General features: G+C 43.1%; 1 protein-coding gene across 1 annotated transcript; it reads right to left on the reverse strand.

The window, feature by feature from the left end:
• Positions 1-16,863: 16,863 nt before the first annotated feature.
• Positions 16,864-52,414, reverse strand: LOC120064126 (alkyldihydroxyacetonephosphate synthase, peroxisomal-like). The gene is made up of 20 exons (XM_039014490.1): positions 52,238-52,414; positions 47,658-47,747; positions 45,831-45,921; positions 45,604-45,724; positions 45,333-45,410; positions 44,805-44,876; positions 44,495-44,574; positions 39,459-39,539; positions 38,342-38,467; positions 37,932-38,040; positions 34,126-34,253; positions 33,478-33,529; positions 30,001-30,077; positions 29,774-29,886; positions 28,293-28,362; positions 27,177-27,238; positions 25,595-25,684; positions 24,094-24,193; positions 23,869-23,926; positions 16,864-19,866 (listed from the first exon to the last, which is right to left on the reverse strand). Exons 1-20 carry the CDS (start codon positions 52,411-52,413, stop codon positions 19,745-19,747), a joined length of 1,896 nt encoding a protein of 631 aa, XP_038870418.1. The 5' UTR covers position 52,414; the 3' UTR covers positions 16,864-19,744.
• Between the last annotated feature and the right edge of the window lie 19,675 nt (positions 52,415-72,089).

Raw genomic sequence — 72,089 nt, forward strand, 5'->3', positions numbered from 1 at the left:
TTTGTTGTCCTGGGGCTCTGTGGGGTGTGTTTGTGTTTGTGAACAGAGCCCTAGGACCAGCTTGCTTAGGGGACTCTTCTCCAGGTTCATCTCTCTGTAGGTGATGGCTTTGTTATGGAAGGTTTGGGAATCGCTTCCTTTTAGGTGGTTGTAGAATTTAACGGCTCTTTTCTGGATTTTGATAATTAGTGTGTATCGGCCTAATTCTGCTCTGCATGCATTATTTGGTGTTCTACGTTGTACACTGAGGATATTTTTGCAGAATTCTGCATGCAGAGTCTCAATTTGGTGTTTGCCCCATTTTGTGAAATCTTGGTTGGTGAGTGGACCCCAGACCTCACAACCATAAAGGGCGATGGGCTCTATGACTGATTCAAGTATTTTTAGCCAGATCCTAATTGGTATGTTGAAATTTATGTTCCTTTTGATGGCATAGAATGCCCTTCTTGCCTTGTCTCTCAGATCGTTCACAGCTTTGTGGAAGTTACCTGTGGTGCTGATGTTTAGGCCGAGGTATGTATAGTTTTTTGTGTGCTCTAGGGCAACGGTGTCTAGATGGAATTTGTGGTCCTGGCGACTGGACCTTTTTTGGAACACCATTATTTTGGTCTTACTGAGATTTACTGTCAGGGCCCAGGTCTGACAGAATCTGTGCAGAAGATCTAGGTGCTGCTGTAGGCCCTCCTTGGTTGGTGACAGAAGCACCAGATCATCAGCAAACAGTAGACATTTGACTTCGGATTCTAGTAGGGTGAGACCGGGTGCTGCAGACTGTTCTAGTGCCCGCGCCAATTCGTTGATATATATGTTGAAGAGGGTGGGGCTTAAGCTGCATCCCTGTCTCACCCCACGACCCTGTGTGAAGAAATGTGTGTGTTTTTTGCCAATTTTAACCACACACTTGTTGTTTGTGTACATGGATTTTATAATGTCGTATGTTTTACCCCCAACACCACTTTCCATCAATTTGTATAGCAGACCCTCATGCCAAATTGAGTCGAAGGCTTTTTTGAAATCAACAAAGCATGAGAAGACTTTGCCTTTGTTTTGGTTTGTTTGGTTGTCTCTCTCTCTCTGTCTCTCTCTCTCTCCCTGTCTCTCTCTCAATTCAATTCAATTCAATTCAAGGGGCTTTATTGGCATGGGAAACATGTGTTAACATTGCCAAAGCAAGTGAGGTAGCAATACACAAAAGTGAAACAAACAATACAAATTAACAGTAAACATTACACATACAGAAGTTTCAAAACAATAAAGACATTACAAATGTCATATTATATATATATACAGTGTTGTAGCAATGTACGAATGGTTAAAGCACACAGGTTAAAATAAATAGGCATAAATATGGGTTGTATTTACAATGCTGTTTGTTCTTCACTGGTTGCCCTTTTCTTGTGACAACAGGTCACAAATCTTGCTGCTGTGATGGCACACTGTGGAATTTCACCCAGTAGATATGGGAGTTTATCAAAATTGGATTTGTTTTCGAATTCTTTGTGGATCTGTGTAATCTGAGGGAAATATGTGTCTCTAATATGGTCATACATTGGGCAGGAGGTTAGAAAGTGCAGCTCAGTTTCCACCTCATTTTGTGGACAGTGTGCACATAGCCTGTCTTCTCTTGAGAGCCATGTCTGCCTACGGCGGCCTTTCTCAATAGCAAGGCTATGCTCACTGAGTCTGTACATAGTCAAAGCTTTCCTTAGGTTTGGGTCAGTCACAGTGGTCAGGTATTCTGCCACTGTGTACTCTCTGTTTAGGGCCAAATAGCATTCTAGTTTGCTCTGTTTTTTTGTTAATTCTTTCCAATGTGTCAAGTAATTATCTTTTTGTTTTCTCATGATTTGGTTGGGTCTAATTGTGCTGTTGTCCTGGGGCTCTGTGGGGTGTGTTTGTGTTTGTGAACAGAGCCCTAGGACCAGCTTGCTTAGGGGACTCTTCTCCAGGTTCATCTCTCTGTAGGTGATGGCTTTGTTATGGAAGGTTTGGGAATCGCTTCCTTTTAGGTGGTTGTAGAATTTAACGGCTCTTTTCTGGATTTTGATAATTAGTGGGTATCGGCCTAATTCTGCTCTGCATGCATTATTTGGTGTTCTACGTTGTACACGGAGGATATTTTTGCAGAATTCTGCATGCAGAGTCTCAATTTGGTGTTTGCCCCATTTTGTGAAATCTTGGTTGGTGAGCGGACCCCAGACCTCACAAACATAAAGGGCAATGGGCTCTATGACAGATTCAAGTATTTTTAGCCAGATCCTAATTGGTATGTTGAAATTTATGTTCCTTTTGATGGCATAGAATGCCCTTCTTGCCTTGTCTCTCAGATCGTTCACAGCTTTGTGGAAGTTACCTGTGGCGCTGATGTTTAGGCCGAGGTATGTATAGTTTTTTGTGTGCTCTAGGGCAACGGTGTCTAGATGGAATTTGTGGTCCTGGCGACTGGACCTTTTTTGGAACACCATTATTTTGGTCTTACTGAGATTTACTGTCAGGGCCCAGGTCTGACAGAATCTGTGCAGAAGATCTAGGTGCTGCTGTAGGCCCTCCTTGGTTGGTGACAGAAGCACCAGATCATCAGCAAACAGTAGACATTTGACTTCAGATTCTAGTAGGGTGAGACCGGGTGCTGCAGACTGTTCTAGTGCCCGCGCCAATTCGTTGATATATATGTTGAAGAGGGTGGGGCTTAAGCTGCATCCCTGTCTCACCCCACGACCCTGTGTGAAGAAATGTGTGTGTTTTTTGCCAATTTTAACCGCACACTTGTTGTTTGTGTACATGGATTTTATAATGTCGTATGTTTTACCCCCAACACCACTTTCCATCAATTTGTATAGCAGACCCTCATGCCAAATTGAGTCGAAGGCTTTTTTGAAATCAACAAAGCATGAGAAGACTTTGCCTTTGTTTTGGTTTGTTTGGTTGTCAATTAGGGTGTGTAGGGTGAATACATGGTCTGTTGTACGGTAATTTGGTAAAAAGCCAATTTGACATTTGCTCAGTACATTGTGTTCATTGAGGAAATGTACGAGTCTGCTGTTAATGATAATGCAGAGTATTTTACCAAGGTTACTGTTGACGCATATTCCACGGTAGTTATTGGGGTCAAATTTGTCTCCACTTTTGTGGATTGGGGTGATCAGTCCTTGGTTCCAAATATTGGGGAAGATGCCAGAGCTAAGGACGATGTTAAAGAGTTTTAGTATAGCCAATTGGAATTTGTTGTCTGTATATTTGATCATTTCATTAAGGATACCATCAACACCACAGGCCTTTTGGGGTTGGAGGGTTTTTATTTTGTCCTGTAACTCATTCAAGGTAATTGGAGAATCCAGTGGGTTCTGGTAGTCTTTAATAGTTGATTCTAGGATTTGTATTTGATCATGTATATGTTTTTGCTCTTTATTCTTTGTTATAGAGCCAAAAAGATTGGAGAAGTGGTTTACCCATACATCTCCATTTTGGATAGATAATTCTTCGTGTTGTTGTTTGTTTAGTGTTTTCCAATTTTCCCAGAATTGGTTAGAGTCTATGGATTCTTCAATTACATTGAGCTGATTTCTGACATGCTGTTCCTTCTTTTTCCGTAGTGTATTTCTGTATTGTTTTAGTGATTCACCATAGTGAAGGCGTAGACTCAGGTTTTCCGGGTCTCTATGTTTTTGGTTGGACAGGTTTCTCAATTTATTTCTTAGATTTTTGCATTCTTCATCAAACCATTTGTCATTGTTGTTCATTTTCTTCGGTTTTCTATTTGAGATTTTTAGATTTGATAGGGAAGCTGAGAGGTCAAATATACTGTTAAGATTTTCTACTGCCAAGTTTACACCTTCACTATTGCAGTGGAACGTTTTAACCAGGAAGTTGTCTAAAAGGGACTGGATTTGCTGTTGCCTAATTGTTTTTTGGTAGGTTTCCAAACTGCATTCCTTCCATCTATAGCATTTCTTAATGTTACTCAGTTCCTTTGGCTTTGATGCCTCATGATTGAGTATTGCTCTGTTCAAGTAGACTGTAATTTTGCTGTGATCTGATAGGGGTGTCAGTGGGCTGACTGTGAACGCTCTGAGAGACTCTGGGTTGAGGTCAGTGATAAAGTAGTCTACAGTGCTACTGCCAAGAGATGAGCTATAGGTGTACCTACCATAGGAGTCCCCTCGAAGCCTACCATTGACTATGTACATACCCAGCGTGCGACAGAGCTGCAGGAGTTGTGACCCGTTTTTGTTGGTTATGTTGTCATAGTTGTGTCTAGGGGGGCATATGGGGGAGGGAATGCTGTCACCTGCAGGCAGGTGTTTGTCCCCCTGTGTGCTGAGGGTGTCAGGTTCGTGTCCAGTTCTGGCATTTAGGTCGCCACAGACTAATACATGTCCCTGGGCCTGGAAATGATTGATTTCCCCCTCCAGGATGGAGAAGCTGTCTTCATTAAAGTATGGGGATTCTAGTGGGGGGATATAGGTAGCACACAGGAGGACATTTTTCTCTGTTAAGATAATTTCCTTTTGAATTTCTAGCCAAATGTAAAATGTTCCTGTTTTGATTAATTTAATGGAGTGAGTTAGGTCTGCTCTATACCAAATTAGCATTCCCCCTGAGTCCCTTCCCTGTTTCACACCTGGTAGTTTGGTGGATGGGACTACCAGCTCTCTGTAACCTAGAGGGCAACCAGTGGGTCCGTCTCCTCTATACCATGTTTCTTGCAGGATGACAATGTCTGCATTACCGATTTCTTTGGTGAAGTCCGGGTTCCTGCTCTTTAGGCCAAAGGCAGATGACCTCAGGCCTTGGATATTCCAGGATATTGGATATTGCCCGGTACCAGATCTGTTTGTGTTCTTGCCAACTCCAATGACAAATAGGTTTGGCATGACAATGACTGAGTTGGCAAGATAGCACAAACAGGCTGGTACTCAGGTGGTATTAGACAGTGATCCATGACATGTTTTGTGACCCTCTTCCTTGTGTGATTCCTCAGGGACACAGCATCTTCTCCAAGCTGTCATCCAGAGAATATAGTTTACCTTATGCAGCTGTTGAAACAGTCCATCCTGGCCACAGACCTCACGCTCCACTTTATGTATGTACTTTATTGTATACACCAGATGGGATTTGATATAGACATATATGAGGATATAGTCTCATACAACTCACTTCAAAAGCCTAGTGCAATCGTTTTAGTTGTTTTGCCCATATATATGATAAATGGCTTCATCTTTTTGACATACAAACTTTGATGTACACGTAAAGAATCTATATTCTCATTACAGCTCTTGGTGAGCTAACAAATATTGTAGTCTGTACTGCCCCCTTGTGGATTTTTATATCACTTACACCCCAGTGAACAAAATGGACTAGAATCTATCCAGTCTCTCTTTTAGGAACAGGAACATGGTTTCTGAGCGGGTCGACTGGAATGTGAAAGGCCACAGAGACGTGTATAGCCAGACAACTGGATGTTTTATCTGAGATCATGACTGCCTGAACTCTCCCAGGTCCATGTTGATGACAGCGTGTGACTTGGGGTCCGTCACCAAAAACGCTGGGAAATATCACACAAGGTAAGATGGACAGGGTTTTTTAAATTTCTTTTTGACCGGACAAGTTTATATTGGGCTATTGTGAATACTCTCAGGCCTGTCATTTCACTGTATTCATGTAAAAAAATCTTTATTCTGTCATGCTAATAATAGTTATTCTGATGTCCTTCTGTTAGGTGGCAGAGCTGGTCACCAGTGAGTTCTTTAAGCAGGGCAACAGACCAGTAATTCAGCTTCACCAGGAATTTAGTTTAGTTTAAGAAATCTGTTTCCTCGAGTATTCCCACAAATAAAAAAAGAGACGTGATATTGTCTCAAAATAATCATGGTATGAAATTATTGTTATTTTGCAATAACATTTATGTTTAGGCTCAGATGTGGTCAATTTGCAGTGTTTGCAGTGTTCAAAAACTATTATAATTTTTTTTCGGCCCTCCAGCTATCTGCGCCGAAAAACAAAAGTCCCTTGGCTGAATGTAGAAGCCTACCCCTGACCTAGAATCACCCAAACTCGCTCCTCCGGACACCAAGGGGTGCACGTTGTGATCATTTTAATACACAGCTGATTTAAAAAAATCTGCTAATCATCAAACTTTGATCATTTGAATCAGCTGTGTATTGTTACACAGCTGATCTCTATGTATAGTACTGTATTCTCCATGTATAGTACTGTATTCTACATGTATAGTACTGTATTCTCCATGCATAGTACTGTATTCTCCATGTATAGTACTGTATTCTCCATGTATAGTACTGTATTCTACATGTATAGTACTGTATTCTCCATGTATAGTACTGTATTCTACATGTATAGTACTGTATTCTACATGTATAGTACTGTATTCTCCATGTATAGTACTGTATTCTACATGTATAGTACTGTATTCTCTATGTATAGTACTGTATTCTACATGTATAGTACTGTATTCTCCATGTATAGTACTGTATTCTACATGTATAGTACTGTATTCTACATGCATAGTACTGTATTCTACATGCATAGTACTGTATTCTCCATGTATAGTACTGTATTCTCCATGTATAGCACTGTATTCTCCATGTATAGTACTGTATTCTCCATGTATAGTACTGTATTCTCCATGCATAGTACTGTATTCTACATGTATAGTACTGTGTTCTACATGTATAGTTCTGAGGGAAGCACTAAGATTAGTGATGAGGATACAGTATATTGCATACTACTTTTCATGCAGGTACTGTATTGTGTGCATCATATCATACTGCACAGCGCTGACAGAGGAATGAATAAGGAGAGTCAGCTCTCTTTCTCTGTGTGTGTGTGTGTGTGTGTGTGTGTGTGTGTGTGTGTGTGTGTGTGTGTGTGTGTGTGTGTGTGTGTGTGTGTGTGTGTGTGTGTGTGTGTGTGTGTGTGTCAAATGAAATGCGCCAAATACAACCTTACAGTATAATGCTTACTTACAAGCCCTTAACCAACAATGCAGTTCAAGAAAGAGTTGAGAAAATATTTACTAAATAAAATAAAAAAATAAATTGTAACACAAGAAAAATACATAACAATAACGAGGCTATATACAGTGTGTGTCTGTTTGTGTGAGTGAGCCAGGTCATGACCTCTGCAGCAGTGAGTGTGTGTGAGAGACAGAGGAGGACCCATGATAATGGCAAGGAGAGTTAGAGACCTGAAGCACAGAGAACCTCTATATCTCTTCTCCTTCTGTCTAACCATGTCTCTCTCTCTCTGTATCTCCTCTTCTTCTGTCTAACCATGTCTCTCTCTCTCTCTCTGTATCTCCTCTTCTTCTGTCTAACCATGTCTCTCTCTCTCTGTATCTCCTCTTCTTCTGTCTAACCATGTCTCTCTCTCTCTGTATCTCTTCTCCTTCTGTCTAACCATGTCTCTCTCTCTCTGTATCTCTTCTCCTTCTGTCTAACCATGTCTCTCTCTCTCTGTATCTCCTCTTCTTCTGTCTAACCATGTCTCTCTCTCTGTATCTCTTCTCCTTCTGTCTAACCATGTATCTCTCTCTGTATCTCCTCTTCTTCTGTCTAACCATGTCTCTCTCTCTGTATCTCTTCTCCTTCTGTCTAACCATGTCTCTCTCTCTCTGTATCTCTTCTCCTTCTGTCTAACCATGTCTCTCTCTCTCTCTCTGTATCTCTTCTCCTTCTGTCTAACCATGTCTCTCTCTCTCTCTCTGTATCTCCTCTCCTATGGTCTAACCATGTATCTCTCTCTGTATCTCTTCTCCTTCTGTCTAACCATGTCTCTCTCTCTGTATCTCTTCTCCTTCTGTCTAACCATGTCTCTCTCTCTCTCTGTATCCCCTCTCCTTTTGTCTAACCATGTCTCTCTCTCTCTCTGTATCTCTTCTCCTTTTGTCTAACCATGTCTCTCTCTCTCTGTATCTCTTCTCCTTCTGTCTAACCATGTCTCTCTCTCTGTATCTCTTCTCCTTCTGTCTAACCATGTCTCTCTCTCTCTCTGTATCCCCTCTCCTTTTGTCTAACCATGTCTCTCTCTCAGTATCTCTTCTCCTTCTGTCTAACCATGTCTCTCTCTCTCTCTGTATCCCCTCTCCTTTTGTCTAACCATGTCTCTCTCTCTCTCTGTATCTCTTCTCCGTCTGTCTAACCATGTATCTCTCTCTCTGTATCTCTTCTCCTTCTGTCTAACCATGTCTCTCTCTCTCTCTGTATCTCTTCTCCTTCTGTCTAACCATGTATCTCTCTCTGTATCTCTTCTCCTTCTGTCTAACCATGTCTCTCTCTCTGTATCTCTTCTCCTTCTGTCTAACCATGTCTCTCTCTCTCTGTATCTCTTCTCCTTCTGTCTAACCATGTCTCTCTCTCTCTCTGTATCTCTTCTCCGTCTGTCTAACCATGTATCTCTCTCTCTGTATCTCTTCTCCTTCTGTCTAACCATGTCTCTCTCTCTCTGTATCTCTTCTCCTTCTGTCTAACCATGTCTCTCTCTCTCTCTGTATCTCTTCTCCTTTTGTCTAACCAGGTCTCCCTCTCTCTCTGTATCTCTTCTCCTTCTGTCTAACCATGTCTCTCTCTCTCTCTGTATCTCTTCTCCTTCTGTCTAACCATGTATCTCTCTCTCTCTGTATCTCTTCTCCTTCTGTCTAACCATGTATCTCTCTCTCTGTATCTCTTCTCCTTCTGTCTAACCATGTATCTCTCTCTGTATCTCTTCTCCTTCTGTCTAACCATGTCTCTCTCTCTCTCTCTGTATCTCTTCTCCTTCTGTCTAACCATGTCTCTCTCTCTCTGTATCTCTTCTCCTTCTGTCTAACCATGTATCTCTCTCTGTATCTCTTCTCCTTCTGTCTAACCATGTCTCTTTCTGTATCTCTTCTCCTTCTGTCTAACCATGTATCTCTCTCGGTATCTCTTCTCCTCCTGTCTAACCATGTCTCTCTCTCTCTGTATCTCTTCTCCTTCTGTCTAACCATGTATCTCTCTCTCTGTATCTCTTCTCCTTCTGTCTAACCATGTCTCTCTCTCTCTCTCTGTATCTCTTCTCCTTCTGTCTAACCATGTCTCTCTCTCGGTATCTCTTCTCCTTCTGTCTAACCATGTCTCTCTCTCTGTATCTCTTCTCCTTCTGTCTAACCATGTCTCTCTCTCTGTATCTCTTCTCCTTCTGTCTAACCATGTCTCTCTCTCTGTATCTCTTCTCCTTCTGTCTAACCATGTCTCTCTCTCTCTGTATCTCTTCTCCTTCTGTCTAACCATGTATCTCTCTCTGTATCTCTTCTCCTTCTGTCTAACCATGTCTCTCTCTCTCTCTCTGTATCTCTTCTCCTTCTGTCTAACCATGTATCTCTCTCTCTCTGTATCTCTTCTCCTTCTGTCTAACCATGTCTCTCTCTCTCTCTCTGTATCTCTTCTCCTTCTGTCTAACCATGTATCTCTCTCTGTATCTCTTCTCCTTCTGTCTAACCATGTCTCTCTCTCTCTGTATCTCTTCTCCTTCTGTCTAACCATGTATCTCTCTCTGTATCTCTTCTCCTTCTGTCTAACCAGGTCTCTCTCTCTCTGTATCTCTTCTCCTTCTGTCTAACCATGTCTCTCTCTCTCTGTATCTCTTCTCCTTTTGTCTAACCATGTCTCTCTCTCTGTATCTCTTCTCCTTCTGTCTAACCATGTCTCTCTCTCTCTCTCTGTATCCCCTCTCCTGTCTACTGCGCTGGAATACTGATGCTGGAAGACACTGCAGGCCAGGAAGGGGTATAGAGACATCTCGCAGTATGTGACATCCTGTTTGTACTATCTACAGGAACTCCTCTGTATGGAAACTTGCAGGAAGGAACAGACAATGGTGGTCAACGTCATCTTAATCTACACAGACAAGCTAAACGCCTTTTATACACTATGTTTCCTCACCCCTGGTTGCACACATCTGCTTACTGCCACATAGACAAAGAGGTTGGATTTTTCTATAAAAGCTGAGAGCCACAACTCTGTTCGTTGAGCTTTCAACTCTGACTATTCTTCGTGACGGTTGTTTCATTTTTGCAAATCTTATAATAAAATTGTTGTCTCTTTCTATAGAATTTCTCTGACAATTCTTGCATGGGTTTTTGTTTTTTTGTTTAGTACATTTTTTCCCCCCACAATGAATAATGTACTTAGTGCTGAAGGTGATCTTCCATTATCTAACCTTCTCACTATCGCTCTATCTCTCTTCAGGCATTGGTGAAAATCAACCCCCAGCTCCAGCCAATGGTTGACTTGATCTGGGCTAACACACCCAAGTGGGAGGAACTGGACAAAGAGAGACAACACAGCCAGAGTGAGTCCAAACCCACAAGTCATTGTAGCAGTGACACCACAGAAACAAGAAGTTGTTCTTTGGGTGACACACCTTGCTGTGCAGGTGACCCTCCTAAACTAACATGCAAACTCCTGCTACCTTTCCAGGCAATCTTTCCTCTACCTCTTAGCTTCTGCACTCTTCACCGCAGCATGAAAAATAGGCATTGCAGTGCATTCATAGACTGACCAGGTGAATCCAGCTGAAAGCTATGATCCCTTATTGATGTCACTTGTTAAATCCACTTCAATCAGAGTAGATGAAGGGGACAGAGACAGGTTTTAAAGCCTTGAGACAATTGTGTGCAATTCAGAGGGTGAATGGGCAAGACAAAATATTTAAGTGCCTTTGAACAGGGTATGGTAGTAGGTGCCAGGTGCACCAGTTTGAGTGTGTCAAGAACTGCAATGCTGCTGTTTTTTTTAACGCTCAACAGTTTCCCGTGTGTATCAAGAATGGTTCACCACCCAAAGGACATCCAGCTAACTTGACACAACTGTGGGAAGCATTGGAGTCAACATGGGCCAGCATCCCTGTGGAACACTTTCGACATCTTGTAGAGTCCATGCCCTGACGAATTGAGGCTGTTCTGAGGTCAAAGGGGGGTGGGGGGGGGGTGCAACTCAATATTAGGAAGGTGTTCCTAATGTTTGGTATACTCAGTGAATGTAATGTTACATTAGAAGTATTACTGAATATACACTGTATATACAAAAGTATGTGGACACCCCTTCAAATGAGTGGATTTTACTATTTCAGCCACACCTTTTGCTGACAGGTGTATAAAATCAAGCACACAGCCAATGCATTCTCCATTGACAAACATTGGCAGTAGAATGGCCTTACTTAAGAGCTCAGTGACTTTCAACGTGGCACCGTCATAGGATGCCACCTTTTCAACAAGTCAGTTCGTCAAATTTCTGCCCTGCTAGAGCTGCCCTAGTCAACTGTAAGTTCTGAAGTGGAAACGTCTAGGAGCAACAACGGCCCAGCTGCGAAGTGGTTGGCCACAAAAGCTCACAGAACGGGACCGCCGAGTGCTGAAGCGCGTAAAAATCGTCTGTCCTCGGTTGCAACACTCATTACCGCATTCCAAACTGCCTCTGGAAGCAACGTCAGCACAAGAACTGTTCGTCGGGAGCTTCATGAAATGGTCGAGCAGCCACACACAAGCCTAAGATCACCATGCGCAATGCCAAGCATCTGCTCGAGTGGTGTAAAGCTCGCCGCCATTGGACTCTGGAGCAGTGGAAACACATTCTCTGGAGTGACGAATCACGCTTCACCATCTGGCAGTCCGACTGATGAATCTGGGTTTGGCGGATGCCAAGAGAATGCTACCTGCCCGAATGCATAGAGCCAACTGTCAAGTTTGGTAGAGGAGGAATAATGTTTTGGGTCTCTTTTTCATGGTTCGGGCTAGGCCCCTTAGTTCCAGTGAAGGGAAATCTTAAAGATACAGCATACAATGACATTCTGGACGATTCTGTGCTTCCAACTTTGTGGCAAGTTTGGGGAAGGCCCTTCCTGTTTCAGCATGACAATGCCCCCGTCCACAAAGCGAGGTCCATGCAGAAATGGTTTGTCGAGATCGGTGTGGAAGAACTTGACTGGCCTGCACAGAGCCCTGACCTCAACCCTATCAAACACCTTTTCGCCCAACATCAGTGCCCGACCTCACTAATGCTTGTGGCTGAATAGAAGCAAGTCCCCTCAGCAATGTTCCAACATCTAGGGGAAAGCCTTCCCAGAAGAGTGAAGGCGGTATTAGCAGCAAAGGGGGGACCAACTCCATATTAATGCCCATGATTTTGGAATGAGATGTTCGACGAGCAGGTGTCCACATACTTTTACATTAGAAGTATAACTATATGTCATGTAACATTAGACGTCTTACTATGTCATGTTACATACATTAGAACTCTTACTATGTCACTGGCTCCAGGTCATCTACAAGACCCTGCTAGGTAAAGTCCCCCCTTATCTCAGCTCGCTGGTCACCATAGCAGCACCCACCTGTAGCACGCGCTCCAGCAGGTATATCTCTCTGGTCACCCCCAAAGCCAATTCCTCCTTTGGCCGCCTCTCCTTCCAGTTCTCTGCTGCCAATGACTGGAACGAACTACAAAAATCTCTGAAACTGGAAACACTTATCTCCCTCACTAGCTTTAAGCACCAGCTGTCAGAGCAGCTCACAGATTACTGCACCTGCACATAGCCCATCTATAATTTAGCCCAAACAACTACCTCTCCCCCTACTGTATTTATTTATTTATTTATTTTGCTCCTTTGCACCCCATTATTTCTATTTCTACTTTGCACATTCTTCCACTGCAAATCTACCATTCCAGTGTTTTAATTGCTATATTGTATTTACCTCACCACTATGGCCTTTTGTTGCCTTTACCTCCCTTATCTCACCTCATTTGCTCACATTGTATATAGACTTACTTTTCTACTGTATTATTGACTGTATGTTTGTTTTACTCCATGTGTAACTGCGTTGTTGTATGTGTCGAACTGCTTTGCTTTATCTTGGCCAGGTCGCATTTGTTAAATGAGAACTTGTTTTCAACTTGCCTACCTGGTTAAATAAAGGTGGAAAAAAATGAAATAAAAATGTTACATACATTAGAAGTCTTACTACGTCATGCTACATACATTAGAAGTCTTACTACGTCATGCTACATACATTAGAAGTCTTACTACGTCATGCTACATACATTAGAAGTCTTATTACGTCATGCTACATACATTAGAAGTCTTATTACGTCATGCTACATACATTAGAAGTCTTACTACATACATTAGAAGTCTTACTACGTCATGCTACATACATTAGAAGTCTTACTACGTCATGCTACATACATTAGAAGTCTTATTACGTCATGCTACATACATTAGAAGTCTTACTACATACATTAGAAGTCTTACTATGTCATGTTACATACATTAGAAGTCTTACTATGTCATGTTACAATTAAAGTCTTACTATATAAACTCAGCAAAAAAAGAAACATCCCTTTTTCAGGACCCAGATCTTCATTGTAAAGGGTTTAAACACTGTTTTCCGTGCTTGTTCAATGAACCATAAACAATTAATGAACATGCACCTGTGGAACGGTCGTTAAGACACTACCAATTAAGGTCACAGTTATGAAAACTTAGGACACTAAAGAGGCATTTCTACTGACTCTGAAAAACACCAAAAGAAAGATGCCCAGGGTCCCTGCTCATCTGCGTGAACATGCCTTAGGAATGCTGCAAGGAGGCATGAGGACTGCAGATGTGGCCAGGGCAATAAATTGCAATGTCCGTACTGTGAGACGCCTAAGACAGGAGACAGGACGGACAGCTGATCGTCCTCGCAGTGGCAGACCACATGTAACAACACCTGCACAGGATCGATATATCCGAACATCACACCTGCGGGACAGGTACAGGATGGCAACAACATCTGCCCGAGTTACACCAGGAACGCACAATCCTTCCATCAGTGCTCAGACTGTCCGCAATAGGCTGAGAGAGGCTGGACTGAGGGCTTGTAGGCCTGTTGTAAGGCAGGTCCTCACCAGACATCATCGGCAACAACGTCGCCTATGGGCACAAACCCACTGTCACTGGACCAGACAGGACTGGCAAAAAGTGCTCTTCACTGACCAGTCGCTGTTTTGTCTCACCAGGGGTGATGGTCGGATTCGTGTTTATCGTCGAAGGAATGAGTGTTACACCGAGGCCTGTACTCTGGAGCGGGATCGATTTGGAGGTGGAGGGTCCGTCATGGTCTGGGGCGGTGTGTCACAGCATCATCGAACTGAGCTTGTTGTCATTGCAGGCAATCTCAACGCTATGCGTTACAAGGAAGACATCCTCCTCCCTCATGTGGTACCTTTCCTGCAGGCTCATCCTGACATGACTCTCCAGCATGACAATGCCACCAGTCATACTGCTCGTTCTGTGTGTGATTTCCTGCAAGCCAGGAATGTCAGTGTTCTGCCATGGCCAGCGAAGAGCCCGGATCTCAATCCCATGGAGCAGGTCTGGGACCTGTTGGATCGGAGTGTGAGGGCTAGGGCATATTCCCCACAGAAATGTCTGGGAACTTGCAGGTGACTTGGTGGAAGTGTGGGGTAACATCTCACAGCAAGAACTGGCAAATCTGGTGCAGTCCATGAGGAGGAGATGCACTGCAGTACTTAATGCAGCTGGTGGCCACACCAGATACTGACTGTTACTTTTGATTTTGACCCCCCCTTTGTTCAGGGACACATTATTCCATTTCTGTTAGTCACATGTCTGTGGAACTTGTTCAGTTTATGTCTCAGTTGTTGAATCTTATGTTCATACAAATATTTACACATGTTAAGTTTTCTGAATATAAACACAGTTGACAGTGAGAGGATATTTCTATATTTTGCTGAGTTTGTTACATTAGAATTATTTCTGTATGTCATGTTACATTAGAAGTCTTACTATGTCATGTTACATTAGAAGTATTACTATGTCATGTTACATTAGAAGTCTTACTATGTCATGTTGCATTAGAACTCTTACTTTGTCATGTTAGATTAGAAGTCCTACTATGTCATGTTAGATTAGAAGTCTTACTATGTCATGTTAGATTAGAAGTCTTACTATGTCATGTTAGATTAGAACTCTTACTATGTCATGTTACATTAGAACTCTTACTATGTCATGTTACATTAGAAGTCTTACTATGTCATGTTACATTAGAAGTCTTACTATGTCATGTTACATTAGAAGTCTTACTATGTCATGTTGCATTAGAACTCTTACTTTGTCATGTTAGATTAGAAGTCCTACTATGTCATGTTAGATTAGAAGTCTTACTATGTCATGTTAGATTAGAAGTCTTACTATGTCATGTTACATTAGAACTCTTACTATGTCATGTTACATTAGAAGTCTTACTATGTCATGTTACATTAGAAGTCTTACTATGTCATGTTGCATTAGAACTCTTACTTTGTCATGTTAGATTAGAAGTCCTACTATGTCATGTTAGATTAGAAGTCTTACTATGTCATGTTAGATTAGAAGTCTTACTATGTCATGTTACATTAGAACTCTTACTATGTCATGTTACATTAGAACTCTTACTATGTCATGTTACATTAGAAGTCTTACTATGTCATGTTACATTAGAAGTCTTACTATGTCATGTTGCATTAGAAGTCTTACTATGTCATGTTACATTAGAAGTCTTACTATGTCATGTTGCATTAGAAGTCTTGCTATGTCATGTTACATTAGAAGTATTACTATGTCATGTTACATTAGAAGTCTTACTATGTCATGTTACATTAGAAGTCTTGCTATGTCATGTTACATTAGAAGTCTTGCTATGTCATGTTACATTAGAAGTCTTGCTATGTCATGTTACATTAGAAGTCTTACTATGTCATGTTACATTACCAGTCTTACTATGTCATGTTACATTAGAAGTCTTGCTATGTCATGTTACATTAGAAGTCTTGCTATGTCATGTTACATTAGAAGTCTTGCTATGTCATGTTACATTAGAAGTCTTGCTATGTCATGTTACATTAGAAGTCTTACTATGTCATGTTACATTACAAGTCTTACTATGTCATGTTACATTAGAAGTCTTGCTATGTCATGTTACATTAGAAGTTTTACTATGTCATGTTACATTAGAAGTCTTACTATGTCATGTTACATTAGAAGTCTTGCTATGTCATGTTACATTAGAAGTCTTACTGACCCAGAAGAGTTGTTTTATACACCACATGATTGAAAAAGGGATCAATCACACAGAAATTTGCCTTTACAAAATAGTTCTGATCATTTCACATTTGATGAATTTCAACGACGTGCTTGTCTGTAGGATTACCACTGCAATGCAAATGTTATACTATTGTGCATGTTGATTCAACAGAGAATGTTTATATGTTCAACTGCTGATGCCATTTCAGCTGAGGAAAAAGTGTATCGGGAATGTCACACAAATAGTGTAACGGCAGCTCTTTCCTTGCTTGTGCACCTCAGAATACCATGTCATACACTACAAAACGACCCTTCCAGAGCCACAGATTGACGATTCAGAAAAACTCAACTTACAAATTGTTCTATTGCTGATGAATTGAAGGGAAACTGTGAACACAGTTGGTTCCCTGTAGAACAGAAATGACCATGGCGTAGCTGCATTAGCTTCCATTTTTCACTTTTATTTAGGCTATGAATTGTGTTGTAGATTTGTTCATTGGAGTGAAAAAAACGAACAATAATTGCTGTGAGCATTGTGTGGTATGGATCTTTGACTACAGTATTGAAATCAACCAATTGCTACGGATGTAGCAACAACAAAAACTTGAACCAAGAAATACCTCGTATTTTGAACTTTATTATGAATATGCATATTACTTCACCTGTACGTGACGGACAAGCAGAGACATTTCCTATCAACTGCATTTCTAGTCAACCGATTGGCATCATTCTACCGTTATCTGAAAAATATCCAGACAACTGTTTGTTTCATTTCAATGTATTTATTGCACAAACATCATTGATAAAATGTACTTAAATGTTAACTTTTTAAAGAATTGAAAAATAATAATAAAAAAAAAAAGTACATCATAACATTCAGATTTCAAGCTCTCATTAAGTTCTCTTTCGGGAACCATCACAGGAAGTAAAAGCATGAAACTGATTAGATAAAACGCTGCCTCCGGCTCCACCATTTCCTTTGACAACATTTTCATTGGAGGTGGAGAGGTGAGATACTTGGGCAGGAAGGTGACAATGCACTGTGGGAAAGCTGCGAGGCTGAGAGCAGGAGGAACACAGTCACGCAGTAGTGACAGGAAAACGGTAGCAATACATTTCATGTATCTTACTCTAGCACCGTACAGTAGAATCCCATGTCTGAGTTTAGGACTGGGCACAACATCGACACATGCCTCGCAAAGAGGCCAAACTGATCAGCATAATCATCTGTAAATTGTGACAAAGGTACAATTATCTTTCACTCAAATGTATCCTTTCCAACAAAACCACACCGCTGGGACGCTCACCAGGGATAAATACAACCTCTAACTACAAGCAACTGTTTTAAGTAGTGACAAAATATTGTAATTGAATTTAACAAAAATGTTTTTCTTTGACATGAACATGTAACATTTAAAGTAACAAATATGAACACATCTTTTGATATTTGGAAATTTGCATATCTGAATAAAAAAAAAAAACATGTTTCATCAGGATATAGGTTCATGTATTAACGTCCCATACATTTAACTATACGGCATGTACAGACCTATACATCCAGGATGTTTGCATGGCCTGTATAAAGTAGTGAAAGGGTTGTGCTGAAAGTCTTTGGTACAAACATGGGTATTGGGATTCAGTCGTCTGTAACACGTTCACACTAAAAGCATGTATGATCCAAGTACATTGTCTCTGTCCACAAACGGAACTCTGTATGACAGGCAAAGACCATGCAAAGGTCAAATATAAAATAAAACAATTTTAAAAAACAAATAAAGTTGACACGCATCATATCCTAGTTTCTTCCTAAACCGTTTTAACGTTTGGGTTTGAGGTACATTTTCAGAAGAGGCACGACTTCAACGTAATATAAATCCTCCTAGGTAGGTACAACAAAATACACATCTCTTGGCAATCATTAATAGTATAAGTAATACAAGGCTTGAGGAGAGAAACAAAGACCAACTGGAAACAGGAAATCTAGAATGAAGGACACGCACATAAGGGAAGATACAGGACGCCATAAAGAAACCAGTCAAGCTTCCACAGTGTGTGTGTGTAGGAAAGGGTGAAGACAGACATCTTCAGAAAGGCACAGAGCTTTAGAAAAAGCATTCATCTAGAACTCACTGCTAAAGTAGTGCCAAACACAGGTAAATAAACATCTACAAAAAAAAAATCTAGTTAATGAAATTGGAAAGAATTATGGGAAAGAATTAAATTGTAGGAAAATATGGGATCAGAAAAAGTGACCCTGCATCATGTACAATATGAAAAGGCCATTCTTACGGCGTGTTGTGTACACGTGACTGAAATGATCAACAGTACACATTTGCAGTAGTATCGTTAGTATGATACACACTGCTTCATTCACCATATCATCCTGGACGAGGACCTGACTGCTTCATTCACCATATCATCCTGGACGAGGACCTGACTGCTTCATTCACCATATCATCCTGGACGAGGACCTGACTGCTTCATTCACCATATCATCCTGGACGAGGACCTGACTGCTTCATTCACCATATCATCCTGGACGAGGACCTGACTGCTTCATTCACCATATCATCCTGGACGAGGACCTGACTGCTTCATTCACCATATCATCCTGGACGAGGACCTGACTGCTTCACTCACCATATCATCCTGGACGAGGACCTGACTGCTTCATTCACCATATCATCCTGGATGAGGACCTGACTGCTTCATTCACCATATCATCCTGGACGAGGACCTGACTGCTTCATTCACCATATCATCCTGGATGAGGACCTGACTGCTTCATTCACCATATCATCCTGGATGAGGACCTGACTGCTTCATTCACCATATCATCCTGGACGAGGACCTGACTGCTTCATTCACCATATCATCCTGGATGAGGACCTGACTGCTTCATTCACCATATCATCCTGGATGAGGACCTGACTGCTTCATTCACCATATCATCCTGGATGAGGACCTGACTGCTTCACTCACCATATCATCCTGGACGAGGACCTGACTGCTTCATTCACCATATCATCCTGGATGAGGACCTGACTGCTTCATTCACCATATCATCCTGGACGAGGACCTGACTGCTTCATTCACCATATCATCCTGGATGAGGACCTGACTGCTTCATTCACCATATCATCCTGGATGAGGACCTGACTGCTTCATTCACCATATCATCCTGGATGAGGACCTGACTGCTTCATTCACCATATCATCCTGGTTGAGGACCTGACTGCTTCATTCACCATATCATCCTGGATGAGGACCTGACTGCTTCATTCACCATATCATCCTGGATGAGGACCTGACTGCTTCATTCACCATATCATCCTGGATGAGGACCTGACTGCTTCATTCACCATATCATCCTGGTTGAGGACAATACTGAGGACCTGACTGCTTCATTCACCATATCATCCTGGTTGAGGATATTACTGAGGACTTGATGCAATGAGCTTCTAAATGAATCATAGACAATTATTGTTACAGCATGTTAAGTGCAGTAATGTAATGCAAGGCAAGTCATCTGACTGATGTTGACTGCACAACTGACTAAGTCACACCGAAGGTGAAAGACATTGATACTTCTTGTCATATTTAGTAACCATTATTCCAAGAGGCTGTTATAAAATGTAATGTAAATAAATTAGAGGAGGTTTCGGTTGCCGAAAATGTTTTCCGGGTCCACGTATTCCTTAACGGACTTGAGCATCCCGACGCCCACCTTAGAGATGCTGTCCTTCATCCACTCCTTCCGAAGTTTCCCAACTGGAGAGACAGAGGGAAGAAAAATAAAACACCAAGGAGGCGAAATCAGCACGCCTGATTGCCCAGGTGGCTGCTGGGAGACAATCAATCTTGTTAGAGAGTGAATAAACAGAGGGTGATAAATGCCTTTATTCAGAGAGGAGAAATGTTTTGCATGGCATGATTTATGGAGCCCAACAGCCTATCAAACTCATTAGGCTCTGTGTGTTCCCCGGCTGGCTCTGCCTTTCTCTCTCTCTTGTTCACCAAGCCCATTCTCCTCCAACAGACATCACCATGCTGTGTGTGTTGTTCTCCTCAGGCTGAATAAAACAGCCCTAAAAGTCCAAGCGGGCCACGTTCAGCTGCCCCCCCCCCCCCACACACACACCTCTTCTGGCCGTGGGCCAATGGAGGTGGAACAGCGTGGGTCAGGCCTGGGCCGGGTGCCCAGCAAGGTACCAAGACCAGCACTCTGCTCTACCAGCTGTCCAAACAGACACATTCCAGAGCCCCCAGTCCTGCCAGGACCTATGCAGGGAGTCTGGAGCCTCTGGGAGAGGGACAGGTTGTCACTGGTCCCTGAGAGGGACACCGTCAACACCAAGAACCCAACACTGACCACAGGATGTCTGGAGGCCAGGAGTTTTCATGACTTACAAATGCTGCATTGAAAATGTTCAATCCACTGTCAGTTATAGAATACCAATAGACTCCCTCCCGCATCTCCTCAAATCGTGAATAAAAGGTCACAGCAACCTCACTCCTTTCGTCAGATAACACACAATTCATTTAGTATGTAAATAACGAGCAAACACAATGTCGAGGAAACAAGATTCAATCTGAAAGCAACATTGGATCCTTGAAGAGTAGGAAGCTATCAGTGTGTTTGTTCAGTGTCTGGGTAAGGGTCAAGCGTAAGGTCACGCAGTTTTTAGAACAGCACACTAGTCTATAAAACAGCCCTGAGAATGGAATGAACTTGAACAGGAGCCATGAACACATACTTTGGTAGCACACAGAGGACACAGAGCATACAGAGCATACAGAGCACACAGAGGACACAGAGGACACAGAGCATACAGAAAGTATTTCTACCCCTTATTCCACATTTTGTTGTGTAACAGTTTGAATTCAAAATGGAGTCAAATCGTCCCCACCCCCCTGGGTTTGGCCAGCAGGGATGTCCGGGTTAGGGGAGGGTTTGGCCAGCAGGGATGTCCGGGTTAGGGGAGGGTTTGGCCAGCAGGGATGTCCGGGTTAGGGGAGGGTTTGGCCAGCAGGGATGTCCTTGTCCCAACGCGCTCTAGCAACTCCTGTGGCGGGCCGGGCGCAATGCACGCTGACACGGTCGCCAGGTGTATGGCGTTTCCTCCGACACATTGGTGTGGCTGGCTTCCTTAGTTAAGAGGGCATTGTGTCAAGAAGCAGTGCGGCTTGGTTGGGTCGTGTGTCAAGAAGCATGGCTCTCGAGCCTCGCCTCTCCCGAGTCCGTACGGGAGTTGCAGTGATGAGACAAGACTAACTACCAATTGGATATCACGAAATTGGGGAGAAAAAGGGGTAAAAGTAATTTTAAAAAATGTTTTAAACCTTGACGGGTGATACTCAATGATGTGTTTCTTTGCAATAAGTTAAACTGCAAAAAATGTGGCAAACAGGAAGCACGTTTTGGAATACTTTTATTCTGGACAGGATTTTTCCCCCTTCACTCTGTCAATTAGGTTACAATGTTGTTGATCCATCCTCAGAGTTTTTAATGGCTGTGATAGGAGAACTAACTGTTTTAAAGTCACAATTGGCTTCATGGTGAAATCCCTGAGCGGTTTCCTTCCTCCCCGGCACCTGAGGAAGGAAGGAAGGACACCTGTTACTTTGTAGTGACTGGGTGTATTGATAAACCATCCAAAAGTTTCATTAATAACTTCACAACGCTCAAAGAGATATTCAATGTCTGCTATTTTAGCTATACCTTTGATCATGGTGAAGTTATTAATTACACTTTGGATGGTGTATCAATACACCCAGTCACTACAAATATTCCGGCAACTACGTTAGGAAGGACGCCTGTAAAAGGTAGGAAACCGCTCAGGGATTTCACAATGACGCCAATGGTGACATTAAAACAGTTAGTTTAATGGCTGTGATAGGAGAGAATAGGAGGATGGATGAACAACATTGTAGTAACTCCACAATACTAACCTAAATGACAGCGTGAAAAGGACAAAGCCTCGACAGAATAAAAATATTCCAAAACATGCACCAAATTAAAACTGCAAAAAAAATGTGGCAAAGAAATTAACTTTATGTCCTGAATACAAAGCTTTATGTTTGGGGCAAATCCAACACAACACATCACTGAGTACCACTCATTATATTTCCAAGAATGGTGTTGGCTGCAGTTTATGGGTTTGTATGCTTGTCATCGGCAAGGACTAGGGAGTTTTTCAGGTTAAAAATGAAACGGAATAGAGCTAAGCACAGGCAAAATCCTAGATGAAAACCTGGTTCAGTCTGCTTTCCAACAGACACTGGGAGATAAATTCACCATTCAGCAGGGCAATAACCTAAAACACAAGGCCAAATATACACTGGAGTTGCCTAACAAAAGGACAAATTTATGTTCCTGAGTGACCTAGTTAGAGTTTTGACTTAAATATCTATGGCAAGACTGGAAAATGGCTGTCTAGCAATGATCAACAACCAATTTGACAAGAGGTTGAACAATATAAAAAAGAATAATGTGTAAATATTGGTGTACAAAGCTCTTAGAGACTTACCCAGAAAGACTCACAGCTGTAATCGCTGCCAAAGGTGATTCTAACGTGTATTGAATCAGGGGGTGGAATACTTATCTCTGCACACCCTGACCTCGTGTAAACACAGGTTAGAATAATGTATATTTCCTGTGGTGGCCCCTCCCACCTTGCCTTCCCAGACTACATCGGTTTTCTTTGCTACACACCCCAGTGAAACTAGCTCCATTTGTCATGTGTTGATTGTGGGCAGACAAACCGCCTGTCTGTGCCCAGATATCAGGCTGTTATTAATCACAATTACAGAGCAGGCCTCGCACCCAGGAGCTGCATCAATATCCCCTCCTCCCGGCTGCACACCCTCCTACTCAGCCCTGGGTGGCTGGCTGGCTGGCTGGGTGGTGGCCCACCATTTGGAGGGCAGTAAATACTGGGTGATAACAGCAACATCATTTACCCTGGACCACTGCCTTCTTATATTAGCAATCTGTTCATTTTTAACCTTCTCCACCTTCAGGAGAAATTGTGATTTAATATTGCAGCTGATTCACTGCGTGCTGTTTCTGACAGGCGTGTGATGTATGAAAACAGACGAGGTGCCTGGCAATATAGATGAGGTGCCTGGCAATATAGATGAGGTGCCTGGCAATATAGATGAGGCAGCCATTAGGGTTTGCCCTGATAGTTGCTTCACACTCCCTCCCCTGCTCACGTTTCATTTGGCCCGTGTTGAAATGAACAAAGAGCCATTTCTCTGTACTGTGGGAAACTTTGGAGGTGTGAAGGAAGCAATGAAAGATCTCCAAGCCAAAACAGGAAGTTTAGAAAAAGACTGGCTCACTTCTATACAGCAGCACAGAGCCTGACAGACTGCCGTGCCATCTACGGGACTTTAAACCACTGCCGTGCCGTCTACGGGACTTTAAACCACTGCCGTGCCGTCTACGGGACTTTAAACCACTGCCGTGCAATCTACGGGACTTTAAACCACTGCCGTGCAATCTACGGGACTTTAAACCACTGCCGTGCCGTCTACGGGACTTTAAACCACTGCCGTGCCGTCTACGGAACTTTAAACCACTGCCGTGCCGTCTACGGAAAAAGCTGAAATGGCTAGACGTAGGGGCGTGGCTAGGCGTAGGGGCGGGGCTAGACGTGGGGGCGTGGCTAGGCATAGGGGTGGGGCTAGACGTGTGGGCGTGGCTAGACATAGGGGCGTGGCTAGACGTGTGGGCATGGCTAGACGTAGGGATGTTCACTTGACTACCTCCATGGTGGTGCGAGAGGCTTCCTCCATTGGCTAGGATCTCCTCTCTGGCAGCATGCTGGGAAAGGACAATATCAATAAATACATCAATTAACACATTATTTAACTATGACTATCACCTTAAACTATGGTTGTGCATTTTCCCTCCTGAGGGGGTAACGTTTCAGGTTAGATATAGTGCATGTCTCTGAGCGGTTAGGCAGTACAGATGCTCCGTAGATTTACCTCCACTTGTTGGTATGTATGTACTGGATCCACCAGTCCTCTGTAGTTGAAGGCAAAGTAGAAGTAAACACATGCGCCAGAGTCATAGGTCTGAGTCACTCTGCAAGACAGGAGAAAAGGGTTTTAACGTCATGATATATACGCAACAGAAAATATAGGCTTGTTCACCTTGCGATTTGTTTTTAAATGCTTTTCCATCACTCGTCCCTCTGTAATTTATCTCCACGAGTTTAAAGAGGGAAATGTCGAAATTGTTGAACCAAAATCCATTTTGTAACAATTAATGCAATTTTTTAAAATCATTTGAATCAGAGGGCAGGCAGACTGAGCTGAGAGGCGGGGCTTTCCCTCTGAACCCAATTCTCCCTCATGGTTTCTGAGAAGCGGAGGAGAGGTGCATTGGATCTGCCATCTTGAATAAAGCCCCAATAATCAGGATATTAAAATAGCCATCAGTACACTCTGATTGGATTCTCTGAGCTGCATTTACATTGGTTCAGAACACAACATGCTTCAACACTGGCTGTCCATGATTGGCTCAAAGATTGTTCCTTTCACATGAATATGCAACAAGAAGCTATAATAATTACTGTGACATTTTTTGCACCGTTCAAAAGATGAAAACAATTCAGGGGCTATTTGGATGAGCTATTTGTTTCTTCTTCAAGAAGTGCAGGGCTAATGTGACACAATTAATGTTTGATTTCCTTTTCATTAACAATCGATGGATATCATCCATCGTAGTAGTCATGTGTATATTTACTATAGCTCTCTCGAAACAGGGTCAAAATGTCTGCATTGAACATGAAACTAGACCCTTATAATGCAACACTGTGCCTCAGGGATGTAAACAGTGTATAAGTGATTTCCCCGTTTCTTTTCTGTGTCTTTTTGTTCTAAGCCCTTGTCCCTTTTGTTGTGGGGAGAGCTGTTGTTCCGGTGACCTGGCCTATCACTCAGCGGGTGCGCTGGCTTCTAGAGGTTAAACGGACAAATCTATCTTGTTGACAGACTGCAGACGGGAAACAAATGGCTGAAGCGGAATCAGGTTGGGCCCTAATTTGTCCCCAGTGAGCAAGAAGCAGGCAGTGTGTGTGTTGCCAGGTCACACAGGAAGGTTACAGGATTCCTCTCCTGTCTGGTCACACACTACAGGCCCACTCATAGCAGAGAACACATCTTAGATGATAGAGTCATAGGATATGATCAACCACAATGGTCCAATACAGATTTTTTTCAAACTACGTACAGCCCCCCCCGCCGCGGCCTACAGCCCCCCCCCGCGCGGCCTACAGCCCCCCCCCCCCCCGCCGCGGCCTACAGTCCCCCCCGCCGCGGCCTACAGTCCCCCCCGCCGCGGCCTACAGTCCCCCCCGCCGCGGCCTACAGTCGTTGAAATCATCCAGCTGGGAACAGACATTACGTAGAGGTTATTTAAGATGACCTCCACAATGCCAGCAAGTGTGTTTTAGCAAGGAACAGAGACAGGTGCTAAACGTACCTGCATGAGGTCAACGGTTGAAACTGGACTCCTTTTTCTCTACACTCTCTGATAATTCTCTCTTTGACATTCTGGCAAAGGTCCAATACCCTGAAGAAAGACAACACAGGAAACATATCATGAAGATAATATCCTGAAGACAGACAACACAGGAAACATATCATGAGGATAATACCCTGAAGACAGACAACACAGGAAACATATCATGAAGATAATATCCTGAAGACAGACAACACAGGAAACATATCATGAAGATAATACCCTGAAGACAGACAACACAGGAAGCATATCATGAGGATAATACCCTGAAGACAGACAACACAGGAAACATATCATGAAGATAATACCCTGAAGACAGACAACACAGGAAACATATCATGAGGATAATACCCTGAAGACAGACAACACAGGAAACATATCATGAGGATAATACAACACAGGAAACATATCATGAGGATAATACCCTGAAGACAGACAACACAGGAAACATATCATGAGGATAATACCCTGAAGACAGACAACACAGGAAACATATCATGAAGATAATACCCTGAAGACAGACAACACAGGAAACATATCATGAAGATAATACCCTGAAGACAGACAACACAGGAAACATATCATGAGGATAATACCCTGAAGACAGACAACACAGGAAACATATCATGAAGATAATACAACACAGGAAACATATCATGAAGATAATACCCTGAAGACAGACAACACAGGAAACATATCATGAAGATAATACCCTGAAGACAGACAACACAGGAAACAAATCATGAAGACGTGATGAAAGCCATGTCTGCTTCATGACACCCTATTCCCTACAGAGTCCTACAGGCCCTGGTCAAAAGTAGGGCACTAAATAGGGAATAGGCTGCACAACACCATGATTTAACACAGTATAACAGGAGACGCTGAGCTGTCTGAGTTTGAGAAAAGGTGACCTCTGGCCATGAACAGTGGAGTACATTGACAGACAGACAGAGAGTGGAGACTGCAGCAGTGCTAGGTAGCTGTAGCTGGGAGAGACTGGCTCACTCTCCTCTAGGCATGTGCAGCAGAGTGTGGAGAGATGGAGGAGGAGGGGTAATGATCCCTGAACATTTGCTGGTCTGCACGCCTGATCCCTGAGTCCCCCCTCAGGCTGTCTACACAGTGGACTGCCCCCCCCCAGGCAGTCTACACAGTGGAACACTGAGCATGCCTGTGTTGGTGTCTGAGTGTGGAAGGGGGGGGGGGGGGCGTCCTCATGTGTGGGAAGAACTGTGGTTTTCTAACGGGAAGGGTTTTACACCAAATGAACAGGCTGACCCAATAATGTTGGCGATTCCTGTTCCATGTTCCTACTGGCTGTCTCACTCTATCCCTCTCTCCTCCAGCAGTGTCAGACAGTCTTCCTTCCCACACACACACACAACCAGTTAATGGAGGGAGAAGGCAGGTGAGTGAGTGAGTGAGTGAGTGAGTGAGTGAGTGAGTGAGAGAGAGAGAGCTGAGCTCTTCAAAATGACTGTGTGAGAAGAGAGTGTCACACCATCAGAGATACTTGTTAATTTACAAAAAGGTTCAACTTCACCTGTCCCAAGGCACCGATGTCTCAAAGGATTCTGCGACCACACAGTAGTCCATCCCCAAGTCCTGTTGATCAAATTTGGATTTAAAAAAAAAGGGGGACAATTTGTGAAAAAAATAAAAGTAACTAAATGGTGTTTCACAATAAAAAAAAATTTTTTTTAAACTGCGATTTTCACTGAGGCAATTACTCGTGCCATGATAGCGAGGATGACAACATGACATCCCTGACTAAACGGAGAGGTCAGATATCTCAGAGGTCACATTCTGCAGCCTTTGTTTATTTAACCTTTTATTTAAACTAGGCAAGTCAGTTAAGAACAAATTCTTATTTACAATGATGGCCTAACCCGGCCAAACCCGGACGACGCTGGGCCAATTGTGCGCCGCCCTATTGGACTCCCAATCACGGCCGGATGTGATATAGTGTACGTGTTCCTTCTATCTCTGGACACTGGGAGAAGAGGGGAGAACACGTGGGGAGGAGGAGGAGAGGGGAGAACACGTGGGGAGGAGGAGGAGAGGGGAGAACACGTGGGGAGAAGGAGGAGAGGGGAGAACACGTGGGGAGAAGGAGGAGAGGGGAGAACACGTGGGGAGAAGGAGGAGAGGGGAGAACACGTGGGGAGAAGGAGGAGAGGGGAGAGCACGTGGGGAGAAGGAGGAGAGGGGAGAGCACGTGGGGAGAAGGAGGAGAGGGGAGAGCACGTGGGGAGAAGGAGGAGAGGGGAGAACACGTGGGGAGAAGGAGGAGAGGGGAGAACACGTGGGGAGAAGGAGGAGAGGGGAGAACACGTGGGGAGAAGGAGGAGAGGGGAGAACACGTGGGGAGAAGGAGGAGAGGGGAGACCACGTGGGAACAGAGTGGGAGAAGGAGGAGAGGGGAGACCACGTGGGAACAGAGGGGGAGAAGGAGGAGAGGGGAGAACACGTGGGAACAGAGTGGGAGAAGGAGGAGAGGGGAGACCACGTGGGAACAGAGTGGGAGAAGGAGGAGAGGGGAGATTGATTTACATAAGCATTTCACTACACTCGCAATAACATCTGCTAACCATGTGTATGTGTCCAATACAATTTGATTTGAGAAGAGGGGAAGAACAGAGGGGGAGATGTGACCCACCCGGAGGTAAGCGATGACAAAGGTCAGTATGTAGCCTCTCTGCCCATTGTCCTCTCCAGCTGCCAGGCCCCTGGAAACAGATAACAGGGTTCATATTTAAAAACAGATTCCTCTCTGGCCCGGTCAACTCCCTCTGACCACAGATGCCGGTGGTGCCTCCACTTCCCCAATGCACAGGTCAATGATTGGATCTCCGTGCATCCCTGCAAGTCACCCACACATCCATCACCCGCCGCGGGTAATCAAATGTTAATCTAATACTAAAACTAAATCAGGAAGTGCTCATTAGGAAATCACTGTATTGATTTAGCTGTTCTTGTTCTTTTTCCCATGTTTCCTAAAAACAAACAGACCCAGCCAATCTATCACAGGCGCTCGACAGGCGATGGTTGACTTGAAATAATGGAGAAAAAATATATAATAAAATGCACCGCCTGGTAGGTGAGGCCTTTTCAATGATTAAACTCATGAATTGTTTAGGGATATTGCCCGAGGGCACTAAGCCTGTGACCTTGAGGAATGGACTGGAAGCTGTGCACTGGGCCAGGAACTTACACAATCCATAGGGTCACCAACAATATAATGGAATTTGTCATTAGGTGGTGTTTTAATGAAAGGTTTGTTTATGATGACTAGGTTCCCTCCAAATACTCCTCCTGCACAATCCCCCCTTCCTGATACCTGTAAACATTGGACTATAAACTGTGCCTTCCTGTATTATAGTGATGCTAAAAATGTTTATTCTATTCTACTGAGCCATTTACTTTATGTTCTTATATTTGATTATTTATTATTGTTGTTGTTGTTGTTGTTGCATTGTCGAGAAGGAACCTGCAAGTAAGTATTTCTTTGGACAGTGTGCACCACGCGTGTCCTGCCGGGACGGTGTGCACCACGCGTGTCCTGCCGGGACGGTGTGCACCACGCGTGTCCTGCCGGGACGGTGTGCACCACGCGTGTCCTGCCGGGACGGTGTGCACCACGCGTGTCCTGTCGGGACGGTGTGCACCACGCGTGTCCTGTCGGGACGGTAGGATGGTGTGTCCAGGGACGGAGGGAGTGAGTTGCTACAGTATGATCTGGTTCTTCTGTAATGGTGTGGAACCGTGTGGCTCCTGGCGGGTTGGGGCCCAACCCAGCAGCCCTCAGGCACCTCAGACATGGGCTTCTCAGCACAGCTTCACTACCAAGCCCCTACTCATGGACTCTTTTGGGACAACACACACACACACACACACACACACACACACACACACACACACACACACACTTGTGTATATTGATTCATTTTGCCTTTCAGTTGTCTACAGGGTTGTTACGAAGGGCAAAGAGTTTCCTGAATTCCACGTGTGTAAGAGAATTGAACATGTAGGGAAAGTCAAAGAGGAACCCAGGTTTGTTGCTGTTGTAGCTTAAGTAGAAGACATATTGAATGGAGAATCCCTCTCCAGCTGACAGATCACCTATTTCCACCAACTTACCCAAATGTTGCTGCGATGTCGTAAACTTGTTTTTCATGCTGCAGGACCCTCTCGCGGTCCCCTTCAAACAGAAGGGTGGCAACCACCAACTGGTGGGGGTCGAAACCTTTCAACTGGGGTAAACAGGGAAATAAACAAATGGTTAACACTTTCCCCAAAAAATACAAATTACATAAAGAGAAAAAGGAGGAGTTAGGATTCATGCCAAAGCATTAAGAACGCGTTACCTTGGTGATGTAGAACTTCTTTAACCCTTCGACAAAATGTGTGAAAATGGACGACACTTGAGGTTTCAGGGCATGACCTGTGGAAATAGAAAGAGAGAGGGTCAAGTCCCTCAACTCAAAGCCAAGTGGACCTCTGTCTTTTGGACAATACGGTTCAAAAGAACCCACTGATGTCGGTTATTCACACATTTGGTCTCACTTAGCCCGCCCATCTCCTCCCTGTTTCCTCCAGGACTCTAACAGGGCAGCAGTCACATTTATTTGGGTTTGGGAACAAAGAAACGGAGGAAAATTAATGGTAACGTGAATAACTTGACGAGTAACCAGTAGGGGACAATAAATCAGCGGCTTTCCAATGGGGGGCGGGCTTGACACTATATCAGTCTTCCTCAGCCACCGCACGTTTTGGTTTGTTTCTGATCGGACACAGAAAACGGACGTGGACAGGCAAAAATGAGGGTCTGGAGCTGATGGGATGGTTATCAATCACAACAGGATAGAGTCCTGAGTCTGAACACCTCATTCCTTCCCCTCGGTTTCAGTCTCTTCATCACTTCCTCATTGTTTCCATTCTAAATCTGATTGTGGCTCTTTAGGTGTCCTGCAGCCATCACTCTTTAACGAAATACTCAGTGACCAGAAAGAGAGGGTGATTATACATACAGTGGGTACATTTTTCCCGCTCTCTTTAATGCGCATTTAATTGCCATTCTCATCTAACTAGCGTATTGAGATACGTGGCCCTGTATTTTATACTACTTGTCCCATTCTGAAATACAGCAGACCCCTTCACTCAGCAGACGGGGTGATTCAAAGAGGGAAGACAAGGCACTAATAAGCCCAAGAAGGTGTCCTATCATAGAGCCCTGACTGAGGTTAAGATATTAGTGAGAAACCGAATAGCTTCATCTTGCCTGCTTAAAGCTAAGAAGTGGGAATATAGGGAGCGTAATGAGATCCCAGGGGACTGAAGAACTTTACAAAGATGTCTGGCACCAACGCCGGATTCCTTCCACCAGACCTCAAGAAACAATATTGTAAAACTTCAATATAACCACTGCTTAAATTGTTCCCAGTCATTTTCCCACCAGGCTTCAATCCACAAGTCGTGCGTGCAACTAGCTACTCCACTGGTGAAATAACAATCAATTGAACTCAATGCAATGCAGCAGAGGGCGGAATAACGCAGCAGAGGGCGGGAAAACGCAGCAGAGGGCAGAATAACGCAGCAGAGGGCGGGAAAACGCAGCAGAGGGCGGGAAAACGCAGCAGAGGGCGGGAAAACGCAGCAGAGGGCGGAATAACGCAGCAGAGGGCGGAATAACGCAGCAGAGGGCGGAATAACGCAGCAGAGGGCAGAATAACGCAGCAGAGGGCAGAATAACGCAGCAGAGGGCAGAATAACGCAGCAGAGGGCGGAAAAACGCAGCAGAGGGCGGAAAAACACAGCAGAGGGCAGAAAAACGCAGCAGAGGGCGGAAGAAAAAAAGCATTGTGAAGAAACGCTGCCAATGCAGTGGTCTTTTCTCAAATGGATTCCAGTTGGGTGAAGAGACGCACACAAAAAGTAGGCCAATTTAAAAAAAGAACGGCAGAGTCAAGGAATCAGAAATGAAAATAAGGTCAGCCCCAAGAACAGGCAGAGCCAGAGAACAGTCAGAATATGGCTTCACTTCTGAGCTCCCGTCTTATACAAAGACACTTTCTGAAGGCCCTGTGTATTCACACCCCTTGACTTTTTCCACATTTTGTTGTGTTTTGAATTTAAAATTGAGATTTGTCATCACTGGCCTACACACAATACCCCATAATGTCAAAGTGGAATTAAGTTTTCCAAAAGGTTTACAAATTAACTAAAAATTAAAAGCTGAAATATCTTAAATCAATAAGTATTCAACTTAGTTATGGCAAGTCTTTTTATATATTTTTTTATTTAACGAGGCAAGTCAGTTAAGAACAAATTCTTATTTACAACGACGGCGTACCACGGTAAAACCCTCCCCTAACCCGGACGATGCTGGGCCAAAGGGACTCACGGCCGGTTGCCATACCCAGGATGGAACCAGGGTATGTAGTGACGCCTCCAGCACTGAGATACAGTGCCTTAGACCACAGCGCCACTCGGGAGCCTCAAAAGTCTTCAGGAGTAACAACGTGCTTAACAAGTCACATAAGTTGCTTAGACTCACTGTGTGCAATAAGTGATTTCTGAATAACTACCTCATCAGTCGAGCAGTGAATTTCTAACACAGATACAACCACAAAGACCAGGGAGGTTTTCCAATGCCTCGCAAAGAAGGGCACCTATTAGTAGATGGTTAAAAATAAAAAAAGTAAACATTGAATTTCCCTTTGAGCATGGTGAAGTTATTAATTACACTTTGGATGGTGTACCAATACACCCAGTCACTACAAAGATACATGTGTCCTTCCTAATTAAGTTGCCGGAGAAGAAGGAAACCACTCAGCGATTTCACCATGAGGCCATTGGTGACTTAAACAGTTAGTTTTCTCCTATCACAGTCATTAAACTCTAAGGACAACAATATTGTAGTTAGTGTACAATGCTAACCTAATTGACAGAGTGAAAGAAGTTAGCATGTACATGCATCCTACTTGCAATAAGGCACTAAAGTAAAACTTCAAAATATGTGGCAAAGAAATCAACTTTATGTCCTGAATACAAAGCTTTATGTTTGGGGCAAATCCAACACATCATTGAGTATCACTTCATATTTTTAAGCATGGTGGTGGCTGCATTATGGGTATGCTTGTCATCAGCAAGGACTAGGGAGTTTTTCAGGATAAAAATAAAACGGAATTGAGCTAAGCACAGGCAAAATCCTAGAGGAAAACCTGGTTCAGTCTGCTTTCCAACAGACACTGGGAGACAAATTCACCTTTCAGCAGGACAATAACCTAACACACAAGGCCAAATATACACTGGAATTGCTTAACAAGAGGACATTGAATGTTCCTGGGTGGCCTAGTTAGAGTTTTGACTTAAATCCACTTGAATATCTATGGCAAGACTGGAAAATGGCTGTCTAGCAATAACCAACAACCAATTTGACAAGAGGATGAACAATAAAAAAATATATATATATATAATGTGCAAATATTGTACAATCAAGGTGTGCAAAGCTCTTAGAGACTTACCCAGAAAGACTCACAGCTGTAATCACTGCCAAAGGTGATTCTAACATGTTTTGACTCAGGGGTGTGAATACACATGTAAATGAGATATTTCTGCATTTCATTTGCAAACATTTTTAAAACATGTTTAAACTTTGTCATTACGGGGTATTGTGTGTAGATGGGTGAGAAAAAAACAACAATTGAATCACTTTTGAATTCAGGCTGTAACACAACAAAATGTGGAATAAGTCAAGGGGTATGAATACTTTCTGAAGGCCCTGTATCAAACAGTTCCTTTACAGAGATCAAATGGCAGGGTTCAGAATGATGTTGACTTACCGAAATGAAACTGTTTGTTATCCATGAGCCGGATGGAAGCCGGTGCACACCTCTGGGAGAGAGAGAAAAAATAATAAAACTCTTTCAGGAGCATGTGTTAAACATTGTAAACATTTCCCCATCCCACACATTGTTCTAGTGAAGTATTGATCTGCATTACCTTTCTTAACTGAGAGGAAAAACCTTTGAAATAACAGTTGCTACACAACCTCGAGACACGAGTAGATATTCCTGGTAGTGTGTGGATACGTCCATGACAAGCCAGGGCTCAAAATGGGCTCATTGTGTGTTAAGCTAAACCACAGTATTAACCAAGGATTGGAGCTGCATAAACCATACGCCTGCAGTCATCGATAATGGCTGCTTCAGCACTACCCAATCAGAGCGGGAGACGCTTCCAATCCCTTCCCAGAATTGGGGCTCTGCCAATCACAACCCAACCACTTTGTTTGTACACTACAATATATCATTGATCTGCATAGTTTAGCTACTGTACATACTGTCATATAACCAAAAGATTAAAGATCACAACTACAACTCACTTTTTAATGTGATTGGATAGACGTGAACTAAATGTTGTCAGTATTACAGGAGGTCTTCAATAGGAAAGACCACACCGTACAAACACAAGATGGAAATATAATTGACCTGCTTGGCAACCTCTCGTAAGCAGGCCACGCCTGCCTCAAAGTTAGGGAAGACCACCGAGCCATACTTCTGGTACTCTGGGATTGGTCGGATCTTCATCGTTACCTCGGTAACCACACCAAGGGTTCCTAGGGGAAAACACATATTACAGAAACAAAAAGGTTCTCATACAAGAATGGTTTTAAAACGATAGCCTGACATTGGTTGTGTTTTATTGTGTTACTTAAAATGATGCTTTAACATTCCTAGCAGCCTTTAGGTTTGGGCTGGTGATGACCAGCGGTGTAGAGAAGGACAAGCGCATCTAAACCGTTGACACACCTTTTTTATTTTGCGTGACATTTACCCATCTTTTGCGGAAAAATGCATTGAAAGTATAGAGAGCATTACTTAGCTCACTGAGAAAGGCGATCAGCGCTTACCCACCCGTTGTTTTAACCACTACCTCACTGGCAGTGCCCCGTTGGTTTAACCACTACCACACTGGCAGTGCCCCGTTGTTTTAACCACTACCACACTGGCAGTGACCCGTTGTTTTAACCACTACCTCACTGGCAGTGACCCGTTGTTTTAACCACTACCACACTGGCAGTGCCCCGTTGTTTTAACCACTACCTCACTGGCAGTGCCCCGTTGTTTTAACCACTACCACACTGGCAGTGACCCGTTGTTTTAACCACTACCACACTGGCAGTGACCCGTTGTTTTAACCACTACCACACTGGCAGTGCCCCGTTGTTTTAACCACTACCTCACTGGCAGTGCCCCGTTGTTTTAACCACTACCTCACTGGCAGTGCCCCGTTGTTTTAACCACTACCTCACTGGCAGTGCCCCGCTGTTTTAACCACTACCTCACTGGCAGTGCCCCGCTGTTTTAACCACTACCTCACTGGCAGTGCCCCGTTGTTTTAACCACTACCTCACTGGCAGTGCCCCGTTGTTTTAACCACTACCTCACTGGCAGTGCCCCGTTGTTTTAACCACTACCTCACTGGCAGTGCCCCGTTGTTTTAACCACTACCTCACTGGCAGTGCCCCGTTGGTATAACCACTACCTCACAGGCAGTGCCCCGTTGTTTTAACCACTACCCCGTTGTTTTAACCACTACCTCACTGGCAGTGCCCCGTTGGTTTAACCACTACCTCACTGGCAGTGCCCCGTTGGTATAACCACTACCTCACTGGCAGTGCCCCGTTGTTTTAACCACTACCACACTGGCAGTGCCCCGTTGTTTTAACCACTACCTCACTGGCAGTGACCCGTTGTTTTAACCACTACCTCACTGGCAGTGACCCGTTGTTTTAACCACTACCTCACTGGCAGTGACCCGTTGTTTTAACCACTACCTCACTGGCAGTGCCCCGCTGTTTAACCACTACCTCACTGGCAGTGCCCCGTTGTTTTAACCACTACCTCACTGGCAGTGCCCCGTTGTTTTAACCACTACCTCACTGGCAGTGCCCCGTTGTTTTAACCACTACCTCACTGGCAGTGCCCCGTTGTTTTAACCACTACCTCACTGGCAGTGCCCCGTTGTTTTAACCACTACTTCACTGGCAGTGCCCCGTTGGTATAACCACTACCTCACAGGCAGGGCCCCGTTGTTTTAACCACTACCCCGTTGTTTTAACCACTACCTCACTGGCAGTGCCCCGTTGGTTTAACCACTACCTCACTGGCAGTGCCCCGTTGGTATAACCACTACCTCACTGGCAGTGCCCCGTTGTTTTAACCACTACCTCACTGGCAGTGCCCCGTTGTTTTAACCACTACCTCACTGGCAGTGCCCCGTTGTTTTAACCACTACCTCACTGGCAGTGCCCCGTTGTTTTAACCACTACCTCACTGGCAGTGCCCCGTTGTTTTAACCACTACCTCACTGGCAGTGCCCCGTTGTTTTAACCACTACCTCACTGGCAGTGCCCCGTTGTTTTAACCACTACCTCACTGGCAGTGCCCCGTTGGTATAACCACTACCTCACTGGCAGTGCCCCGTTGGTTTAACCACTACCTCACTGGCAGCGCCCCGTTGGTATAACCACTACCTCACAGGCAGCGCCCCGTTGTTTTAACCACTACCCCGTTGTTTTAACCACTACCTCACTGGCAGTGCCCCGTTGTTTTAACCACTACCTCACTGGCAGCGCCCCGTTGTTTTAACCACTACCCCGTTGTTTTAACCACTACCTCACTGGCAGCGCCCCGTTGTTTTAACCACTACCTCACTGGCAGCGCCCCGTTGTTTTAACCACTACCCCGTTGTTTTAACCACTACCTCACTGGCAGCGCCCCGTTGTTTTAACCACTACCCCGTTGTTTTAACCACTACCTCACTGGCAGTGCCCCGTTGTTTTAACCACTACCTCACTGGCAGTGCCCCGTTGTTTTAACCACTACCTCACTGGCAGTGCCCCGTTGTTTTAACCACTACCTCACTGGCAGCGCCCCGTTGTTTTAACCACTACCTCACTGGCAGTGCCCCGTTGTTTTAACCACTACCCCGTTGTTTTAACCACTACCTCACTGGCAGTGCCCCGTTGTTTTAACCACTACCTCACTGGCAGTGCCCCGTTGTTTTAACCACTACCCCGTTGTTTTAACCACTACCCCGTTGTTTTAACCACTACCTCACTGGCAGTGCCCCGCTGTTTTAACCACTACCTCACTGGCAGTGCCCCATTGTTTTTAACCACAGTATATGTTAATTTTCTCCCGTTATCTGGTTTCATGCTGCTCACAGGAGACCAGTGAGATTTATCGACTGGGGGTTTAAAGAAAATAAAAAACAGGTGCATCAAGGGAATTCCTGGGACACCAAGTCCTCGTCACGTCACCCAGGGCTCCCAGCATGACCCCTGACCCCACAGAGTACCCACTGTGTCTGCGGCTTTATGGGTTATGTTCCACCTTGGTTTAGTGACAGGTGGAATCCTCCCTACCAAGAGGAAGCTCGCCGTGTCAAAAATGGCACCCTATTCCCTACTACCTAGTGCACTACATTTAACTAAATTATTTCCATTAAAACAAAACACAGATGTTTCCCTAAAGACTTAAATGAGTGTTTATAAACGTTGACTTATTTGAGAAAATATCCACAATAATTACATATCGTCAGGTCAAGTGGAGCCATACACTGTCTTGGACTATTTTCGCTCTGAATTCACACAGTAATGATGTGACTCAATCATCATCACATACCCTGGGCCTCCTCTAAGGGGGCCTGTCACACCCACACTGTGGTGGAGGTAGAACTGGGAGAGAGACAGACATAGAGAGAGAGAGAGAGAGAGAGAGACAGATTTACTTCAAACTATTTGTGTCCCTGATTTGAAGGTCATTTAAAAAAAAGAGATGATTGGACTCAATGAAATACATCTAGTTCAGCTTTCATTAGCAGATGTGCGTTAAGTATACATTGTAATGAGTCCAGATGGAGAGCTCTGCCCGGCTCCCAGTGTATAGTCAGTAAACAGCTTGCAGTGCTTTGTTAGGCACATGTATCCACAGCTGTTGAACACTGCAGTTCCCAGGAGTCCCTGCACTTCCTCAACCTGGCATATGGCAGTATTGTCACTGGGCTCTCACTAGGACAGGGTGGGACAGAAGAGGTGGGGGACAAGGACAGGCATGACACACAGAGGCCCAAAACCAATACCCCTCCCCCCCCATAACTGCATCTCTTCTCCCACCCTGGATGAAGTTAGCCAGTCAGGTTATTACATTATACACACTGCACAGACAGGGTCAACTTACAATCTTGTTGAAGTCATGATCCCTGGGAGGAGTGTTGAGGTGAGTCTTACCTTCCGAGCCCAGGATGAAGTGGTGGATGTCTGGCCCAGTGGACATGCGTGGCCCCTGGCAGCTCTTCTCCATCACCCCTCGAGGGGTCACCGCCTTTATGTGGATCACCTGGACATACCACAAACAAGATGGCAGCTCAAGTCACTTAGCTTGACGTTAAATCACAGCAGAGAGGAGTGACAAAATAGCCAGGTTAAAACAAGTGCTATTTCGGTTGCTGAGTTCCTATTCAAGAATTCTGTCAATCATTGGCAGAGCTTAAACAAAACAAGCAGGCTCCTTCGGTTCCCATACATTAGCATGACGCAAGTGTGCTTTGATGGGCGCACCTGCAACTTCACGTTACAACCTTTTGTCCATTTACAAATCACCCAGTAAGATCAGAGTTAGTCACAGAGAGGGAACATACCAGGTCCTCAATGTTACCATATACGTTCTTCTTCATGCCTGATGCTCTAGTAGCCACCCAGCCGCCCAGCGAACTGAACTCCATGGAGTCTGGCTCATGCCCCGTACAGTAGCCTCTCTCGTTGAGCTGGGGAGAGGGAGAGTGACAAAGAAACACTCATCAGTATTCATAGGAGCAGAGTTCAGACCTACGTCGTGTAAAATCAGGGTTTTCCCCAAACTCAGTCCTGGCATCCCCATGGGTGCACGTTTTGGTTTCTGCCCTAGCACTACACAGCTGATTCAAATAACCAACTCATCATCCTCATCAAGCTTTGATTATTTGAGTCAGCCATGTTGTGCTGAGGCAAAAACCAAAACGTGCACCCAACTCCTGGTGTAAACCACTAAAACAACAAGAATTTTAAATATGAAACCAAATCACAATCAAATTCCTCTTCCACCACTGGATTCAATTATGGGTTTGTTAAGGGGCTTTTATGTTCAAATTATGGGCTTTATGACACCATACATTTTTTTACAACATCCTAAAATTAACCACAAATTATAAGTGGAGGAGAAGAAAAAAATGAAAGGGGGGAGTCAAAATATGAGTCGTTTCAGATGTGGCCTGGGCCCCTGGTCTCAGTGCTGGGCCCCAGCAGCAGGCAGGAATGGCCTACTCTAATGTCTCCCGTTTTCCAGGTGATGTGAGGAGTCAGGCCGTGCGTTCATGGCACTGCTCTCCCCGACAGGCAGCTTTTAATGCAGAGCCATCTGCTCCGTCAAAATGGCCCCTCTATATGCAAAGGTGGAGCCAGTTTGAGACGCAGAGCACGCATTCCTTCACGTCAAACACTGCCTCCTTCTCAATTTTTAGAAATTAGCTTGATGGTGCCATCTGCTCATTGCCCGAGCCTCAAGCTCTAACGTAGTTACCTCTTCTCCTACTCAGACCTGCCTAGCATAGGATCTCTGCACTCCCTGGAAACCATTAACCCAGGGTGGAGAGGCATGGCAGGCTACAGGTGAAAGATCCTGTAGAAGACAGCTTATACTTATCTTAACAACAATGAGCCCTTTCATGGGAGATCATTCAGCATGAAATGGTTTAGTATTTATGAGGGCAAGGCACTTACTAATCTCTCCAAATCCTGACCGATGATGCCAGCTTCAACGTGGGCGACTAAATTCTTCTCGTCGATCCACAATATGCGGTTCTGCAGATAAAAACAAAAAACAAAACTAATGAGATCATTACATTTCACTGCTTACGTCATTCAGACCACGGTTCCCCAACTGGTGGCCCGCCGGTGGTTTTATGGATTTTTATTGTTGTACATAAAATACTGGAAAAACACCTGGAGATCAGCTCCATGTGATTTTAATTTGAAAAATCTGTTCCCAAGTATTCCCACGCATAATAGAGAGACAGGGGATCACATACAAATGTTAGCAACGTTTGAAATTATTATGTTTTAGTCAAATATTATATCTGTTTCGGATTCTTGCACTCAATTGCAGTCTACAAATTATTTGTATTTATGTTCCGGCTCCCCGACTATCCGCTCAAGAAAAACAATTGTCCCGCGGTTGAATCTAGTTGATGATCCCTGGTTTAGACCACTATACAAATTGTGTACAATGCCTTATGAGTTTAGCCCTGATGAAAAGCACTCTGTGTCCGATACATCCTATACAGGTTAGAGGGAGAGGATTTTAATGATTGCAGTAATAGTGTTGACAGCATATCCAAGGTTGTTCTCGAAAACTGCCTTCACCAAGTGAATGACATCAAATACATTCCAGTTGTTACGGTCTTAATTCTAGAACCCCAAAAAAGGTCAGTATGCAGCCTTTTATTAATTCCAGAACCCCTAGAACCCCCACATACCCCTAGAACCCCCAAAAAGGTCAGTAGGCAGCCTTTTATTAATTCTAGAACCCCCAAAAAGGTCAGTATGCAGCCTTTTATTAATTCTAGAACCCCCCAAAAGGTCAGTATGCAGCCTTTTATTAATTCTAGAACCCCAAAAAAGGTCAGTATGCAGCCTTTTATTAATTCTAGAACCCCAAAAAAGGTCAGTATGCAGCCTTTTATTAGTTCTAGAACCCCCAAAAAGGTCAGTATGCAGCCTTTTATTAATTCTAGAACCCCAAAAAAGGTCAGTATGCAGCCTTTTATTAATTCCAGAACCCCTAGAACCCCCACATACCCCTAGAACCCCCAAAAAGGTCAGTAGGCAGCCTTTTATTAATTCTAGAACCCCCAAAAAGGTCAGTATGCAGCCTTTTATTAATTCTAGAACCCCCCAAAAGGTCAGTATGCAGCCTTTTATTAATTCTAGAACCCCAAAAAAGGTCAGTATGCAGCCTTTTATTAATTCTAGAACCCCAAAAAAGGTCAGTATGCAGCCTTTTATTAGTTCTAGAACCCCCAAAAAGGTCAGTATGCAGCCTTTTATTAATTCTAGAACCCAAAAAAAGGTCAGTATGCAGCCTTTTATTAATTCTAGAACCCCTAGAACCCCCACATACCCCTAGAACCCCCAAAAAGGTCAGTATGCAGCCTTTTATTAATTCTAGAACCCCCAAAAAGGTCAGTATGCAGCCTTTTATTAATTCTAGAACCCCCAAAAAGGTCAGTATGCAGCCTTTTATTAATTCTAGAACCCCCAAAAAGGTCAGTATGCAGCCTTTTATTAATTCTAGAACCCCCAAAAAGGTCAGTATGCAGCCTTTTATTAATTCTAGAACCCCCAAAAAGGTCAGTATGCAGCCTTTTATTAATTCTAGAACCCCCAAAAAGGTCAGTATGCAGCCTTTTATTAATTCTAGAACCCCCAAAAAGGTCAGTATGCAGCCTTTTATTAATTCTAGAACCCCCAAAAAGGTCAGTATGCAGCCTTTTATTAATTCTAGAACCCCAAAAAAGGTCAGTATGCAGCCTTTTATTAATTCTAGAACCCCAAAAAAGGTCAGTATGCAGCCTTTTATTAATTCTAGAACCCCAAAAAGGTCAGTATGCAGCCTTTTATTAATTCTAGAACCCCAAAAAGGTCAGTATGCAGCCTTTTATTAATTCTAGAACCCCCCAAAAAGGTCAGTATGCAGCCTTTTATTAATTCTAGAACCCCCCAAAAAGGTCAGTATGCAGCCTTTTATTAATTCTAGAACCCCAAAAAAGGTCAGTATGCAGCCTTTTATTAATTCTAGAACCCCAAAAAAGGTCAGTATGCAGCCTTTTATTAATTCTAGAACCCCAAAAAAGGTCAGTATGCAGCCTTTTATTAATTCTAGAACCCCAAAAAGGTCAGTATGCAGCCTTTTATTAATTCTAGAACCCCCAAAAAAAGGTCAGTATGCAGCCTTTTATTAATTCTAGAACCCCCAAAAAGGTCAGTATGCAGCCTTTTATAACGACTGAGAGAAAGCTTGATGCTATGGTGACCACAATATCTATCAACGAGAAAGGTATTAACAACCAAGCTCCTGTTGTTTGTTGAAGATGTGACGGGGGGGGGGGGGGGGTATTTCGGTAGCACTTGTGAGATACGAACATGTGGCTGTCGTTACTAGAGGACTGGGCCGTGGGGAGGACACAGTGTTAGTCAGATTCCAAAAGGTTAACCTCTCCAGTCACCCCTGGCCCAGCTAGAGCCATCATTCATTCTCCAGAGGTAATAAAGTGTCTGCTGCGGTCATACACAGTCTTTCATGTGACTCCCTCAGAACCGCTATGCCCTGTGACCCTTGACCCAGTGCACTGGTATTTACGCCACCTTTACGTCACCTCCTCAGTGACTGCTGGACTAGCAATGTCCAGACTGCCAATATATCACCTGGGTAGACAGCTGTCCAACAGCTCTATGATACAGTACTGATACTAAATGCTGTTTCCGACTGGGTTTCCTTCCCTCACAGTATTTTTCTCTGAGGAAAAAGTTGAGCAAATTTATGATTCTCCGAAAGTAAGATAAGAGAGTGAGACAGCTGGACGTCTGAATAAGCTTTGATGTGGATATAGGAGCGTCCTCCGTGCTGACCGACCCCTATCTCTCCTGTTGTGAGAGCGTCCTCCGTGCTGACCAACCCCTATCTCTCCTGTTGTGAGAGCGTCCTCCGTGCTGACCGACCTCTATCTTTCCTGTTGTGAGAGCATCCTCCGTGCTGACCGACCCCCATCTCTCCTGTTGTGAGAGCGTCCTCCGTGCTGACCGACCCCCATCTCTCCTGTTGTGAGAGCGTCCTCCGTGCTGACCGACCCCCATCTCTCCTGTTGTGAGAGCGTCCTCCGTGCTGACCGACCCCCATCTCTCCTGTTGTGAGAGCGTCCTCCGTGCTGACTGACCCCCATCTCTCCTGTTGTGAGAGCGTCCTCCGTGCTGACCGACCCCCATCTCTCCTGTTATGAGAGCGTCCTCCGTGCTGACCGACCCCCATCTCTCCTGTTGTGAGAGCGTCCTCCGTGCTGACCGACCCCCATCTCTCCTGTTGTGAGAGCGTCCTCCGTGCTGACCGACCCCCATCTTTCCTGTTGTGAGAGCGTCCTCCGTGCTGACCGACCCCTATCTTTCCTGTTGTGAGAGCGTCCTCCGTGCTGACCGACCCCTATCTTTCCTGTTGTGAGAGCGTCCTCCGTGCTGACCGACCTCTATCTTTCCTGTTGTGAGAGCGTCCTCCGTGCTGACCGACCCATATCTTTCCTGTTGTGAGAGCGTCCTTCGTGCTGACAGACCCCCATCTCTCCTGTTGTGAGAGCGTCCTCCGTGCTGACCGACCCCCATCTTTCCTGTTGTGAGAGCGTCCTCCGTGCTGACCGACCCCTATCTTTCCTGTTGTGAGAGCGTCCTCCGTGCTGACCGACCCCTATCTTTCCTGTTGTGAGAGCGTCCTCCGTGCTGACCGACCTCTATCTTTCCTGTTGTGAGAGCGTCCTCCGTGCTGACCGACCCATATCTTTCCTGTTGTGAGAGCGTCCTTCGTGCTGACAGACCCCTATCTTTCCTGTTGTGAGAGCGTCCTCCGTGCTGACCGACCCATATCTTTCCTGTTGTGAGAGCGTCCTTCGTGCTGACAGACCCCTATCTTTCCTGTTGTGAGAGCGTCCTCCGTGCTGACCGACCACTATCTTTCCTGTTGTGAGAGCGTCCTTCGTGCTGACAGACCCCTATCTTTCCTGTTGTGAGAGCGTCCTCCGTGCTGACCGACCCCTATCTTTCCTGTTGTGAGAGCGTCCTCCGTGCTGACCGACCCCTATCTTTCCTGTTGTGAGAGCGTCCTCCGTGCTGACCGACCTCTATCTTTCCTGTTGTGAGAGCGTCCTCCGTGCTGACCGACCTCTATCTTTCCTGTTGTGAGAGCGTCAGACATTCACAGCAAAAAAAGCTCTAACGTCTCAAAATAAATTTCCTGTAATACTTGGCTTTCTATTGTCCATAAATAGAGTATATAGCCGGTTGATCTTGTGCAAGACATTATACGGTCTGTAAAACTAAGATGTATCATTAACATACAGATACAAGGTTTGACTCTAAATAAAAAAACCTTATGAACACCTGCTCTTTCCATGACAGACTGACCAGGTTGAAAGCTATGATTCCTTAATGACGTTACTTGTTCAATCCACTTCAAACAGTTTGGATGAAGGGGAGGAGACAGGTTAAAGGAAGATTAATAAGTCTTCAGACAATAGAGACATCCATTGAGAATGTGTTCCATTCAGAGGGTGAATGGACAAGACAAAAGATTTAAGTGCCTTTGAACAGGGTATGGTAGTAAGTGCCAGGCGCACAAGTTTGTGTCAATAACTGCAACGCTGCTGGGTTTTTCCACACAAGTTTCCCTGTGTGTTTCAAGAATGATCCACCAACCAAAGGACATCCAGCCAATTTGACACAACTGTGGGAAGCATTGGAGTCAACATGGGCCAGCATCCCTGTAGAACTCTTAACACATTGTATAGTCCATGCCCTGACAAATTGAGGCTGTTCTGGTTGGCAAAAAGGGTACACAGTGTATATTTGGTCCTATAAAAACAGTAAAGTTGTGTTGAGACAAAGTGCTTTGTGGAGCAGATCCTTGTATGGTATACAAGCATTGTTTACAGATCTACGACGTGTGACTCTCAGAGTGGATCTAATGTGTACTGTCTCCAAGTCAGTTCATTCCCCACCATCTGGGAAGTATCCAGAGAGACGATGCAGCGGGTTTCCTCCGGGGGGCACTCTAGAGCACTGGTCACACTGGTCCCTCCTGGATGGGGGACAGGAGAGTAGAGGGGTTAGGACTTCTCCCTGACCACATGACCAGGGGAAAGCTCTGGGCCCTAGCAGCAGGCTATAACCAGCACTTTCCCTGGTCAGGCCACATGGTCAAAACAGGGCATACCATTCTAATCTAAAATATATTTTAAAGTTTGGAAAACTTAAATAAAAACATAATAATATATTTCACTATTGGGTTTGCAACAGTAAAATACTCACCGCCGTACGGTATCAAACAAACATTGTGCTTGCATGCCAGCTCCACAATTTTCACCACGTCGTTGTGGCAGTCTGCGGAGGCAAAGGAAACATAACAATATCTTGGATGGCTATTTTATCCCGTGTCATTATATAACACACAGCTATATGTTAGTGTTACATCGATAACATCGATAAAGAGTAGCAATGGCACAGAGTCTGCTCAATCAAATTCCAGCCATCAGTCAACACAAATTTGCATGATAAAAAGGTGCCAGCCATAACTGCGGCGAACCAATCTGCCATGATTCATGACTGTACTGTGCTGGGCCTGGTGTATTGGGTGTCCAACGCCCTCCCCCAGACGCTTCTTATTAAGCCACCTCTCATACATATCAATATCCCTACGCCTCGGCAGAGATTAACCCTTTAAAAATAAAATAAATAAATAAAAACACCTGAGACAGGATGAAGAGAAGCAATGCATTGTGGGAGGGAGGGGGGGTGGAAACGTTGGTCGTTCAAAACAGTAGTGATGTAAAAACTCACTTGGCCACACCACCATGTCTGGAACACGCTCAAATGTCTTCCCTTCTCTGAGAGCAAAGATTTCATGTAAGCAATGACCTGTTAACACAAGAGAAAAAGGTTAAATATACTACGACAAAAGCAATTATGATTGTATGATCAGTATAATTAGTGTGATGTTCATAATACTGCTGTGTTCCTATGTACCGCATGTGTAAGATTAAAGATGGCATCACACACTGTATGACACCCAGTCCCCTGGAGGACCGGAGCATTCCCAGCCATGCCTCACCGTGGGCACGGAACACCCTGTCCTCCGCCTCATTGGAGAATGGGATGCCTGTGGCCTTCAGGTTCTCTACGAATGCCTCGTTCAGTCTGGGCGGCGGCACAGCGCTGACATTCAGGACGGGCTGAGGACAAAGACATGGGAGGAGGAGGAGCCATTAATGGGTCGCTGCCATCATTGGAATTCACACCAACAGGAGACATGAGGGTTTGAAAACCAATGACACTTACTGTCGCAGGGCTTTTATGCTTCACACTGGCACCAAAGGTATTTTCAAACCAGTCCTGCAAACTGGGCAGGGTCATCCCGCTTAGCCTATACCTGCAATGAACCAAAAACACACAGGATTAAAAGAAAGCTTTACCCAAATCATAAACACATCCCCTCTGACCTAGGTGTTATGCTGGGAACTGCTGAAATACATACTGTCTGTTATGGGTATGGAGTCAGTGTGTGGTTGTTTGAGCTTAGAGGTTATTAGGTGAGCCCAGTGACCGCGCTGTCCCCGTGGCGCCAGCCCAGGCCAGACGCTGTATAATTGAACCGCTGGCACAGTAGAGGCCAACACATCAGGGAACTGTAGTCTGTCTTTGTCCAGCAGACCATTAAAACACACTCCTTAATGAAAAGAGGAGAAATCTCATTCACTTTCATTTCTTCCATCTCTCAAACCACGCAGAGAAAGCACAGAACAGGAAATGTCATTGATACAACTTCTAGTAAAGACTAACAGAGGAGCCATTTGCTACTCAGCATCCTGTAAAAATCACATCGCTTAGCTTTAAGTCTGACAGGCTTTCTGTTCTGAAACCATATGTCACCATCTCTGCCTCTATCATACAGGACAAAGATAAAAGGTGTAGAACAGAAGATGTTGTGCCAAAGAAAACAGAGATCCATTCTGCAGCCAGTGTGGATTGAAGTCATACTCGGTTATCAGAGAGTGTGGAGAGACAATAGGTTAGGCTTCTTTAAAAAACACACAGAGATTCAAACTAATCACTTCCTACATCAGCACTCAACATATTTCCAACAATTGTTCCCATGACAACTGTTAGCATAAACAAAACAAAAGCACCAACCCCTAGAAGAAACATTCCATGAAAGGTAATAAGGGGAGTTTGAAACTCATTGACCTGATGTCTGGGACTAAATCAAAACAAGATAAGCAGAGTACAGATACCAGCCACTAGATGGCACTAGTACCCCACTCTGAATGAGGCTGGAGTGGGAGTGGGATGTTTTCAAATCAAAGTTTATTGATCATGTACACCAGGGTTTTCCCAAACTCCATCCTGGCCCTTTTTTTATTGGCCTAGCACTACACAGCTGATTCAAATAATCAAAGCTTGATGATGAGTTATTTAAGTCAGCTGTGTTATGCTAGGGCAAAAACACACATAAATGCACCCATGGGGGGCACCAGGACCGCGTCTGTGGAAACCCTGGCATACACACTGTTTAGCAGATGTTATAGCGGGTGCAGTGAAACGCTTATGTTACTAGCTCCTAACAATGCAGTAAAATGTCAAACGAGTACACAAATAATCAACTATTTAAATACATAAAAATCCAGAAATGTCGGAACCAGTTTTAGGCGGTAGACTGTGCAAAGGAGTGAACTACTAAGATTGAGAATTCTCAATCAACACGTTTTTTTTCTCTCTTCACCTTTATTTAACCAGGTAGGCAAGTTGAGAACAAGTTCTCATTTACAACTGCGACCTGGCCAAGATAAAGCAAAGCAGTTTGACACATACAACACAGAGTTACACATGGAGTAAAACAAACATACAGTCAATAATACAGTAGAAAAATAAGTCTATATACAATGTGAGCAAATGAGGTGAGATAAGGGAGGTAAAGGCAATAAATAGGCCATGGTGGCGAAGTAAATACAATATAGCAATTAAAACACTGGAATGGTAGATTTGACAGTAGATGAGTGTACAAAGTAGAAATGTGAATAGATTATTTAGCCTTCAGATCGTCTGAGACAATCAAGATTTTCGTCGTGAGAATAAAACAGTTGAAAATGTTGAGACAGTATTCTGTACCTTTTGCCTGTAAACTCTGCTTGACCCTTCTTGTTAAAGAGGAATTTGGAGTCACTGTACCCCCAACCATTCCACTTCATAATCTCCTGCCTGGGAGAGAACAAGAAACAGTTGGTCAAGTTAATGAATGTTACAGTAGTAGAAGCTAATAGTGTAATAACGCTGTCAGAGACGACACAAGTCAAATCTCAAGGGACCAAGACAATACAAGGAAGCACTTTTAAAAGACCATGGACCCTCATACTTGACATCCTGTTGCACACAGTAGGCTAGTATTTGGATTAGTGGTCTATTTACAATGGGGGATGTGTTGCAGTTCCCTTGTTTTGCTATCCGTTATTCAAAAATGGGCTTTCCACGTCATGGAAAATGGGAAATGAATTGATCAAATGGAAAGTAAAATGCAGGAAAATAAGAGGGTTGATTGCAGAGTGGTATTCCTCCTTTATTGTGGTAAATCTATATCAGGTTAGAGGATTCAAGAAACAAGTTTGAACACTGAACTGAAAATGTCAGGCAGAATTTTAGTATCTCAATATATCTACTGAATAATAAAACTGACAGTTTAGTAATGTGTTTCTTCGTCTGTGTTAAATCACTACGCTTTTCAGATGTTCCTCGCCAGAGGAAATAGCCCACTACGGCAGCCGGCCAGAGGAAATGGGTCACTACGGCAGCCGGCCAGAGGAAATGGGTCACTACGGCAGCCGGCCAGAGGAAATGGGTCACTACGGCAGCCGGCCAGAGGAAATGGGTCACTACGGCACAAGGCCAGAGGAAATGGGTCACTACGGCACAAGGCCAGAGGAAATGGGTCACTACGGCACAAGGACAGAGGAAATAGGCCACTACGGCAGCCGGCCAGAGGAAATAGGCCACTACGGCAGCCGGCCGGAGGAAATAGGCCACTACGGCAGCCGGCCGGAGGAAATAGGCCACTACGGCAGCCGGCCGGAGGAAATAGGCCACTACGGCAGCCGGCCGGAGGAAATAGGCCACTACGGCAGCCGGCCGGAGGAAATAGGCCACTACCCCTAGAAGGGATCCATACCTTAAGTTGGTACACATGGTTGAGTAAAACCCATGAGGAATGCCTGCCAAACAGGCAGCCAGTGTAATTTATGAGGAGCCTGGGAAATGAGAGAGAGAGAGAGAGAGAGAGAGAGAGAGAGAGAGAGAGAGAGAGAGAGAGAGAGAGAGAGAGAGACATACTCTCAATGCCAGTCTATCACAGCCTGGCATCTCAACGGACCATGACAGAACTCTGTGATGTCCTGTAACAACCTCAACAAGCAGAAGAATACAACTGCCCAGAGATGAATGAATATATTGTTTAATTAAATGGAAGCAACGGCCATCTGGCCTCAAAGAGCTGGGGGAATCTTTTGAAGCTACTGTAATAAATATTACACTGCATGACGATGACCAGACCATTAGGCTAGTAATTAGCTGCTAGATCAGCGCCTTATTCAAAAGGTAGCCTTGTTTTGTGGCTACAATCAAGTTATTACAACAGAATGAGTCAATAGGCCAGAGGTTAGACTGTTGATTTTACAAACTCTGAATTGTATTTTTTTTTAAATATATATATATATATATTTTTTTAAGAAGAACGTTTGTCTGTTAAGAGGACTGACCTTAAAATGCCATTTGAAACAAGGTCAAATCCAGACTGACATTCCAGCAAGACCAAGACCAGTTAGCTTCATAGCAGGCAACATTCCTACTCTTCAGTGATAAGCGCAATTCTAGAAAATGTGAGCAATGAGGGTAAATTCATGACGGTAACATTTATGCATACAGATAACAATACAAGTTGTACACAACATTCTTTTTACATTTGGAAATGGGGGTGGGCTCACACTGGAGAATTAGGCATAGACTATCTTATAATTTATTGTCATAATTAAAACATTTTTGGCCACTCGTCAGCACAAAATGACCATACGTTTGGCAATAGAGAGAGACTAACAAACCTGCAAAAATCTGCCTTCCAGGTTAAACCAAACTCATCACGCAAGAAAGGTAGCATTGGGGGCAATTCCACAGTAACAGAGTGATGCTGAGACTCAGATTTTTCACTTAAAAAAAATAAAAAGGAAAAAAAGGTGCAATATGCAGAAATCACTCAGCCATTTCCTGGTTGCTAAAATTCTAATAGTTCGCCTAATTTCAGTCTGTGACAAAACAAGCAATGAATAGTGTAGAGAATCACTGTACCTGCTAAACCACTGTGAAACATCTTTTCAATAACCAAAAACATTGTATTTTCAACTGTTGTACAAAACCGAAAGACAAAAACAAAAATGATAGAATGGGAATTAGCGCACATACAATCGATCAAAAATGTCTTGACATTTGAGTCATTTAGCTGTTTTATCCAGAGGGAATTACACTAGTGAGTGCATACATTTTCATATTTGTTTGTACTGGTCCCTCGTGGGAATCAAACCCACAACCCTGGCTTTGCAAGTACCATGCTCTACCAACTGAGCCACACGGGGACTTGCTTTCTTAGACTTGCTTTCAATCTATAACTTACATTTCAATTTTAATGTAATCCTTGTGCATACAGTTGTATGGTTTGTTTAACTTTGCAATCATTGTTTTTTTGTTTGACACATTTTAAAGTGAAAAATCTGAGTCTCAGCATCACTCTGTTAACATGGAATTGCCCATAGCCTAACTGACCAACAGGTTATTTATTTAACCTTTATTTAACTGTGCAAGTCAGTTAAATTTACAATGATGGCCTACCCCGGCCAAACCCTAACGACGCTGGGCCAATTGTGCGCCGCCCTATGGGACTCCCAATCACGGCCGGTTGTGATACAGCCTAGAAATCGAACCAGGGTCTGTAGTGACGCCTCTAGCACTGAGATGCAGTGCCTTAGACCGCTGCGCCACTCAGGAGCACACCTATAGGGTTTATCTGAAATAAGCCTCAGCACTTCTGCTTCACAAAAAAAAACATTCTATATTAATATCAAACATTTCCCAACTGCACAATGAAGAGCCATACATAATACAGAAAAGAAAATTAACATTCCTGTGGTAGAACGATGGTAACACTTCCTCTCACAGGCCATGTCACAGTTGAATGCAGGATAATGGATTGTTCAGTGTTGCATGGGTGAGTGGTTCATACAATACAGCCTCTACCAAATGCAAATATGGAAGTGTGGTCTAAGGCATATCTGACACTAGCTGTCATAGGGTGATAGGTAGTCTAGCGGTTGGAGCGTTGGGCCTGTAAATGAAAGGTCGCTGGTTCGAATACCCGAGCTGATAAGGTGACAATTGCCCTTGAGCAAGGCACTTAACCCTGATTTTATTTGTATGTCACTACAGCATGATCGTGAAAGCTTAACAGCCAACTCGTCTCATTACAAACTGACTGTCAGACCACCACAAGTCTTGGCCAAATCAGATCCAAGTTTTAACTGCTCAACTTTATCCCATTTCTGAATCTGGAAAAACATTAACCTCCTGATCAAATGTGATATGATAATATAATGAAGAATATAAAAATATTACCATTATAATGATCCCTTCTATTCAATAATGTATAGTAGCTAGCTAGCTTATTCTGTTCATGTCAATCAGAGTTGACATTTCCCTAGTCGTTGTTCAGAAAACTGTCAGCATTCAAAACATCACCCGTAGTTTATCAAGCTATAGCTAACAATATAAATGTATAATGGAATAGGCCACCTTGAAATAGTCACAAATGTTGGCATTTGGTGTTACATAAACTTCAGCTGCCCACTGTCACGAGCGGCTAGTGTGGGTCTAGCCGATTAAACTCAACTCTTAGATTTACGATGGAGTTGAGCGGCGACTAGCGGTGGCAGACTGGAGCTCCGAGGTCAGATCAAATTATGTTTTTATCAAAACCTACTCATTTCAGCACCTAAAAAATAGCCCGAAATTAAACAGAACACTTGTGTGTAATTCCAGTCTATTCTTTGGGTTCTGAAATCAGTAGTTTGTTTATATATGTATATATATAAAAAGAAAAGCATTTTATGTGGTGTCAGAGTTCCAGTCCGCCCACACTAGTCGCCGCTCAACTCCATCGTAAATCTAGGAGTTGAGTTTAGTCGGCTAGTGTGGGTCATATAACGCCGGCAAGCTATGACAAATTTGGTACAGTCCTAGTGTAGAATTGACCTGAACTTCAATTTCAACAGGGTGACAGATCAAACATTACTGAAACACATTCTAAATAAGTAGACTTGCTAACTACAGTGTAAAAGATTAGCATAGAACATAGAATACAGTCTCGCCGCACCCACTTCGATGAATGAACACTTTGTTTATTAAGGACCACTACCGCACATTCTGCTGGCTAATTTTCTTAGCTAGCTAAATTAAAGCAGAGATGTCTAAATAATAATATGTCAAGGAGGTCATCACAGTTTGTAAGACACCAATGATGTGTTTTTAAATGACAAGAACATACATAACAGCTATTTCATACTGTATGGCAATCACTTATAGCTAACGTTAGCAGATAGCATGTCAGGATAGCCCTCATATTCATCCAATTCTACCCCATTACCACCGCCAATTCCTACCTCTTTCTCGGCACCGTCCCTTTATTCTCTTCCGTTGAACCGGTCGCATCAATTTTGCATTCTTTTGCGATAATTCCCGAGTTACCGTCCTCATGTTTATGTAAATGCGCTGCAATTATCCTTAATCTTTGCTGTGCAATTCGTTGCCTCTCGGAGCTATTGCTGTTTGACGCCATACTGCTTCCGTGTTTGTGCAAGGAAAGGCAGCTGTCACATTGATAATAGGATATGAACTAAATTGTAATCAAATCCCATCATGCTTTGCATTTAATTTGTGCTTTCAATACATAGTACAATGTTGCAAAATTGGTTACATTATCACCTACCTTTGCTGTTACTTTAATTTAATTGCTGGTAGTCCATAGAGCATGTTTCCCCAACTGGCGGCCCGCGGGCCGAATTTGCGCGGGTGGTTTTGTTTGGCCCAACACATTTTCTGAGCAAAATATATATATATTTGTATTTTTTTATTGTTGTACATTAAATACTGTAAAAACACAGAGATCAGCTCCAAGTGATTTTAATTTGAGAAATCTGTTCCACGCATAATAGAGTACCAGGTGATCATATACATTTACATTTTAGTCATTTAGCAGACGCTCTTATCCAGAGTGCATACATTTTTTTTTTTATTACATTTTTTTTTTTTTACATTTTTCATTACATTTTACATACTGAGACAAGGATATCCCTACCGGCCAAACCCTCCCTAACCCGGACGACGCTATGCCAATTGTGCGTCGCCCCACGGACCTCCCGGTTGCGGCCGGCTGCGACAGAGCCTGGCCGCGAACCCAGAGACCCTAGACCACTGCGCCACCCGGGAGGCTTACATATACAAATGTAAGCAAGGTTTTCAATTATTATGTTTTAGTCAAATATTATATCTGTTTGGGATTCTTGCAGTCAAATTATTTGTTATTATGTTCCGGGTCCCCCGACCATCCGCTCAAGAAGAAAAAAAAATTGATGAGAGCTACAGTCACTGGAAATAGCTTATATTAGACAAATATTTTTACAAGGCACAATGTGTGATTTACTGCTGTTCAATGGTCATTCAAAAAATTATATTGATTCTTGGAAGAATATAAATGAATGAGCTCTCTACTGTTTTCCCTTATTATCACTCCATAACAAGTATTGTAGTATAGGACTAGCTTACAAGCATGTTGATTTGGACTGTCAGTTACATTCATACGAGTTTGAGAGTAGGCCTTTAGTTCATGGAAACTTGATGCCCATAGTTCTGAGGTCATCCTTTCAGGAGAAATGGCAAGATAAAGAAATTCCAGATTTTATAAGTGTTGTATTCTCAACATGCATCAACGTAACTCTTCTTTCGCTGTGCCGGTGGGTGACTGGCTTTTTCTCAGACAGATTTGATCCATGGACAGGTAGCCTAATGATTACTTAAGCTTAGCACAGAAGCTCTCTAAATATTAGACCATGATGAATGAACTGGGCCTTGGGAGAACTGAAACTCAAAACTTTTTCAAAACACAGAGAAAAATGTAGATTTTTTTATAAGAAATTAATCTAATTTAATAGCAGGAAAAGTATGTCATGCTGCTTAAATAATGTGTGCATGTGCCTTTAAAAATATGGTCTGGAACTTTGGTGACTACTAGGGGCTGCAGTCCAAACACTTAAAGGACACACCCTCGTCCACTTACCCTCGCCTTATGCCCTTGGGGGAATCCCTGTCGCCATCTTGGCGGGTGGTCCAAATGATTAGCCAAGCAAGGGAAGTTTGCAACGTAAGCCCCTCAGCCCTCGTTTTTAGTGGGCTTTGCGAGTGTATAATAATGTAAACTTCGGGCCTGCAACTCCCCATAATTCAATTCGCGAGATTGTACATCCTCTAAGAAAAGTCAGTGAAAACTTAAAAACAACATCAATGGAGAAGTCAACATACAAGTGTAAATAAAAACGAATGCAAATAAGTTAGACATTTTGCTACTATGTAAAAATTAAATGTTTTTGTTTGGTTATCTCTTGGAAATTGTAGAAATAAAATATGTTCCTTCTTCAGAAGTTCCAGCTAGGCAGGCCAACGGTAGTTAGCTAATTAATTTGCTAGCTATCATACAGTAGGCGTATATTAATAATTATATATGTAATATAAGTAGACATACACTCATAATTGACTGTAGCTACCGGTGGCTGAAAACCCAATCATCGCGGGATGAACGAGTGATGAATTTCTGGCCAAGAGTGGTCAATTTAAAAATTCTTCCTTCCTCCCTTGCCCTGCAAGTGTATACTCGTCAGACGTCATCAGGAGTGTCCACTTAATTTTATGGCTGAGGGGATAGGGTCTGTCTTAAGTGTTTGGACCGCAACCCTAAGTATTTTTTTTTAAACCTCTCGCTTTGGACCGAATGTATCAATGTGTAGTTTATACATGTGTAATCTATGAGCATATTTACTGTTTTACCTCAATTATCCATGAAATCCCTAGTTTGAAAGCGACTGTTTTTTCTGGAAGTTATGCTGTGCCTTTGTAACAGTATAACTTTACGTCGTCCCCTCGCCCCGACACGGGCGCGAACCAGGGACCCTCTGCACACATCAACAACTGACACCCACGAAGCGTCGTTACCCATCGCTCCACAAAAGCCGCGGCCCTTGCAGAGCAAGGGGCAACACTACATCTAGGTTTCAGAGCAAGTGACGTAACTGATTGAAACGCTACTAGCGCGTACCCGCTAACTAGCTAGCCATTTCACATCCGTTACACTCACCCCCCTTTCAACCTCCTCCTTTTCCGCAGCAACCAGGGTCAACAGCATCAATGTCACAGTATAACTTTACGTTGTCCCCTCGCCCCGACACGGGCGCGAACCAGGGACCCTCTGCACACATCAACAACGGTTGCCCACGAAGCATCGCTACCCATCGCTCCACAAAGGCCGCGGCCCTTGCAGAGCAAGGGGCAACACTACATCTAGGTTTCAGAGCAAGTGACGTAACTGATTGAAACGCTACTAGCGCGTACCCGCTAACTAGCTAGCCATTTCACATCCGTTACACCTTTTCCCTTACATTTTCCCACATGTGGACCAGCCCCTTAACAATTCAAGTTCTAGCTAATGAGCTTCATTCAGCCTCTCGCCATTTGAGTGACAGCTAGCAAGACGCATACACAGCAGAGCAAGACGCATACACAGCAGAGCAATGATGTGGTGCACATATCTACACATATGACTTAGTACGCAATTTTCGGCGATCACATTTGGCTGGTGAGCGCTAACAAGTCTACAAAAGTACCAGAGAATCTCTAAATTAGACTAACAAGTTGTGTTCCCTTTGTAGAGCCAGTGATGTTATTACACATTTAGTTTTATATTTAATTAACTATCTGCCTTTTTTATAATTTTTATGCGTGAAAAGTTTGCTTTGAAAGAACCGTTGATTCATACTGCTTGGACAGACAGCCTGCACTGCATAGCAACGTTTCATCCTAACTTCCTATTGGCTGTCATATACATCTCTGAAATAGTTTATTAGATTTATATTTGCAACACTCCAACAATGAATGATAGGCCTAATTATCTGTTGTAACTACCATTCACAGGATACAATGTCAATACACAACAGAAAATAATCCTTAAATCTTTGACATTAATGTTTATGGGTTTGATAAGGTTAATTAATGTGGTAGGACCAGTACATTATGACCCAGGTCACTGAAAGAGGTTTGAACATTTAAATGGCTCTTGTTTAACTTTCTCACCTCCATGAGTCACATGACAGTGAACGAGGGATGACTGGTCTGGAGTTTCCATATGGCTCGCTGGGTCACCCTATAGAAAGTGATGCAACAATCTACTACGTCTTTCTGCTACTCCATTTGTCATAAATTCAGACATTTCACTCTGATACCAACAGACCAAAGTGAGACTTTTTAATTATAAGCAAATAAATACTTTCACAAGTAGGTGAAAACTCACGAGGCATGTCATTGTCAAAAGAAAAAGTTTATTCTTAGAACATTTTAGTGACAAGGAGTTTCCCTATTGAAGTTTGCAAGTGGCATGTTGTGGAATAATGGTCCCACTCTCCAGATGGTAGGTTTACTTCCCTCGGGCCAGAGCATTAACTCCCAAAATAAAGTTCTGTAATGCACTGACTGCAAACAATTAGAGTCAAAGTGTATCACAGAACTTTACTTGGACAGCCACAGTGCCAACCCTTTTCACTACTCCTTCACCTGCAACATATAAAGAGAGTGTGAAATGTAAGTTTCCTATTGATGTGCTGGGTTGATAAACACTTTGAATTAACACTAAGTGTGGGAAAATATGTAATTATGAGGTTGGGATGACTTTCTGAACACAATATTGAAACCTAAAAGTTAAAATCCACCATGATTTGAGATTAAACTGAAATCAACCAGAGCTGAGTGCTTTACAAAAAGTGTATTACGTGGAACTTTAACTAATTCTCTGGGCTTATTAAAGCACAGAGAGGAGTGAATGGAAAGACTGCTGTTGGAAACTTGGATTGATTCTCACACTCTGACACCAACCCCCCCCCACAAATGATGAAATCATACAATATCACACAGTAAGAGGCAAGATACATTTTCCTTCATAAGGTGTTTACTTTGCAGTTCAACCTGGAATACCTTGAAGGTAGTAAAGGCAACAATTAGGGCACTCCATATGTGGAACAGATGACGTGTCTAAAAGGTTCCAAATTTGAAATCATGAATTTCTTTTATGTTGAATAGTTCACTCCAAGGGTAAGACACCCACGTTCATTACGCTGTTTAGCCTACTTGTTGAGTTTTTCCACAAGCCACAGACTGAATTTCACAATGAAAATATAGTAGAATGGTCTACCTATAAAACAAGGCAAATATTCAACATGTTCCACTTCAGATTACAGTAACAAATACATGCATATTCAACACCGTTTGGAGAGTTGCTTCTTGTCATGAAGTTACAAAGTACAAAATCAAACAGTGAATTAAAAGATGTTGGAATTCGATTAGCAGATGTGAAATGCCATAACATAGCTTCATATTCTAAATGTGAACACTATAATGAGAAGCTAAAGAAATGCAACTGATCATACGGTACCTGGTAGAAACGGGAGCTCTTAAAGGGGAACAGCTGCAATCAAGCACGAGGGCAAACTGATAATAAAATGCAAAAACCAGTGGGCTATCTAAAATGATTGCAGGACAAACTATCGAAGCAAGCAAGAGTTTTTCCACTTCCTAATTTCGCGGTTGACGTCCCTCTTTGGAGCCTCCATACAGTGTTCGTATTAGTGCATTCACGCCGCTTTCACCTCATATTCTATTCTTTCAGCCTTGTGCAGTTCAGTCTGTAGCTGGAAGAATGTCGACGTGGAGCTGCCAAACGTGAACGCGTATTCGTGGGCGCGCTTAAGGGGAAAAAAACCCCGTATAATTTCAGATAGTGGAACAGTGAAGTAAGTGCACGGTGTAGTAGATAAGGTAGCTAGAGGTAGTGAGGATCCTTACAGATAAATTGTCGGAGCTCGTCGTATGATCACCTCATTAAGAAGACATGTTTCAAACGCTACTTAATTGCAAAGTGGTCCCAACCTCTCAGGTGTCAGAATGTTAGACTAGACGCAGTGGTTCCCAAACGTTTTAGTCCCGTACCCCTTCAAACATTCAACCTCCAGCTGCGTACCAGGGTCAGCGCACTCTCAAATGTTGTTTTTTGCCATCATTGTAAGCCTGCCACACAGACACTATATGATACATTTATTAAATATAAGAATGGAGTGTGAGTTTTTTTCACAACCGGCTCATGGGAAGTGACAAAGAGCTCTTATAGGACCAGGGCACAAATAATATAACAATCAATAATTTTGCTCTTTATTTAATCATCTTATATTTAAACCTGATTTTGTTAATCGAAAATTGTGAATAACTCACCACAGGTTAATGAGAAGGGTGTGCTTGAAAGGATGCACATAACTCTGCAATGTTGGGTTGTTTTGGAGAGAGTCATTTTCCACACAGTCTGTGCCTGTATTTAGTTTTCATGCTAGTGAGGGCCGAGAATACACTCTCACATAGGTACGTGGTTGCAGAGGGCATCAGTGTCTTAACAGCGCGATTTGCCAAGGCAGGATACTCTGAGCGTAGCCCTATCCAGAAATCTGTCAGTGGCTTCTGATTAAATTAAATTTTCACAGAACCGCTTGTTGCAATTTCGATGAGTCTCTCTTGTTCAGATATCGGTAAGTGGACTGGAGGCAGGGCATGAAAGGGATAACAAATCCAGTTGTTTGTGTCATCCATTTAGGGAAAGTACCTGCGTAATTGCGCACCCAACTCACTCAGGTGCTTCGCTATATCACATTTGACATCGTCTGTAAACGTGAGTTCATTTGCACACAAAAAAATCATACAATAATGGAAAGACCTGTGTTGTCCTTGTTAATGCAGACAGAGAAGAGCTCCAACTTCTTAATCATAGCAATTAAGAGGAGAGACCCTGTAATCCCAGATTCAGATCATTCAGGCGAGAAAAAACATCACCCAGATAGTCGTGTGAGAAACTTGTCATCATGCAAGCGGTCAGACAAGTGAAAATTATGGTCAGTAAAAAGAACTTTAACTTCTCTGGGATATGTGAGACGCTAACGTCCCACTTGGCCAAAAGCCAGTAAAAATGCAGAGCGCCAAATTCAAATAAATTACTATAAAAATCAAATTTTCATGAAAGATACCAAATTCAAATTCAAATTAAATTCAAATAGGCTTTATGACGAAAGCACACCAAATGATTATGTTAGGTCAGAGCCAAGTCACAGAAAAACACAGCCATTTTTCCAGCCAAAGAGAGGAGTAACAAAAAGCAGAAATAGAGATAAAATGAATCACTAACCTTTGATGATCTTCATCAGGCGAAAGCAAACAACGCTATTATCTGAGGACAGCAACAGAGTAAACAAAGAGAGAGAAGCATATTTCAACCCTGCAGGCGCGACACAAAACGCAGAAATAAAAATATAATTCATGCCTTACCTTTGACGAACTTCTGTTGTTGGCACTCCAATATGTCCCATAAACATCACAAATGGTCCTTTTGTTCGATTAATTCCGTCGATATATATCTAAAATGTCCATTTATTTGGTGCGTTTGATCCAGAAAAACACCGGTTCCAACTTGTGCAACGTGACTACAAAATATCTCAAAAGTTACCTGTAAACTTTGCCAAAACATTTCAAACTACTTTTGTAATACAACTTTAGGTATTTTTTTACGTAAATAATCGATAAAATTGAAGACGGGATGATCTGTGGATTAAAACAAACTGTAGCTATCTTTCTGGTCACGCGCCTCTATCTAACAGTACACTTCAAGTGACCCTCGTTCAAGATGGCCGTACTTCTTCATTACACAAAGGAAATAACCTCAACCAATTTCTAAAGACTGTTGACATCGGAACTGCAAGAAGGTAGGAACTGGAACATAGGAACTGCAAGAAGAACATAGGAACTGCAAGAAGGTCAATTAGAAATCTGGATTCCCAATGAAAACCCATTGAAAAGAGAGTGACCTCAACAACAAAAATCTGAATGGTTTGTCCTCGGGGTTTCGCCTGCTAAATAAGTTCTGTTATACTCACAGACATTATTCAAACAGTTTTAGAAACTTCAGAGTGTTTTCTATCCAAATCTACTAATAATATGCATATCTTATCTTCTGGGGATGAGTAGCTGGCAGTTGAATTTGGGTATGCTTTTCATCCAAACGTGAAAATGCTGCCCCCTATCCTAGAGAAGTTAAGCTCGTCTCAGCACTTCTGTATGTTGTAAAAGCATTACATGGTCGCTACCCATATCATTGCATAGTGCAGAAAATACATGAGAGTTCAGTGGCCTTGCTTTAACAAAAGTAATCATTTTCACTGTAATGTCCAAAATGTCTTTGAAGCTGTCAGACATTCCCTTGGCAGCAAGAGCCTCTCAGTGGATGCTGCAGTGTACCCAAGTGGCGTCGGGAGCAACTGCTTGCATGCGAGTTACCACTCCACTATGTCTCCCAGTCATGGCTTTTGCGCCATCAGTACAGATAGCAACACATCTTGACCACCAATGTCCATTTGATGTCACAAAGCTGTCCAGTACTTAAAAAAATATCCTCTCCTGTTATCCTGGTTTCCAGTGGTTTGCAGAAGAGGATGTCTTCCTTAATTGACCCCCCATAAACGTAATGGACAGCAGCGGATTTAGGTATGGGCGACATAGGCAGCCGCCCAGGGCGGCATCTTGCCTGGGGCGGCATAGGGCGCCCGCACAAAAAAAATTGGATTGGTGACATTTGCGCGATCGGTTTTCTATCGCTCATTTGCACGTCACGTCAATGGTATCATGTCACCGTGCGGGACTGTGGGTCAATTAACCTTGTCGGAGTGGGCGTTCTGATTCTAGTTTGTGAGCTAGGCAGGCTACTGCCTGGAAAGGTCTCCCACTCAGAAGTACGAGATGGGGAGGGGGGCGGGGATAGGTTGACCTCAGGTCTCCCAACTGGATGCCCGAGGTAGGGGGAGCGGAGGCATCAATCAAATAGTCCACCTCTAACTTTGTACAGTACTAATGCAATTAATAAAATCAGTCACACTACGAAATGCTACCAAATAAACCACAATTCATTCATAATACTGTGAATATATAGTTTCACAGACATATTGTTGAATTGTTTTTCTTCTGGTTTGTGCGAAATCATTAAGATGAATATAAAACCAGTCTGCACACTACCTGAGGTCCACCATGTCACAGGAACGCCTTAGTGGCCTTGCTGTCACCAGTATTAAATAATGCAATTGCTGGGCAGAGTTCTTATGATGATGTAATTGATGACTTTGCGTCAAGGAAGGCAAGAAAGGTCAGGGTTTAGATGGCAGTTGTGCAATTTAGTTTGTGTGTTTCTTGTTTGAAGTGCAATAGCATAATAATCAGGTTCTCTTTATAAGTGTGCTATTATATTTGTGTGATATAGGATTTGTGCAATTTAGTTATATTAGTGTGTGTTTTTGTTAGCAATAGGGTAATAGTGCAATAATTAAAATATTTTTTATTTGTATATTACAATTTCTTTCTATTTGTCTTTGTTACTACTTTTTGATATTTGAGTCTTATTTTTGTATATATTTTTATATTTATATAGTTTTAAATGTTATGATTATTCATTTGTGTTGTTCCAAATGTCTGAATAAAAATTGCAGTTGGTGGTGTTTCTTTTTGGGGGTTTTTCGCCCAGGGAGCCATACAAGGTAGAACCGCCACTGATAACGGACGTATACCAGGAGCTGTGCCAGGCCCGCCACGTCTGTTGACTCATTCAGCTGTAACGCATAGAATTCACTGGCTTGTATGCGAAGCAGTAATTGTTTCAAAACATCTCCTGCCATGTCACTGATGTGTCGTGAAATAGTGTTGTTTGATGAAGGCGTTGTCTGTATAGTTCTTTTGGCCTTTTCCCCCAGCATTGTCCCAGCCAAATCCGCGGTAACAGGAAGAATGAAGTCCTCCACAATAGTATGGGGCTTGCCTGTCCTAGCCACTCGGTAGCTCACCATATAAGACTCTTCTAGCCCCTTCTTATTAATGGTATCTGTTGCTTTTATACATGTCTTACCACTCGAAAATTGTCTTAATTCTCGCTCAAAAAATTCCCATGGCTTATTTTTCAAATTGGCATGTTTTGTTTATAAAGAGTGAAGGTTTCATTGAGTTGTGAGAGTACTTTTGCACATATAACACACTGTGGCTGAGGAAAGGCACTACTCCCAATATAAGTGAACCCCAAATCAATGTAGTTCTCATCATATTTGCGCCTCTTCGATGGTCCAAAGCCCCTGTCTGTTGTTCGGTGCTTTCCCGGGTAAGGGGGCAGTAGCTCTTCGGCTGCATCAGATTCACAACTGTCAGTGTCCATGCTAGCTGGGCTAACAACAAATGTAGAATTACTGATGCTAGCATTGGATGTGCTCATGGAAGCAGAATAACTTGTGTTGTCAACAGGTGCAGGTGTAGTACTGCTGGTAGTAGCAGTAATACCAGTAGAGCTGGTATGTGTCTCTATGGATGCGGGCCTTACTTTTTTTTAAACCATTTATCAATTTTCAAGTTAACGGAATGAGCAGCAGCTACGTTTGGCTACATACGGACCGTTAAGCGGAATTCCCGTGAGAGAGTAACGGTTATTGTGATTGGATGTTCATTATTTGACTAGGCTACCTTTATTTGACATTGTGTTGTTATTTCGCTGAACACTAGATGGTTTCATTTTATTTTTGGCAGTGAAACGAGGCTACTCAGGCGAGAAAAAAACTCCCCCAAATGTATAGCCCCGTTGGAAAATATAAATGGACTGTTTGAAAATGTGAAGATAAAAAATAAAGTATTTTATTTATTTTATTATTTTTATTTGGCGTACCCCCGACAGCATTGCGCACCCCAGTTTGGGAATACATGGACTAGAGGATCTTATTGTACTGGTTTAATATTCCATCAACACATTTCAGGATATGCATGCTTTATTTACTTTAAAGAATTAAGACTTAGGCCTAAAGATCAAGTTATGGACTATTGGAAGATTAATATAATAATACATTTGAAATCGGAAGTTTACATACACCTTAGCCAAATACATTTAAACTCAGATTTTCACAATTCCTGGCATTTAATCCTAGTAAAGATTCCCCGTCTTAGGTCAGTTAGGATCACCAATTTATTTTAAGAATGTGAAATGTCAGAATAATAGTAGAGAGAATGATTTATTTCAGCTTTTTTTTCTTCATCACATTCCCAGTGGGTCAGAAGTTTACATACACTCAATTAGTATTTGGTAGCATTGCCTTTAAATTGTTTAACTTGTGTCAAACGTTTCGGGTAGCCTTCCACAAGCGTCCCACAATAAGTTGGGGGAATTTTGGCCCATTCCTCCTGACAGAGCTGGTGTAACTTAGTCAGGTTTGTAGGCCTCCTTGGTCGCATACACACATTTTCTATGGGATTGAGGTCAGGGCTTTGTGATGGCCATTCCAATACCTTGACTTTGTTGATCTTAAGCCCTTTTGCCACAACTATGGAAGTATGCTTGGGGTCATTGTCCATTTGGAAGACCCATTTGTGACCAAGCTTTAACTTCCTGACTGATGTCTTGAGATGTTCCTTCAATATATCCACATATATTTCCTGCCTCATGATGCCATCTATTTTGTGAAGTGCACCGGTCCGCCCTGCACCAAAGCACCCCCACAACATGATGCTGCCACCCCCGTGCTTCACAGTTGGGATGGTGTTCTTCGGCTTGCAAGTCTCCCCCTTTTTCCTCCAAACATAACGATGGTCATTATGGCCAAACAGTTCTATTTTTGTTTCATCAGACCAGAGGACATTTCTCCAAAAAGTAAGATTTTTGTCACCATGTGCAGCTGCAAACCGTAGTCTGGCTTTTTTTATGGCGGTTTTGGAGCAGTGGCTTCTTCCTTGCTGAGCGGCCTTTCAGGTTATGTCGACATAGGACTCGTTTTACTATGGATATAGATACTTTGTACCTGTTTCCTCCAGCATCTTCACAGGGTCCTTTGCTGTTGTTCTGGGATTGATTTGCACTTTTCGCACCAAAGTACGTTCATCTCTAGGAGACAGAACGCATCTATTGTTTGTACAGATGAACGTGGTACCTTCAGGTGTTTGGAAATTGCTCCCAAGGATGAACTAGACTTGTGGAGGTCTACAATTTTTTTTTTGAGGTCTTGGCTGATTTCTTTGGATATTCTCATAATGTCAAGCAAAGAGTTTGAAGGTAGGCCTTGAAATACATTCCACAAGTATGTCAATTAGCCTATCAGAAGCTTCTAAAGCCATGACATAATTTTCTGGAATTTTCCAAGCTGTTTAAAGGCACAGTCAACTTAGTGTATGTAAACTTCTGACCCAATGGAATTGTGATACAGTGAATTATAAGTGAAATAATCTGTCTGTAAACAATTGTTGGAAAAATTCCTTGTGTCATGCACAAAGTAGATGTCCTAACCGACTTGCCAAAACTATAGTTTGTTAACAAGAAATTTGTGGAGTGGTTGAAAAAGGAGTTTTAATGACTCCGACCTAATTGTATGTAAACTTCCGACATCAACTGTATATATATGTTTATGTACTTGTGCACACAACTAGGCTATCCTGGGGAATGTGAAATTCCTGTATTGTGTTGCAAATATCCATTCTTATGAAAGGCAACCGTGTGTACGCTACCACCTGGTCTGGAGTCAACAGTCTGGGTCTTTTCTGGGGCTCAGGTAAAGTTACACGGACTCTGTCTAAATGGCGTGGCTCTGCACAGGGTGCAAGGGCCTGTGACTGCTGTGCTATACAAGCTATTATAAACTGGGTGGTTCGAGCCCTGAATGCTGATTGGCTGACAGTCGTGGTATATCAGACCGTATACCACGGGTGTCACGTTCTGACCATAGTTCTTTTGTGTTTTCTTTGTTTTAGTGTTGGTCAGGACGTGAGCTGGGTGGGCATTCTATGTTGTGTGTCTAGTTTGTCCATTTCTATGTATGGCCTGATATGGTTCTCAATCAGAGGCAGGTGTTAGTCATTGTCTCTGATTGGGAACCATATTTAGGTAGCTTGTTTTGTGTTGGGGTTTGTTGGGTGGTTGTCTTCTGTCTTTGTGTTCATTGCACCAGATAGGACTGTTTCGGTTTTGCCACGTTTGTTATTTTGTATTTGTGTAGTGTTCACGTTATCGTCTTTTATTAAACATGTTGAACACGAACTACGCTGCGTCTTGGTCCGATCCCTGCTACACCTCCTCTTCAGACGAAGAGGAGGAAGGCTGCCGTTACAACGGGTATGACAAAACACTTATTTTTTACTGCTCTAATTACGTTGGTAAACAGTTTATAATAGCAATAAGGCACCTCTGGGTTTTGTGATATATGGCCAATATACCACGGCTAAGGGCTGTATCCAGGCACTTCGCATTGCGTCGTACATAAGAACAACCCTTAGCTGTGGTATATTGGCCATATAACACACCTCCTCGGGCCTTATTGCTTAACTGTACAAGTGCATTAAATACTTTGGCATCATCTAACCAGAAGAGGTCACTATGTATTCTACCAAGTTTCATGAGTTGCCACCTCATCTCTCTACCAGTAAGCTGTGAGGCCTGCTGGAAACAACTAGAGTACTATTGAAAACAATCACAGTGATCAATATTCTGCATAAGTGTGCCTTATAGGTTCAATTTAAATGTAAGTTCTTATTATCTTCATTGCATTCCCATTGCAGCATATATTGTGCCTTCAGAAAGTATTCATACCCCTGGACTTATTCCAAAATATGGTTGTTACAGCCTGCATTCAAAATTGATTGCATTTATTTTTTTTCTCACCCATCTACACACAATAAGCCATAATGACAAATTGAAAACATGTTTTTGGACATTTTTTGCAAATGTTTTGAAAATTAAATTTAGACATATGTCATTTACATATGTATTCACACGCCTGAGTCAATACATGTTAGAATCACCTTTGGCAGTGATTACAGCTGTGAGCCTTTCTGGGTAAGTGTCACGACTTCCACCGAAGGTGGCTCCTCTCCCTGTTCGGGCGGCGGTCGTCGTCACAGGTCTACTAGCTGCCACGATTCCTTTTCCCTTTTCTGTTGGTTTTGTGTTTATTGTTTTCACCTGTTCCTTGTTTGTGGTTAATTCAGGGCTATTTAAGCCTTCAAGGCCCGCCTGCTTTTGTGCGGGCTTGTTTATTTTTCTGTCAGTGGAGGGTTGTGTTCTGTTCCATTACGGATTGTTTGGTGTCCCGTTTTGTGGTCATTTGTGCCTGTTCTTTTCTGGAACCTCTGTTCACTGCGCCTGACTCCACACCCACCACTCCTAGCTAACGTGACAGTAAGTCTCTAAGAGCTTTCCACACCTGGATTGTACAATATTTACACTTTTTTTTATTTATTCTTTGTTTATTGTTCAACCTCTTGTCAAATTGGTTGTTGATCATTGTTAGACAGCCATTTTCCAGTCTTGCCATAGATTTTTAAGCGGATTTAAGTCGAAACTGTAACTAGGCCACTCAAGAACATTCAATGTCCTTTTGTTAAGCAACTCCAGTGTATATTTGGCCTTGTGTTTTAGGTTATTGTCCTGCTGAAAGGTGAATTCCAGTCTCCCAGTGTCTGTTGGAAAGCAGACTGAACCAGGTTATCCTCTAGAATTGTGCCTGTGCTTAGCTCTATTCCATTTTATTTTTATCCCCAAAAATCTCCCTAGTCCTTGCCGATGACAAGCATACCCATAATGCAGCCACCACCATGCTTAAAAATAGTGAGTGATACTGTGATACTCAGTAATGTGTTGTGTTGGATTTGCCCCAAACATAACTCTTTGTATTCAAAGAGAAAGAAAGAGTTAAGAAAATGTACCAAATAAACTAAAGTAAAAACAGGTTATTCAGAACATAAAGTTAATTTCTTTGCCACATTTTTTGCAGTTTGTTATTACAAACAGGATGCATGTTTTGGAATATTTGTATTCTGTACAGGGCTCCCGAGTGGCGCAGCGGTCTAAAGCACTGCATCTCAGCGCTAGAAGCGTCACTACACTACGATCCCGGGCTGTATCACAACTGGCCGTGATCGGGAGTCCCATAGGGCAGCGCACAATTGGCTCAGCGTCGTCTGGGTTAGGGGAAGGCTTGGCCGGGGTCGGCCATTATTACAAATAAGCATTTGTTCTTAACTGACTTGCCTGGTTAAATAAATAAAATACAGGCTTCCTCCTTTTCACTCTGTGATTTGGGTTAGTATTGTGGAGTAACTGGAATGTTGTTGATCCGTCCTTAGTTTTCACCTATCATAGCCATTAATCTCTCTAACTGTTTTAAAATCCCTGAGCGGTTTCCTTCCTCTCCGGCAACTGAGTTAGGAAGGACGTCTGTATCTTTGTAGTGACTGGGTGTATTCATACACCATACAAAGTGTAAATAATAACTTTACCATGCTCAAAGGGAAATGTAATGTTGGGTAAAAAATAAAAATAAATAAGAAAAACACCATCTACCAATAGGTGCCCTTCTTCACGAGGCATTGGAAAACCTCCCTGGTCTTTGTGGTTGAATCTGTGTTTGAAATTCATTGCTCGACTGAGGGATCTTAAAGATAATTGTATGTGTGGTAGTCAGAGATGAGGTAGTCATTCAAATATCATGTTAAACACTATCATTGCTTACCGAGTGATTCCATGCGACTTATTAAATAAACAAAAAATGTATTGGTCACATACACCTGTTTAGCAGATGTTATTGTGGGTGTAGTGAAATGATTGTGTTTCTAGCTCCAACAGTGCAGAATATCTAACAAGTAATATCTTACAATTTCACAACAAATACCTAATACACACAAATCTAAGTAAATATTTGGATGAGCAATGTCAGAGCGGCATAGACTAAGAGAGTAGAATACAGTATATACATATGAGATGAGTAATGCAAAATATGTAAATATTATTAAAGTGATTAGTGTTCCATTATTAAAGTGTCCAGTGAATTCAAGTCTATATACACTACCGGTCAAAAGTTTTAGAACACCTACTCATTCAAGGGTTTTTCTTTATTTTTTACTATTTTCTACATTGTAGAATAATAGTGAAGACATCAAAACTATGAAATAACACATATGGAATCATGTAGTAACCAAAAAGTGTTTAACAAATCAAAATATATTTTAGATTTGAGATTCTTCAAAAAGCCACCCTTTGCCTTGATGACAGCTTTGCACACTCTTGGCATTCTCTCAACCAGCTTCATGCAACTTGTAGACTTGTTTATGTGCTGCTGTGCGTTTTGTTGCTAACCTTACTTTGCTACCTGACAACTTTACAGTTTTTACTTTTTAATTACCGTTTATATTTTTTGTTTTTCCCCTTGCTCGACTTTTTTTCATTCAACTTTTTCACTCCGGACGCTTTATCTGGACGTGTTTCATCAGGACCTCCACCAGCCGAAGCTAAGTAGTAACATTAACATGATGCCTTCTAATTGCAGTCGCTGTACTCATAATATACAGGAGAACGATCGCCTTACGGCGAGGATAGCTGTGCTGCGAGCCCAGCTTCAGACGCAATCGTTAGGCAAGGGTAATTTCAGTGTAGGAAAGGATGGAACGGCGTCTGTGCCACCAGTAAGTACAGATAGGAGTATAAATCCCCTCGCACAGTCTCCGCAGCCAGACAACTTTCTCCTGGCTTCTGGAGGGAAACGCTGTAGGAATGCTCAACCGGTGTTGCTCATTCAGCCGACAGAAACTTTCAACCGATTCTCACCATAAGCAGCGAGTCGGAGTCAGAGGCCGAGCCTTCTCTGGTCTCTACTCCTCCCGTTACGGGGTCTGAGAAGCCGAAGCCTCCCACCATTAGCTCTGACAAATTGAAAACCCTAGTCATTGGCGACTCCATTACCCGCTGTATTAGACTTAAAACGAATCATCCAGCGATCATACACTGTTTACCAGGGGGCAGGGCTACCGACGTTAAGGCTAATCTGAAGATGGTGCTGGCTAAAGCTAAAACTGGCGAGTGTAGAGAGTATAGGGATATTGTTGTCCACGTCGGCACCAACGATGTTAGGATGAAACAGTCAGAGGTCACCAACCGCAACATAGCTTCAGCGTGTAAATCAGCTAGAAAGATGGCCCCCTCCCAGTTAGGGGGAGTGATGAGCTCTACAGCAGTCTTACAACTCAATCTCTGGTTGAAAACTGTTTTCTGCCCCTCCCAAAAGATAGCATTTGTAGATAATTGGCCCTCTTTCTGGGACTCACCCACAAACAGGACCAAGCCTGGCCTGTTGAGGAGTGACGGACTCCATCCTAGCTGGGAAGGGTACTCTCATCTTATCTACGAACATAGACAGGGCTCTAACTCCACTAGCTCCACAATGAGATAGGGTGCAGGCCAGGCAGCAGGCTGTTAGCCAGCCTGCCAGCTTACTGGAGTCTGCCACTAGCACTGTCAGTGTAGTCAGCTCAGCTATCCCCATTGAGACCGTGTCTGTGCCTCGACCTAGGTTGGGCAAAACTTAACATGGCGGTGTTTGCCTTAGCAATCTCACTGGAATAAAGACCTCCATTCCTGCCATCATTGAAAAAGATTGTGATACCTCACATCTCAAAATAGGGCTACTTAATGTTAGATCCCTCACTTCCAAGGCAGTTATAGTCAATGAACTAATCACTGATCATAATCTTGATGTGATTGGCCTGACTGAAACATGGCTTAAGCCTGATAAATGTACTGTGTTAAATGAGGCCTCACCTCCTGGTTACACTAGTGACCATATCCCCCGCGCATCCCGCAAGAACGGAGGTGTTGCTAACATTTATGATAGCAAATTTCAATTTACAAAGAAAACCAGATGTTTTTGTCTTTTGAGCTTCTAGTCATGAAATCTATGCAGCGTACTCAATCACTTTTTATAGCTACTGTTTACAGGCCTCCTGGGCCATATACAGCGTTCCTCACTGAGTTCCCTGAATTCCTATTGGACCTTGTAGTCATGGCAGATAATATTCACATTTTTGGTGACTTTAATATTCACATGGAAAAGTCCACAGACCCACTCCAAAATGCTTTCAGAATCATCATCGACTCAGTGGATTTTGTCCAACATGTCTCCGGACCTACTCACTGGCACAGCCATAATCTGGACCTAGTTTTGTCCCGTGCAATAAATGTTGAGGATCTTAATGTTTTTCCTCATAATCCTGGACTATCGGACCACCATTTTATTATGTTTGCAATCGCAACAAATAATCTGCTCAAACCCCAACCAAGGATCATCAAAAGTCGTGCTATATATTCTCAGACAACCCAAAGATTCATAGATGCCCTTCCAGACTCCCTCCGTCTACCCAAGGACGTCAGAGTACAAAAATCAGTTAACCACCCAACTGAGGAACTCAATTTAACCTAGCACAATACCCTAGATGCAGTCGCACCCCTAAAAACAAAAAACATTTGTCATAAGAAACTAGCTCCCTGGTATACAGAAATACCTGAGCTTTGATCAAGCTTCCAGAAAATTGTAACGGAAATGGCGCCACACCAAACTGGATGTCTTCCGACTAGCTTGGAAAGACAGTACCGTGCAATATCGAAGAGCCCTCACTGCTGCTCGATCATCCTATTTTTCCAACTTAATTGAGGAAAATAAGAACAATCCAAAATGTATTTTTGAAACTGTCGCAAAGCTAACTAAAAAGCAGCATTCCCCAAGAGAGGATGGCTTTCACTTCAGCAATGATAAATTCTTGTACTTCTTTGAGGAAAAGATCATGATCATTAGAAAGTAAATTATGGACTCCTCTTTAAATCTGCATATTCCTCCAAAGCTTAGCTGTCCTGCGTCTGCAGAACTCTGCCAGGACCTAGGATCAAGGGAGACACTCAAGTGTTTTAGTACTATATCTCTTGACACAATGATGAAAATAATCATGGCCTCTAAACCTTCAAGCTGCATACTGGACCCTATTCCAACTAAACTACTGAAAGAGCTGCTTCCTGTGCTTGGCCCTCCTATGTTGAACATAATAAACGGCTCTCTATCCACCGGATGTGTACCAAACTCACTAAAAGTGGCAGTAATAAAGCTTCTCTTGAAAAAGCCAAACCTTGACACAGAAAATATAAACTATCGGCCTATATCGAATCTCCCATTCCTCTCAAAAAATGTGAAAAAGCTGTTTCGGAGCAACTCACTGCCTTCCTGAAAACAAACAATGTATACGAAATGCTTCAGTCTGGTTTTAGACCCCATCATAGCACTGAGACTGCACTTGTGAAGGTGGTAAATTACCTTTTAATGGCGTCAGACCGAGGCTCTGCATCTGTCCTCATGCTCCTAAACCTTAGTGCTGCTTTTGATACCATCGATCACCAGATTCTTTTGGAGAGATTGGAAAACCAAATTGGTCTACACGGACAAGTTCTGGCCTGGTTTAGATCTTATCTGTCGGAAAGGTATCAGTTTGTCTCTGGATGGTTTGTCCTCTGACAAATCAACTTTACATTTCGGTGTTCCTCAACGTTCCGTTTTAGGACCACTATTGTTTTCACTATATATTTTGCCTCTTGGTGATGTCATTCGGAAACATAATGTTAACTTTCACTGCTATGCGGATGACACACAGCTGTACATTTCGATGAAACATGGTGAAGCCCCAAAATTTCCCATGCTGGAAGCCTGTGCTTCAGACATAAGGAAGTGGATGGCTGCAAATGTTCTAATTTTAAACTCGGACGAAACAGAGATGCTTGTTCTAGGACCCAAGCAAAACAAAGAGATCTTCTGTTGAATCTGACAATTAATCTCGATGGTTGTAAAGTCGACTCAAATAAAACTGAAGGACCTCGGCGTTACTCTGGACTCTGATCTCTCTTTTGACTGTTTCAAGGACAGCTTTTTTCCATCTTCGTAACATTGCAAAAATCAAACTTTCTGTCCAAAAATTATGCAGAAACATTAATCCATGCTTTTGTCACTTCTAGGTTATACTACTGCAATGCTCTACTTTCCGGCTACCCGGATAAAGCGCTAAACACGGCTGCTAGAATCTTGACTAGAACCAAAAAATGTGATCATATTACTATAGTGCTAGCCTCTCTACACTGGCTTCCTGTTAAGGCTAGGGCTGATTTCAAGGTTTTACTGCTAACCTACAAAGCATTACATGGGCTTGCTCCTACCTATCTTTCCGATTTGGTCCTGCCGTACTTACCTACATACGCTACGGTCACAAGACGCAGGTCTCCTAACTGTCCCTAGAATT

This window comes from Salvelinus namaycush, chromosome 19 (assembly GCF_016432855.1).
Source record: "Salvelinus namaycush isolate Seneca chromosome 19, SaNama_1.0, whole genome shotgun sequence".
Lineage (NCBI taxonomy): Eukaryota > Metazoa > Chordata > Actinopteri > Salmoniformes > Salmonidae > Salvelinus > Salvelinus namaycush.

Coding starts and splice junctions, on each gene's coding strand:
- LOC120064126 (XM_039014490.1), bottom strand. CDS start 52,413: ATGGCGTCAAACAGCAATAGCTCCGAGAGGCAACGAATTGCACAGCAA. Junction 47,748..52,237: donor GGGACGGTGCCGAGAAAGAG/GTAGGAATTGGC, acceptor GTTCTCTCCCAG/GCAGGAGATTATGAAGTGGA. Junction 28,363..29,773: donor GACATCGCAGCAACATTTGG/GTAAGTTGGTGG, acceptor ATCTGTTTCCAG/GGGCCTGGCAGCTGGAGAGG.